General features: G+C 42.5%; 3 protein-coding genes and 1 long non-coding RNA gene across 4 annotated transcripts; 1 reads left to right on the top strand and 3 right to left on the bottom strand.

The window, feature by feature from the left end:
- Positions 1–1,879: 1,879 nt before the first annotated feature.
- On the bottom strand, positions 1,880–2,824 carry LOC141134203 (olfactory receptor 11L1-like). Its single transcript, XM_073623785.1, has one exon. The coding sequence runs from the start codon at positions 2,822–2,824 to the stop codon at positions 1,880–1,882; it is 945 nt and encodes a 314-aa protein (XP_073479886.1).
- A 14,419-nt stretch (positions 2,825–17,243) lies between these two features.
- Positions 17,244–18,206, bottom strand: LOC141134202 (olfactory receptor 11L1-like). The gene has a single exon (XM_073623783.1). It carries the CDS (start codon positions 18,192–18,194, stop codon positions 17,244–17,246), a length of 951 nt encoding a protein of 316 aa, XP_073479884.1. The 5' UTR covers positions 18,195–18,206.
- A 37,287-nt stretch (positions 18,207–55,493) lies between these two features.
- LOC141134201 (olfactory receptor 11L1-like) lies at positions 55,494–56,438 on the bottom strand. Its single transcript, XM_073623782.1, has one exon. The coding sequence runs from the start codon at positions 56,436–56,438 to the stop codon at positions 55,494–55,496; it is 945 nt and encodes a 314-aa protein (XP_073479883.1).
- Positions 56,439–67,695: 11,257 nt separating this feature from the next.
- On the top strand, positions 67,696–68,704 carry LOC141134791 (uncharacterized). The gene is made up of 3 exons (XR_012243271.1): positions 67,696–67,793; positions 68,230–68,286; positions 68,411–68,704. It is a non-coding gene; the product is annotated as an uncharacterized lncRNA (long non-coding RNA).
- The last annotated feature ends 3,385 nt before the right edge of the window (positions 68,705–72,089 follow it).

The raw sequence follows: 72,089 nt of genomic DNA, 5'->3' as shown, positions 1-72,089 counted from the left end.
AAAAGGCGTTAACAATGAACATGGAAAAAGAACTATTGTAAGTATATGCAAAACAAGCATAGAAAGAGGGCAAATATGCCAGTGGGTGTATAGGCACAGTTATAACAGCAACATTTTAAACTGTCATGAATGGGTTACATGCATGACAGCTGTGATTACTATTTTGTGCTGTGACTGTCCCACAGCTATCACATGGTACAGGGTACCATGTGATAGCTGTGTGCCAATCACAGCATCACTATAGGAACTATTATGGGAACAGCTGTTATGACTAAACTTAATTCATAACAGCTTTGTACAAATAGCGATCACATGATCCCCCAGCCACTCAAAGTGTTCCTCTCAGCTGGATAATGTGCATGTACTTGATTCTGCCTGCCCGTGCTGCCCTGCTGCAGTAAATGTACTGTGGCCCGTTTGCAACCGGTAAAGGTGTAAAGTTAAGTATTGCAAAAAATCTAAAGCTAAATCACTACAATGCACTAGACATGTGCATTCGTTTTCGTCCGAATGCATTTTCGTCCGAATTTCAGGTATTTTCGTCATCGTTTTAACAAACGATAACGAAAGTGCAGAATACGAAAACCGAAAGATCAGACATAAACAAATGCTTTATTTTCGTTGTGACAACAGTTTGGTATAGATAGGATATATAGGAGATTCAACAGGACGCTGACAATAACAATCTGTGTCTATCGAACCTCTGGTCGAATGTGCCTAACCTTAACTCTATTAGTCCAAGATTATTCTACATAGAGAGAAAAGATTCGACATAGAGAGAAAAGATCGCTGCTGGAATTGGGTGGAGGAAGTAAAATAAAAATAATGATGATGATGAATGTTATTGGCCGATTGTAACCAAAGAAGAGGGGCAGTAAAATAGCTAGAACTAAGTACACACGTACAGCCAACTTACTTTCACTTACGATTTGCTAGCAGAGAGAGACACACACACTGAATCATTTCAGAAGACAGTCAATCTTAGCTGGTCCGTTTGTCAGAGAACTTGAATTATTTAGCAATTAAGCATAAGCACAGCAGCAGAACAATAGTGAAGCAAGCTACAGTTCAACTTAACTTTTTCATAATAATCTGCTGCTATTGTGTTAGTGTTGTGAACTTGATAGTGATACTAGTGTTGCTAGTGTTGTGATAGCCTCATGTTGTGGGGGGATTTATTATTATAGATTCTATATTATAATGCCATATCAATATCTGACACAACGTCGGATGCCGCGCCTGCCATTGCATTTGGAAATTGAGAAACGAATGTGAAAGTTGGCTGACTGTTGGGGTAGAGTAGACCATTCAACATGAACAACGAAGATTCGACAAAGCAACGAAAAATATACAAACGTCGAATCTTTGGCTTATGGTGTCTGTCGAAAGTTCTAAGAAGGTTCGACGGAGCAGCTAAACTGTACGACGCTGCAATCGTACATTTCCGGTCAAATGCATCCGCCCATAGGCTATAGAAAAATTCTAATGTTGGTTGACTAGTAAAATAATTAATAAATATAATTATTACTAGTCATACATTAGAATTTTACTATGGCTAGCTTGTAGGCAGAAAATTCGAACGGAAAGGTACACGTACGGCTTAGCTGCTCCGTCGATTCTTCTTTGAACATTCGAAAGACACCATAAGCCTTCAATGACAGATTCGACCTTAATTAATTTGGATTTTTGGACGAATGCAATTTTTAACGAAAAACAAAATAAATAAAAACTAATTTCGGGAGTAACTAAATAAATTTATTTTTCGGACGAAAACGAAATTCCGAAACAAAATATTTCAGTGTGCACATGTCTACAATGCACTTCTATATTTACCATCCAAAACAACAGTTCAGGGGGATTTTTCAATGTAAATTTGACATCACTGTTGTGCTAAACTAGAAGAAAAGCTGATGAGTTTTCCTAGAGCTTGTTTAAAGTCTTTATTCCTCAGACTGTATATAATTGGATTCATTAGTGGGGTAACTATAGTGTACAGTAAGGCCATGAATTTAGCCATGTTCCATGACTGTCCTCTATTGGGTACTATGTAAACGCCAAATAAAGTACCATAATAGATGGAAACAACAGTCAAGTGGGAACTGCATGTTGAAAAAGTTCTCTTTCTCCCATTGATGGAAGGAATTTCAAAAATAGTGACTAAAATATAAATATATGATACAATGACAATACAGAATGGAATAACAACCACAACAGCAATTATAAATGTAAAAGCTATTTGAAGAATGCTAGTCTTAGAGCATGAAAGTTTTAGGAGTGGGTCAAGATCACAGAAAAAGTTGTCAATCATATTGGGACCACAAAATTGTAACTGTGATACAGTTAAAACATTAATAAATATTATAGATATGCTTAAAATCCAACATGTGATAACTGTGACCCAGCAACATTTGTGGTTCATTATTAAAGTATAACGTAATGGTTTACAGATGGCCAAATATCTGTCATAGGACATCACAGTCAGAAGAAGACACTCCAATGTTGAAGCAACAGCAAAGAAATACAGCTGGGAGAAGCAATCAGAAAATGATATTCTTGCCTTTTTCATTAAAATATCATGGAGCATGTTAGGAAGAATGTCAGTTATTAGTAAGAGATCAGATGCAGACAACTGGGAGAGGAAGAAATACATGGGAGAATGGAGGGTTTTGCTGTAGGACACCAGTAAGATGATCAGGAGGTTTCCACAGACCGAAACACAGTAAATCAAAAGGAAAATAATGAAGATCCAATATTTTATTCTTTGAGGCATTTGAAATCCTAAGAGGTGGATTGTGGTAATTCTGGTCATATTTTTCTCATCCATATTAAAAATTTCTCAAGTGAAGAACATTAAAATGTAAGGGAGGAGGGAAGGAGTGGTCTTTTTTTTTTATTTATTTATTTTTTTTTAGGAGTCTGAAATTTCAGTCACAATTTTCACATCCACAACTTGGAAAGTGTTGCATGAAGTATCCTTGCCCTTCCGCTAGAAATAGCTTGATGCAAGAAGCCTCAGTTTTAAACCAATACTTAGAAATACTTCTTATTTTTTCATTACTTAATAAGGCAATCAAGTAATAATGATATTCATAGCCAACCAATTAGATTTACTGGAATCCAGTTAATAAATAAAGCCTCTATGCTATGAAGTACTGCAGTTTGTACTTTGTTCCTCAAAAGTTAAAATACACTTCTATTGCATTAGTTACGATTCTATTACTACTCTATACTATTCACCAAATTTCTATTCTCTTTTTTAATCTTTTTTTATTGTTGTGGAACTGATCACAGATTATATACAAATACAGAAACACAATGTTTTCATCAAGATTAGATTATCCAAAATTTGTCAGTTCAGAGTCATGGTAAGTGGTAACATATATGATGAAGAAAAATATGTGAGGCCTTCAAAACATAATGGAAAAGACTGCAGTAGAACCAACATTAGAATGAGTACAAACAATCCATAAATGAAGGACATGAGGTATACAAGCTCATAAAATTGAAATCTAGTGGTTGAGGAAAAAGAATAGCAAGGACAAGTAGAAAAGAAGAAAAGTAAATAGACAGAGTAGAAGAGAGAAAGAGAGGTAGGTTGACCACTCCAAGCGGGCCCAGGACTCAAACCGGAGCAATCAGAGGAGGTAAGGGTTTAGGGCTCCAGGAGGGATTTATCAAAACAAAGTGGAAGGAAATGATCCACCCATGGTTTAACACCAAATTTTTATTCTACCACAAATACTATCCTATAAGGCATTTGCAATAATAAGGAATGCTCCATAGCCATGTGATATGTGTTCACCATATGTAGAATTGTCTGATTATGCAGAGTATCATAGATTTTATAGATCAGCAGAATCAATTATTTGATACTATGGGGAATCTCAAGTGTGTATTGGTATTTTCATGGGATTCATTTCCATTGTATATGGAAATTATTCAGCGATGTATTTTTATTTCAGAAAAAAGATTCATAAAAAATGTATTAGTAAAGGAAATCTTTACAGTGCTGCAAGAAGAATGTACTGTATATTAGCATATAACTCATTTAACGTTTTTTTAAACATTTCAAAATTTACAAAATGGCATCACCAGGTTTTCCCATACATACACTACACTGTCATTTATCATTTATTATGACCAGATTGTTGTATAAGGCTGCACATTAATAAATAAATACATATACAAATATATAAATACTGTATATATATAAATAAAAATATAATAATAAAACTTTGATTCATCTCAGACTGGCTCAACTACTGGTAATCTTCATGTTTCTGCAGTCTACATGTTCAGTCTATATTTCAAGGCTATATATTGGGGAGCTGGGTGACAAGAGATCAGGGTTTGGTACCACATCCCATTTATACAAATAGAAAAAAGGAAGGGGCAGGCGGGACTTTTAAGGTACCAAGGATTAGAGTAAACAATCAATTTAGAAAAATATTAATTTTATTTAAACAATTCTTTAAAATCGCAATAAACATTTGCAAGTATCTCGTATCATTTCTTTTGACATGTGCAACCACTTCTTACTCTACATGTTTTGCTCAGATGAGCTTCCTCAGGAGTTTTTTTGGAAGTGTCGCATGAAGTAAAATATACTATAAGAGAAACAACAGTTATAAATGATTATGCTTGAAAATTGCCATGAATAAAATCGCAAGGCATGTCGATAAGGCATGCCTGTATATATTATTGTAGTAAGATAATCAAATATTATACAAAATTGCATTTTATACGACATAATGATGAACTGAGAGTGAGTGCCAACCAGATGCTTGTATTCATGAAGTATTGATTGTAATTCACAAAATGAAGAATGAGAAGACCTTTTGTAACCAAAGAGAGAGGATAAATGTAATCAGATATGTTGATAATGATCGAAACAAACTTATGGGGAGTAAAGTTGTATAGAAGGCAAAGCATTTACCTCAATTCTAACTATTAAGAGAAATGGAACCAATTTGATCTCCCATCCCTAAATTAAAGGAATAATCCAGGCAAAAAGGGAAACCAAAGGACTGGAGATGAAAAATACCACTGTTTTTGTCTTTACAATGCCCAGAGACACATCCGTGGTATGTCTAATAGAGATTTTTTGCTGTTGGAGACAGAAACCTGAATTCATCCAATTGATTGAAAAAAGGAGTTTCATTTATTTTGTTGTTAATATTCTCTATAAATAAATTGCACAAGCTCCTGGGTTCTTATCCATATTCTTATTCCTTTCCTTGATTAGCTCAAGAGTCAGCTGATAAATGAGGGGGAAGAGAGACAGAACCAACGGGGGATCAAATAGCATTAAAAAATCCCCCAGAGGTCTGCAAGTGCTGTCCCACTCCTAGCTGCAAGAGCAGCTCAGTGGACATCCAGGGCAACCAACCCACAAAACATAATGGCTGAATAAAGGAGCAAGTTCTGAAGAGTGCTTACTAAAATAGAAGAGGTCTCAAATCGAATTGGCCGTAGAGGTAGAAAGGGAGAGAGCCAACAAAGCAGTCTCTCGCTGGCTCGTAATGCTTCCCTGTCAGTGTAGGGTGTGCAAGTGACACCATTTATGCCTCTCTCAATCCCGCCGGCATCTGACATAACCAGCAGGGCATGGACGCATTGTGGCGCCATAGTGCATGTCCGTGATGCAAGCAGCAGAAGTGACCTCACACACATGATGCGTCTGGTCACTATGCGCCATCTTGGATATTCCACATCCGCGCGGCTGATGTCAAGAATGGTCGGATAGGAATCCTACCTTTCAGGCAGTACAGCAGCTGGATGGGCTCACCCTGGGCATGACACTGGGGCTAAAAAGCCCCATAGTCAGAATGATGGAAGAAGGGGGAGAGGACAGGCTCAAAAGACAGCGCCTATTGGGCCCGAGTAAAAATCGAGCGATTGGTTAGGCACTGTTATCACAAGTGCCCGAGGCGTCCATAAGATTACTGGGTCTTCCCTAATACCTTAACAGCTTCATTTGAAATAATAAAAAAATAAAAAGGGAAAACAAATAAATTGCTCAGATTGGCATCTGAACTGGAGGCATCCACAGTCAGTTCCACATTTACATATGATCACAGAACAGTAAATAGACTATAGAGTGTATCCTTATCAGAAAATGAAAAGAAATATAGCATAACAAATAAATATAATACAAATATATTGAAAAGAATAAACCATATAGAGCACATAGAGGGCCACTCATAGAAATGTCTATTCTAATTGGATTTTTTGGAATCGTATCAAAGATATAAAAGTAGCACCATTATTTCTTTACTTTATACATTTAGTTGGAAAATTCAGAGTGAATAGTGGTCATAAAGTAAATGAGGGAACAAATATACAGGATGAAAGATTTAGTATTTAGTATTCAAGCCCTTCCTGTAATATACATACATTTGTTTATAGCATGAGTCTTTCATCCTGTATATTTTTCCCCTCGTTTACTTTAGTCTATCCCCTATCATCCACAACATTCCTCAAGGGAGCTTGGACATACGCATATCTCCCAAACCACACTACCAGATCTGCAGCAGGAATGGACTAATTACGTACTAAAATGGTAATGTTTTTGTATAGTGACTGGTGAGAGGCTACTTTGGGTGACAAACCTGCCCATCTTGGGGACTCCTTTCACCTCTGTTCATACCTCCCCCAAAAGACATGTAATCCTTCCACCTTAATTGGACCACATTGCGGAGTTTAAAGGAGCTACCAGATGGTGTCAGATTGGCCTAACCTTCAATGACATCACCCCTTGTGACTGCAGAATAACTGGCCCTACTCACCCTCGAGCCACTGCTGCAGCATAGGAAATAACCACACTTCTTGCAACATCCCACACATCACTTTTAGTTACAGATCCCTCTTTAGATAAGGTAGAAACAACATTATTGTCAGAAACAGATTGAGCAGAGGCTCCTGACACAGAAACATAATTTACATTACCCTTGGTAATACTTATTTCATTACCAGTAACTAAAGGGTTACCAACAATAAAGTGACCAGATTTTTTAAAATAAAACCAAGTGACATATTTTTATTTTTCAGAAAATGGTAAACTATTTTATAAGCATATTTTCCTTAAATTAGTATGTGTATGTGGTATGTGTTTATGGAATATTTGTATGATATATACGTTATTTCTCACATTTTGTCCAAAAATAAAGATTAAAAAAAAGATACTTTTTTGAGATATGACTTCCAAATGTTATGAAGATAAGATAGAGAAAAAACAGTGCAGAGTTCAAGAGTGCGTTACATAAAGAATGCAGGGCTAAGGAGCATGCTACATAAAGAATGCATAGCTAAGAAGCATGCTACATAAAGAATGCAGGGCTAAGGAGCACGCTACATAAAGAATGCAGGGCTAAGTAGCGCTCAGGAGCATGCTACATAAAGAATGAAAACTGCATGTCACGGGTAATGTTGTGAAGCACATCCCTTTGTCTGCCTTTATAGGTCATGACAGGATCATTACTTTGTGTGCAGGACAATCAAAGCTGTGTCATCGCTGTGGTGAAAAGGGGCATTTTTAAAGCTAATTTTCTGTGCAGAAAAGTTCCCTCTGTCAGGGCTCAGGGCATGTTGCAAAGGACTGCAATAGTATTCATTGTAATTTCTGTAACAAGTTAGGTCACCCCTATAGTCTTTGCCCTGAAGCCCTCCTTAATCAGGTGGTGGAAGAGCTGCTAAAGATGGAGGAGGAGGAACATAGGGGACAGAAAGGGGTTGGTGGGGCTGTTTCAGCTAATCCTGAGCCCCCCAGGTGTCATTTTCCCAATCTGAGGGTGCAACCACTGTTGTGTCTGCTCTCCAGTCTGTGCTCCCTACTGTGTCGATGTCTACTTCTGTTGTGTGTTATTTCCCAGTAGTGTTTCAGGTGCCCGGTGTTCCAAATGTATCTAAGTCACCCAGATTGGTTGAGACTAACAAGAGGGCAGATTCATGCAGATCTTAGGTTTATCAGGGCTTTCCCTGAGGCAGCGTAAGACCTCTAGTGGAGGTTATAAGGTGAAGAAGTGGGAATTTGCCACTGCTAGTGATGTAGATGAGGCCTTTCAGGGTAATTCTTCATCAGGGGAGGATGGAGAGTGAACCAAGGTGGGGAGAAGGGGGAATGAGGTAGTCCTGTCCTCAGCCTCCTCAGTTTCATCTTTAGAGGTAGATGATCTACTTCTGGGAAACAAGTTTGGGACCTTATCTGAGGGGGGCGGGGAGTCTCCTGAATCCATGTCTCAGATGGAAGAGGATGGGGTAGAGGGTTCTCCAAAGAGGTCAGGGTCTCCAGTAAGGGGGAGGGAGCTCAGGCTAAGAAACGCCTACCTCAATCACCGTGATGGCAGTTCCCACTCCGATAAAGGTGGCAACGATTAATGTTGACAGCCTAAAATCTGTAAGGGCTCATAACACTGCTATATTTTTGCACAGTGAGATGGATGCTGATGTTTTATTTTTGCAAGAGACCAGGCTATATAGCCTTGCTGAAGTCTACCTGGCAAAGAGGGAGTGGAGCTGTGGGCCCACCTTTTGGTCTCTTGTGGCTGAGCCTTACAGTGGAGTTGCAGTACTTTTTACTGGCATAGTAACGTGTTGGTGATCTCTGAGAAGAGGTATGATCTGTTTTAAGAAATATTTATGGACCACATAATAGGATGGAGAGGAAATGCCTCTTTACAAAAAATAAGCCTTTCCTTTTTACATCTCGGCAAGTTGTCTTTGGAGGTGATTTTAACACCGTCACTAGGCCCGAAGACAGGAAAGGCTCCACAGACAGCCTGAGATATGATAGCATTTTTCCTAATATGATAGCCAGGGAAGCAGGTCTGGAAGATGTGCATATTAAGTGTTGCCAAGACAGCATGGGTTACACACATTTAAGTGAGGCAGTTGTGAGAGCAGGATAAATAGATTTTTTTTTAAGGGGGACTCTGCTTTTTTGGCTTCTGAGTGTCGTATGATGGAGTTCTCTGATCACCTTCTACTGTCTGTTATTCTCAATGCTTCAGATATGCCACCTAAAGGAAGAGGTATTTGGAGGATGAATTTGGCTCTGCTGGATGATGAGGAGGTAAGACAATCTTTTGAGGATTTTTTTCAAGCTCAGGTAACCATCCTGGATCTCTGCAGCAGTAAGTCAGAGTCGTGGGAGCTTGCCAAAAGCCAGATCAGTGGGTTTTTCAAGGCCATAGGAAAAAGGAAACAGCTTGGTAAGTATGGTGGATATTAAGGGGCGATCTCTGAGGTGAAACTTCTCCTTAGGAAGTATCAGTATGACTGACACCCTTCTTTGGTTCTGGAAAGGGACTACGGGAAATATCACTCACCTGATTCTTATCAGAACTGCAAACAAAGAGCAGCAATTAAGATGGTTGTCGGGCTAAGGTATAGTATGGGCTCTTTGACGAAAATCCAGGTCAGGGTAACTGGAGATCTCAAGGTCTTTTTATGTGGATCTTCTGGGAGAGAAGTACCTCAATTGGGCAAAGATGTTGAGTTTTCCAGACTCTACACCAGATCTGGGAAATGACATTCCACTGGCAAGTTTGACGGAGGGAAATCACAGCAGAAGAGGTAGTCAAAGTTATAGATGGTCTCGCTATTAAGAAAATGCCTGGGCCAGACAGATTGATGGCTGAATTTCTTTAAGACTTTCAAATCCAGCTTGGTACCTTATCTTGTGGAGGTATTTAATGGCTGTCTGCAAGATGGTTCGTTCCCTCCCTCCATGAGACAATCTGATGTGATTCTGTTGTCAAAAGGTGAGGATTGAGAATTGGCTCCCCATTAGCCTTCTCAATGGTGATAGAAAGATTCTGGCGAAGATAATTCTCTGGCGCTTGTCGTCAGTAGGAGACAAGTTGCTTTCTTGTCAGCAGCACTGTTTGGTCCTGGGCAGGAGCACTTTTTCAGCAGTGTTAGCTGTGTTAGCTGTCCGGGAGGCTCTGGAATGTTGCAAGGCTGAAGGCTGAAGAAAGTATTTGCTGCCATTGGATTAGGCAAAGGGTTTCTCCTTGACAAGTATGGCCTGGAGGGTGGGATTATTGGATGGCTTTGTAAAGAAAGGCAGAGATCTTCATGCTTGTTCACAGTTGGGTTGGACAGCCCTTCGGGGTTGGTTCGGGGGTGCACAAGGGGTGTCCGCTGAGCTCTTTGCTATACGTGTTTGCAATCGACCCTTTCTTCAGAAGGCTAGAGAGCAGACCGTTTTGCGGGGTGCCAGTGGGAATTATTGGTGAGCCGCCCTTGAGGGTTGTAGCCTATACTGATGACTTTTCTGCAGGAGGTGGTCTCAGTAATAGAGCAGTATTCCGAGGCATCAGGCTCCAAGTTCAACTGTGATAAAAGCAACGGTTTTTGGATGAAAGAGGGAGGTGAGAGCTTTGCACTTCTGGACACCTTCCCGAGACCTCAGCAGAAAGTCAAAGTATTAGGCATCGAGTTTGGCCCTGATGATTACAGTTATGCCCCGTACACACGATCGGATTTTCCAACGGAAAATGTGTGATAGGACCTTGTTGTCGGAAATTCCGACCATGTGTAGGCTCCATCACACATTTTCCATCGGATTTTCCGACACACAAAGTTTGAGAGCAGGCTATAAAATTTTCCGACAACAAAATCCGTTGTCGGAAATTCCGATCATGTGTACACAAATCCGACGGACAAAGTGCCACGCATGCTCAGAATAAATAAAGAGATGAAAGCTATTGGCCACTGCCCCGTTTATAGTCCCGACGTACGTGTTTTACGTCACCGCGTTTAGAACGATCGGATTTTCCGACAACTTTGTGTGACCGTGTGTATGCAAGACAAGTTTGAGCCAACATCCGTCGGAAAAAATCCTAGGATTTTGTTGTCGGAATGTCCGAACAAAGTCCGACCGTGTGTACGGGGCATAAGTCAAATTGGGAAGCCAGGCTGTATGATGCTGATGTCAAGGTGAAATGCTGGAAGGGGTGGTGGCTCTCCTTGAGGGAAAGGGTGGACTTAATTTAGACCTACCTGATTCCTACATTTCTGTGTGTCAGCTTTGTTTGAATCTTACCAGAGTCCTTCTATACCAGGATGTATAGTTGTTTCTTCCAATTGTTATGGGGGAACAGGCTGAATCTTGTGAAGCGGAATGTGACTTAACTATCTAGGTTGAAGGGTGGCCTAAGGATGGTCAACCCAGTTGTGTTCTTCTCTCTGTTGTTTTTGAAATATAATTTTGGTAACATGCTAGCAGAGAGACCGCCTGGATAGGTAGGTATTTTCCAGATCTGGTTTAGGCCTTTTCTGGCCTGCTGGGAGATTGGCGGGCCAGTGAAAATCCTAAGGGTCAAGCATGGTAAGCTCCTGGCCTATGTTGTCCCATGCCTGAAAATTCTTAGACGGTGGCATGTGATAGCGGAGGATATCAGATCCCTCCTTAGGAGACTCCTGAATGAGAAGATTGTTGGTACTGTCTTTCATGTGCCACTGGCCTTAAGGGTTTGCCCAGGTCAAATGATGAGGGAGGATTTACCAGGCTTGGCGTGCTTTCCACTGTAGGCTCTATGTGATTGGGAACTCAAAGTTCTGCTCTTTGGACAACAGTGGTTGTCCTAGAGTGGAGTGTCAGGGTGGAGTGGAAACCATGGACCACTCCCCCAACTGGGACTTTAGAGGCAATATAGAAAGGGAAGGCCCCACCATGCCAACATCCAATTGATATATAAAAGGGTTGAAAAGAGTGAAAACTCTCTCAAAAACTTGCAGACTTTGTGGTCATAACACGAAGCAGTAAATTATAAAATATATATCTATATTACAAAATGGTTAAAAAACATGAAATAACAAACAAAACAACACCCTTTACTTGACAAGGTTAACAGATACCTAATAGAGCAAAAGCATGAAGGCATTAGTCCTTTTTCAAAGTGAAAGTCAGGAAGCCAGGGAACAGCGTAGTGGAATAGCAAGCAGGATCTGGAGCCAGAAGGAATGTCAGCGAAGCTAGTCTTTAACAGGAACCTAGAAGATAGTCTCTGTGATGTTGACCAAGGCGAAGGCAGAGATCATCTGGGCTGGACGGCTTAAGTAGGCAGGACTGATGAGCAGGATATCATCAACAGGTGAGTCACTGTGGAGAGATAGGAGCTGGCAATTAGCCAACAGCTGAGCTGCCAGCTAGGAGAAGGAAGGGCTGAGCCCAGCCCTGACAGGTAGATGAGTCAAATAGACGTGTTTAATTATAGTTGTCATGGATAGTTATGACATCTGTCAAACCCGAGGCTAACCCTTTCATATTTCAAGCCAAATTGGCCAATCAAACGGGAGAAGCCTTCCAATGTTATATCCGGTATCCCTTGTGTGGGGACTCAATAGTGGAGCCAAACCCAACCCTGATAGGGTAACAGGTACCTGGGAAGTCTCGATAAATGAGTGTCCCCGACGGGTCACCCCGCCAGCTTAGAGGTAATGTATTACACTATGTTAAAAAGCATGTCTGTCAATCTTTATTGTATACAAACCATAAAAACAAGCTTAACCACTTGACCTCTGGAAGATTTACCCCCTTCATGACCAGACATTTTTTGCGATACGGCACTTACTTTAACTGACAATTGTGTGCTCGTGCAACACTGTACCACCAAAAAAATTTTATTTTTTCCCACAAATAGAGCTTTCTTTTGGTGGTATTTGATCAACACTGTGTTTTTTTAATTGTGTGCGCTATAAACAAAAAATACTGACAATTTAAAAATATATATATATATACATTTTAACTTTCTGCTATAAAACAGATCTAATAAAAAAAATGTAAAAATCTAATTTCTTCATAAATTTAAGCCAATATGTATTCTGCTACATGTTTTTGTAAAAAAAAAATGATTGGTTTACGCAAGCGTAATATTGTCTACAAACTATGGGATAAATACTGGAATTTTTATTTATTTATTTTTGTTATACTTGTAATGGCAGCGATCGTTGACTTATAGCGGGACTGCGATATTGCGGCAGACTATTGGACACTAACTGACACTTTTGACACTTTGCTGGAGCCAGTGACACTAATACAGTGATCAGTGTTAAAAATATACACTGTCACTGTACAAATGACACTGGCTGGGAAGGGGTTAAACATCTAGGGTGATCAAAGGGTTAACTGTGTTCCTAGCCAGTGTTTTTGTGTACATAGTGTGGTGCTTTCACTAGGGGAAGAGACAGATTCTAGTCCCTGCTTTGCAGAGACACAGGATTGTCCCTTCCCCCCTGTGAGAACTGAGATAAGCCTTGTTTACATATCTCAGTTCTCCATGTTCTACTAACAATCGGTGAGTGCCAGAGGACATCGAGTTCCTGGGAACCGCAGATCAGTTATTTCTTCTATGAATTATCACAGCAAAAGTGACCCGCCGGCGGCAGCGTGTGCCCCCTGATGGCGGAAATGCAGAATCATGTATATATACGTGATTCTGCCCACAGCTACCGGCCTGTAGTAGTAAAAGTGCTATAGGGTGGTCAGCAGGTGGATAAAATCAAATAAAGGCTGATTTTTTTGTGTACATGCATAATTTTTTACAGCAAAATAGCATATGACTATCCAACATTCCTAGTCAACATAAACAGTCCTTTTCCATTGTAATTTGTCTTGAGGAAGTTGTTTGACATAGTTTCACCCGAAGCATTTCAGAGAAAAAACTCCTTCTTTAGGGGTGTACAATAAAGAGGGTATGTCAATATCTAAAACACAATATACACTATTAAAGACACATACATATCAAACAGATTACAGTTTAATACCCATCTTAAAACTTTATGTGTTCACTTACGCTGCAAATAGTGCAGGGATTAATATACAGCGTCCACTTTAAAAAACAGTACTGACTTGCTATCTCCCACTCGACCAATTCAGAGCTGAATCCATAGCTCCAAATGGGACCCCCAAATAGCCACTGAGGCCACCTGCACACACATTAAAGGAGGAGGGTGTGATTGTGTTACCTCACTTTGTAATTACATATAGATATGAGCCAAAAGAATGAAAGATCACACCAAAGAGACCAATGTACACAAACTCCAATGTGAACTTTTGTTCTGGTTGGAACTTCCCTCATTTTGGAGAGTTTTTCTCTCCCTTTATGATATTTCTACAGGATATGAAGTGAAGGAGAACCTCCCAATAAGTTGCAGATAAAAAAAAAAAAACACTATCCAAAATGTAAAAAAAAAGTTTTGGCTTTGGATAGACTTTAATCTAAAAATTCACTAGACCTTTATACTTTCAATGCATTTTGAATGGGGAGATATAAAGGAAATTACTCTTTTTAAAATAAAAATGCATGCTTAATTTAAGATTTTGAAGATTAAAAAGTCGTTATGCAGTTTACATTATAAAAAATTATATTATATATTATATAATTCGTAATATAATGGCAAAATGCATTAATATGGATTTGGCTCCCCTCTCCTCTTTATGGCTATAAAGGTCTCTACACTTCTGAGAACAATTTCCACAAGATTTTGGGGTGCGTATATGGTGATGTGCTTCCATTCTTCAAATGAGCATGTGTGAAGTCAGGTTCTGATGCTGGAAAAGGAGTCCTGGCTTACATTTGGTGTTGCAAGTCATCCCAAATGTGTTCCACAGGGTTGAAGTCAGGGCTCTGTAAAGGCCACCTTCTGTAAAGGGGTGCAGTAATGCTTGAACACAAGAGAGCTTTCTCCAAACTGTTCCAACTGTTGGCACAATTGTCTAAAATTTCTTTTTTTTTTTTTAGGAGAGATTAAAATGATTTCATATCACCTTATTCTACATGTTTGTTTTGGGCCAATGTACACTTTTCACTGCATTGCTGTGCTTTCAAAAGGTGGATTAATGCACATTTGTATCATGTTTTAATATTGCAACAAGACAGCCTGTTCAAAATGGACCACAGCATAGACAAAAGTGTTGACCAATTTTTGTAACACAGCACATCACACCATAAATGTGCATTGTGGTTAGGGATGAGCTCAGGCGTGTTCAGAGACCAGTCCAAACCCGCCTAGACCATCCCGCCAGGAAGCCGTCAAGATCGATAGACAAGCATAGCCAGTTGAGGCATCCCCTGCTCCACATATGCAGGGGGCATGTAAAATGTCTTTTTATGTCTTACAAATATCAAAACTTTTAACATAAAAAAGATCTGATTTCAAAAACATGGAACACTGGCCACATTTTTTTGGTCATATAGTGTATTGTATGATTGAATTTGGAGTTTTTAAAAATAATTAACCATATCAACCAATCAACATACCAGTACAAAGTACCAAAGCATTTCAACATACCTACATTAAAAAAAAGTTGTCTTTCTAACCAAAATGAATCAAAATAAATATGTTCCAAATAATTGTTTGCACATTTTGCTTTACTATTTTGTTTAGCTTTGCTTAACTACATATTTCTCAAACATTTTCCCTGGCATTTAAGCTTTCATCTGAATCAATAAATACTGACTTAACTGTTAGGTGGAAAGGATGGCCCCTTATGCCCTGTACACATGACCGGCTTTGCCTTTGGAATAAACTCAGAAGGTTTCTCCGACGAAACTCGGACGGAATTCCATTCAAGCGGTCTTGCCTGCACACAGTCAAACCAAAGTCTGACAAAAGTCCGACCATCCAGAACGAGGTGACATACAGCACGTACGATGGGACTAGAAAAAGGACGTTCAATAGCCAGTAGCCAATAGCTTCCGTCTTGTACTTGCTTCAGAGCATGCGCTGTTTTTGGTCTGTCGGAACAGCATACAGACAATCAGTTTTCCCAATAGGAATTGGTTCAGTCGGAAATATTTAGAACATGTTCCATTTCTAGGTCTGTCAGAATTTTCGAAAAAAAAGTCCGATGAGGCATACACACGATCGGAATAGACGATGAAAAGCTTCCGGTGTACGCGGTTTAACTCTTAATTTTTGCAGTTGAAAAAATTATTATAAACAAGTGCAAATCTTAGTGTCAGGGAACCAGTACTCTTGTAGCTAATGCTCATGTGCATGTGTCAGTACGTAGATGGACTCAGGCTAGTGACCAGTGTGCTCTGACACGTCGGTGCATTTGAGTGCACAAGTGCACATCGGCATGCATTGGCATGTATCTGCACTTTGGAGCATGCCCACGCAAATCCAGTACTTGGAATGGCACCAAGCTGCCTATTTAAAGAAAGCCCTGACATGTGCTTATTGCTCGATGTTCTTCTGCTCTTTGTGATCTTTGTTTCTGTGCTCCCCTGGTTACCGAGTTGCCTGACTTTCTGTTACCAACTCGGTCTATTCCTGGATATCCCTCTGACTCTCTCCTGATCATGACCCTGATTTGTAGCTTAGCCTAGCTCCTGCTTGATCTCCTGTGCTTGACCTATCTTGTCTCCAGACTCTGCTCCTTCTACCTTTGCTCAACTGTTTATGCTCCTGGCTGGGCTCCTGGCTGACGTCTCATTATGTATGGCCTTGGCTCCAGCTTCCAGACTACCTCTTTCTGCCTGCTCCTTCAGAACCTGGTCACCAGATCTGCCTTCCGGGCCCTGTCTGGCATTCCCACACAATCAGTACAGCAGTCTACTAGTGCTAATCACGAGGTGCTCTCTTATTTGCATCAAAGGGAAGCCCTCTTACCTCTTTGGCCTCCAACAAACTATGTGACAGCTAGTCTCTACTTAAAGAGGAAATAAACCCTGATGGGTTTTTTCTTCTTTATTCCCCTGCAAAGTAAAAGCATAATGGGCTAGTATGCATTGCATACTAGCCCATTATGTGGCACTTACCTGCAAATGAAGCCTGCAATGTCCGCGATGTCTCTGCTGGTGGAAGCATCCATCTTCGCCCCTCTTCCTTCAGGGGGCACGGACTCCAGCTCTGTGACTGGCCAGAGCCACGTGACATCACTCCCACGCATGCGCATGGGAGCCGCCAGTCACGGCACACACTGGGGAAGAAATGGCACGGAGGGCCGCTTCACTGCGCATGTGCCGATGACATCATTGGCGCACTACAAAGGTAAATACCTCCTAAACGGCGCACGTTTAGGGGATATTTTCAGTACATATACAGTAGGTAAGCCTTTTTAGAGGCTTATCTATATGTAAAAAATGTCTCAGGGGGGTTTACAACCATGTTAAATCAATAAACATTAACATTTTGAATGAAAAAAAAACATTTATTAGGTGGAATGGTTGGTCTAGTGCTCTTAAATATTTTTCAAAACAATGTAAAATTATTATAAATGTTTTCAAATGTTACGTTTTACTTAAATGCCTGTCCAAAAAGTTCTGGATGAGATTGCTGACAACTTTTTTCAGTTCTTGATTCCTCAGGCTGTAAATAAGTGGATTTATCATTGGAGTGACTACAGTGTACAGCAATGATATGAGTTTAGTAACGTCCCTTGTCTGTCCTCTATTTGGTATCAGATATACACAAACCAGGGTGCCATAATAGATGCAAACCACAGTCAGGTGGGAGCTGCATGTTGAGAAAGCTTTCTGTCTGCCAGTAATAGATGGGATTTTTAAAATAGTAGATATGATATAAGCATATGATAAAATAATAATGAAGAATGGGATGACAACAAATATAACACCCAAAATTGTCACTTCAAATTGAGCAGCAGTGGTATCGGAGCAGGAGAGTTGTAGGATTGGATCAAAGTCACAGAAAAAGTGATCAATAATATCGGGACCACAAAATTGTAATGCTGATATGGTTACATTGTAAAACAAAGCTACTAACACACCTAATATCCAGCATAGGATAACCAGTATCCAGCAAATCTGGTAGTTCATTTTCAAAGTATAATGCAATGGTTTACAGATGGCCAAATATCTGTCCCAACTCATCACTGTCAAAAGAAGACACTCTGAAGATTCTGTGATAACAAAAAAATAAAACTGAGCAAGACAATCAGATAATGGCATGGTTGTTTTTTTAATCAAAATAGTGTTGATCATGTTTGGAAGAATATCAGTCACTAGTAATATATCTAATACAGATAGCTGGGAGAGGAAGAAGTACATGGGAGAATGGAGAGTTCTGCTGTAGGACACCAGTGTGATGATCAGGAGGTTTCCACATATTGTGATGCAATAAAGCAAAAGTAAAAGAAAAAATACAAAAAATGTAATACTTTGAGGGATCTGAAATCCTAAGAGGAGAATGGTTGTAATTCTGGTCACATTTCTTTGATCCATTTGCTGAAGGTAGAATATTACAACTTGGTGATCCTGTCTTGCCTAGTTAACATACATTATAGAAAGGAAGGAATCACTTTGTTGGAGTGAGCACAAGTCAAAAAAGTATTATGATTGGTCAGTATGAGTTATATCACATTGATTCATAGGCCAAGACACATTTTCAAATGCTCAAATGTTCCTGGGTATATCTGACCCTCTTATTCCAAAAATGGCACCAAAGTTTCCCTGTCAGCTCTTTTTGAGATACAGCAAAAAAATGTGACTCTTCACCCTGGTTGTCCATAAAAAAAATCAGAATATTATAATGTGGTGTTTTATTTAATCACTTTGCAGCATGAAATAAACACCTAAATAAGTAGCCATAACCTCTATGGTACTTGATCTGCAAAAATAAAATATCAGTGCAAATATAAATACCTCCAATACGATCATAACCATAATACAGTTAAGAACTTACACTTTAGCATCCAATATATGTTTCAGATTTAAAATTACAGTTGGAAATACAAAAACACGCTCACTATATCTGCTAACTTGTATGCAAAATCACAGACTAGGTAACTGAAGAATACGTTGATCAGCAAGATCTTTTTAAAAATCTGCTAAAAAATTACGTAAATAAGATCATACCTAAGAGACTAGAGCTGATGCAGTCTAGCCAATGCAATTTTCTGAATCAGTGTTCCAATAGCCTCAAGAATAGGTTTAACCAGTTGCCGACCGCCTAACGACGATGTACGTCGGCAGAATGGCACAGGCAGGCAGAATCACGTACCTGTACGTGATCTGCCTCCCGCGGGCGGGAGGTCCGGTCGGACACCCCCCCCGGTGCCCGAGGCGGTCAGCGTTTGTGCCCCGGCGATCGCAGGTGAGGGGGAGGCCATCCATTCGTGGCCCCCCTCGCGATCGCTCCCAGCCAATGGGATCATTCCCCTGCCTCTGTATAGTACACAGAGGCAGAGGAAATGATGTCATCTCTCCTCGGCTCGGTATTTTCCGTTCCGGCACCAAGGAGAGAAGACTGCAATGTGAGTGCACAAACACTACAAACACACACACAGTAGAACATGCCAGGCACACAATACACCCCCCTTTACCCCCTGACCCCCCCGATCACCCCCCAATCACCCCTCCCCCGTCACACTGACACCAAGTAGTTTTTTTTTTTTCCTGATTACTGCATTGGTGTCAGTTTGTGACAGTTAGTGTGGTAGGGCAGTTAGTGGTAGCCCCCTTTAGGTCTAGGATACCCCCCCTAACCCCCCAATAAAGTTTTAACCCCTTGATCACCCCCCGTCACCAGTGTCACTAAGCGATCATTTTTCTGATCGCTGTATTAGTGTCACTGGTGACCCTAGTTAGGGAGGTAAATATTTAGGTTTGCCGTCAGCATTTTATAGCGTCAGGGACCCCCATATACTATCTAATAAAGGTTTTAACCCCTTGATTGCCCCTTAGTTAACCCTTCCACCACTGATCACCGTATAACCGTTACGGGTGACGCTGGTTAGTTTGTTTATTTTTTATAGTGTCAGGGCACCCGCCGTTTATTACCGAATAAAGGTTTAGCCCCCTGATCGCCCGGCGGTGATATGCGTAACCCTGGGCAAGGTCAGGTTAGCGCCAGTACCGCTAACACCCACGCACGCAGCATACGCCTCCCTTAGTGGTATAGTATCTGAACGGATCAATATCTGATCCGATCAGATCTATACTAGCATCCCCAGCAGTTTAGGGTTCCCAAAAACGCAGTGTTAGCGGGATCAGCCCAGATACCTGCTAGCACCTGCGTTTTGCCTCTCCGCCCGGCCCAGCCCAGCCCACCCAAGTGCACTATCGATCGATCACTGTCACTTACAAAACACTAAATGCATAACTGCAGTGTTCGCAGAGTCAGGCCTAATCCCTGCGACCGCTAACAGTTTTTTTGGTAGCATTTTGGTGAACTGGCAAGCACCAGCCCCAGGCAGCGTCAGGTTAGCGCCAGTACTGCTAACACCCACGCACCGTACACCTCCCTTAGTGGTATAGTATCTGAATGGATCAATATCCGATCTGATCAGATCTATACTAGCGTCCCCAGCAGTTTAGGGTTCCCAAAAACGCAGTGTTAGCGGGATCAGCCCAGATACCTGCTAGCACCTGCGTTTTGCCTCTCCGCCCGGCCCAGCCCAGCCCACCCAAGTGCAGTATCGATCGATCACTGTCACTTACAAAACACTAAATGCATAACTGCAGTGTTCGCAGAGTCAGGCCTAATCCCTGCGACCGCTAACAGTTTTTTTGGTAGCATTTTGGTGAACTGGCAAGCACCAGCCCCAGGCAGCGTCAGGTTAGCGCCAGTACTGCTAACACCCACGCACCGTACACCTCCCTTAGTGGTATAGTATCTGAATGGATCAATATCCGATCTGATCAGATCTATACTAGCGTCCCCAGCAGTTTAGGGTTCCCAAAAACGCAGTGTTAGCGGGATCAGCCCAGATACCTGCTAGCACCTGCATTTTGCCCCTCCGCCCGGCTCGGCCCAGCCCACCCAAGTGCAGTATCGATCGATCACTGTCACTTACAAAACACTAAACACATAACTGCAGCGTTCACAGAGTCAGGCCTGATCCCTGCGATCGCTAACAGTTTTTTTGGTAGCATTTTGGTGAACTGGCAAGCACCAGTGGCCTAGTACACCCTGGTCGTAGTCAAACCAGCACTGCAGTAACACTTGGTGACGTGGCGAGTCCCATAAGTGCAGTTCAAGCTGGTGAGGTGGCAAGCACAAGTAGTGTCCCGCTGCCACCAAAAAGACAAACACAGGCCCGTCGTGCCCATAGTGCCCTTCCTGCTGCATTCGCCAATCCTAATTGGGAACCCACCACTTCTGCAGCGCCCGTACTCCCCCCATTCACATCCCCAACCAAATGCAGTCGGCTGCATGAGAGGCATTTTCTTTATGTTCTCCCGAGTACCCCTACCCAGCGAACCCCCTCCAAAAAGATGTCGTGTCTGAAGCAAGCGCGGATATAGGCGTGACACCCACTATTATTGTCCCTCCTGTCCTGACAATCCTGGTCTTTGCATTGGTGAATGTTTTGAACGCTACCATACACTAGTTGAGTATTAGCATAGGGTACAGCATTGCACAGACTAGGCACACTTTCACAGGGTCTCCCAAGATGCCATCGCATTTTGAGAGACCCGAACCTGGAACCGGTTACCGTTATAAAAGTTAGTTAGTGTAAAAAAAAAAAATACATGAAATAAAAAAAAATAGTTGTCAGTTTATTGTTCTCTCTCTCTCTATTCTTTCTCTATTGTTCTGCTCTTTTTTACTGTATTCTATTCTGCAATGTTTTATTGTTGTCATGTTTTATTATGTTTGCTTTTCAGGTATGCAATTTTTTATACTTTACCGCTTACTGTGTTTTATTGTTAACCATTTTTTTTGTCTTCAGGTACGCCATTCACGACTTTGAGTGGTTATACCAGAATGATGCCTGCAGGTTTAGGTATTATCTTATTATCATTCTTTTCAGCCAACGGTCGGCTTTCATGTAAAAGCAATCCTAGAGGCTAATTAGCCTCTAGACTGCTTTTACAAGCAGTGGGAGGGAATGCCCCCCCCACCGTCTTCCGTGTTTTTCTCTGGCTCTCCTGTCTCAACAGGGAACCTGAGAATGCAGCTGGTGATTCAGCCAGCTGACCATAGATCTGATCAGAGACCAGAGTGGCTCTAAACATCTCTATGGCCTAAGAAAGCGGAAGCTACGAGCATTTCATGACTTCGATTTCGCCGGATGTAAACAGTGCCATTGGGAAATTGGGAAAGCATTTTATCACACAGATCTTGGTGTGGTCAGATGCTTTGAGGGCAGAGGAGAGATCTAGGGTCTAATAGACCACAATTTAAAAAAAAAAGAGTACCTGTCACTACCTATTGCTTTCATAGGGGATATTTACATTCCCTGAGATAACAATAAAAATGGTTAAAAAAAAATGAAAGGAACAGTTTAAAAATAAGATAAAAAAGCAAAAAAATAATAAAGAAAAAAAAAAAAAAGCACCCCTGCCCACCCCTGCTCTTGCGCTAAGACGAACGCAAGTGCCGGTCTGGCGTCAAATGTAAACAGTAGGGATGAGCCGAACACCCCCCTGTTCGGTTCGCACCAGAACATGCGAACAGGAAAAAAGTTCGTTCGAACATGCGAACACCGTTAAAGTCTATGGGACACGAACATGAATAATCAAAAGTGCTAATTTTCAAGGCTTATATGCAAGTTATTGTCATAAAAAGTGTTTGGGGACCTGGGTCCTGCCCCAGGGGACATGGATCAATGCAAAAAAAAAGTTTTAAAAACGGCCGTTTTTTCAGGAGCAGTGATTTTAATAATGCTTAAAGTCAAACAATAAAAGTGTAATATCCCTTTAAATTTCGTACCTGGGGGGTGTCTATAGTATGCCTGTAAAGGGGCGCATGTTCCTGTGTTTAGAACAGTCTGACAGCAAAATGACATTTTGAAGGAAAAAACTCATTTAAAACTACCCGCGGCTATTGCATTGCCGACAATACACATAGAAGTTCATTGATAAAAAACGGCATGGGAATTCCCCAAAGGGGAACCCCGAACCAAAATTAAAAAAAAAAAATGACGTGGGGGTCCCCCTAAATTCCATACCAGGCCCTTCAGGTCTGGTATGGATATTAAGGGGAACCCCAGCCAAAATTAAAAAAAAAAATGACGTGGGGTTCCCCCTAAATTCCATACCAGACCCTTCAGGTCTGGTATGGATTTTAAGGGGAACCCCGCGCCAAAAAAAAAAAAAAAAAACGGCGTGGGGTCCCCCCAAAAATCCATACCAGACCCTTATCCGAGCACGCAACCTGGCAGGCCGCAGGAAAAGAGGGGGGGACGAGAGTGCGGCCCCCCCTCCCTCCTGAACCGTACCAGGCCACATGCCCTCAACATTGGGAGGGTGCTTTGGGGTAGCCCCCCAAAACACCTTGTCCCCATGTTGATGAGGACAAGGGCCTCATCCCCACAACCCTGGCCGGTGGTTGTGGGGGTCTGCGGGCGGGGGGCTTATCGGAATCTGGAAGCCCCCTTTAACAAGGTGACCCCCAGATCCCGGCCCCCCCCCTGTGTGAAATGGTAAGGGGGTACATAAGTACCCCTACCATTTCACGAAAAAAGTGTCAAAAATGTTAAAAATGACAAGAGACAGTTTTTGACAATTCCTTTATTTAAATGCTTCTTCTTTCTTCTATCTTGCTTCATCTTCTGGTTCTTCTGGCTCTTCTGGTTCTTCTGGTTCTTCCTCCGGCGTTCTCGTCCAGCATCTCCTCCGCGGCGTCTTCTGTCTTCTTCTCCTCGGGCCGCTCCGCACCCATGGCATGGGGGGGAGGCTCCCGCTCTTCTCTTCTTCTCTTCTTCTCTTCTTCTTTTCTTCTTTTCTTCTTTTCTTCTCTTCTTCTTCATTTTCTTCTCCGGGCCGCTCCGCAATCCATGCTGGCATGGAGGGAGGCTCCCGCTGTGTGACGGCGCTCCTCGTCTGACAGTTCTTAAATAACAGAGGGGGGCGGGGCCACCCGGTGACCCCGCCCCCCTCTGACGCACGGTGACTTGACGGGACTTCCCTGTGACGTCACGGGGAATGCCACAGGGAAGTCCCGTCAAGTCACCGTGCGTCAGAGGGGGGCGGGGTCACCGGGTGGCCCCGCCCCCCTCTGTTATTTAAGAACTGTCAGACGAGGAGCGCCGTCACACAGCGGGAGCCTCCCTCCATGCCAGCATGGATTGCGGAGCGGCCCGGAGAAGAAAATGAATAGGAAGAAGAGAAGAAGAGAAGAAAAGAAGAAAAGAAGAAAAGAAGAGAAGAGCGGGAGCCTCCCCCCCATGCCATGGGTGCGGAGCGGCCCGAGGAGAAGAAGACAGAAGACGCCGCGGAGGAGATGCTGGACGAGAACGCCGGAGGAAGAACCAGAAGAACCAGAAGAGCCAGAAGAACCAGAAGATGAAGCAAGATAGAAGAAAGAAGAAGCATTTAAATAAAGGAATTGTCAAAAACTGTCTCTTGTCATTTTTAACATTTTTGACACTTTTTTCGTGAAATGGTAGGGGTACTTATGTACCCCCTTACCATTTCACACAGGGGGGGGCCGGGATCTGGGGGTCACCTTGTTAAAGGGGGCTTCCAGATTCCGATAAGCCCCCCGCCCGCAGACCCCCACAACCACCGGCCAGGGTTGTGGGGATGAGGCCCTTGTCCTCATCAACATGGGGACAAGGTGTTTTGGGGGGCTACCCCAAAGCACCCTCCCAATGTTGAGGGCATGTGGCCTGGTACGGTTCAGGAGGGAGGGGGGGCCGCACTCTTGTCCCCCCCTCTTTTCCTGCGGCCTGCCAGGTTGCGTGCTCGGATAAGGGTCTGGTATGGATTTTTGGGGGGACCCCACGCCGTTTTTTTTTTTTTTTTTTGGCGCGGGGTTCCCCTTAAAATCCATACCAGACCTGAAGGGTCTGGTATGGAATTTAGGGGGAACCCCACGTCATTTTTTTTTTTAAATTTTGGCCGGGGTTCCCCTTAATATCCATACCAGACCTGAAGGGCCTGGTATGGAATTTAGGGGGACCCCCACGTCATTTTTTTTTTTTAATTTTGGTTCGGGGTTCCCCTTTGGGGAATTCCCATGCCGTTTTTATCAATGAACTTCTATGTGTATTGTCGGCAATGCAATAGCCGCGGGTAGTTTTAAATGAGTTTTTTCCTTCAAAATGTCATTTTGCTGTCAGACTGTTCTAAACACAGGAAACATGCGCCCCTTTACAGGCACACTATAGACACCCCCCAGGTACGAAATTTAAAGGGATATTACACTTTTATTGATTGACTTTAAGTATTATTAAAATCACTGCTCCTGAAAAAACGGCCGTTTTTAAAACTTTTTTTTGCATTGATCCATGTCCCCTGGGGCAGGACCCAGGTCCCCAAACACTTTTTATGACAATAACTTGCATATTAGCCTTTAAAATTAGCACTTTTGATTTCTCCCATAGACTTTTAAAGGGTGTTCCGCGGCATTCGAATTTGCCGCGAACACCCCAAATTGTTCGCTGTTCGGTGAACTTGCGAACAGCCAATGTTCGAGTCGAACATGAGTTCGACTCGAACTCGAAGCTCATCCCTAGTAAACAGCAATTGCACCATGCATGTGAGGTATCACCGCGAAGGTCAGATCGAGGGCAGTGATTTTAGCAGTAGACCTCCTCTGTAAATCTAAAGTGGTAGCCTGTAAAGGCTTTTAAAGGCTTTTAAAAATGTATTTATTTTGTTGCCACTGCACGTTTGTGCGCAATTTTAAAGCATGTCATGTTTGGTATCCATGTACTCGGCCTAAGATCATCTTTTATATTTCATCAAACATTTGGGCAATATAGTGTGTTTTAGTGCATTAAAATTTAAAAAAGTGTATTTTTTCCCCAAAAAATACGTTTGAAAAATCGCTGCGCAAATACTGTGTGAAAAAAAAATGAAATACCCACCATTTTAATCTGTAGGGTTCAAAGTAATTTTCTTGCAAAAAAAATATTTTTTTCATGTAAACAAAAAGTGTCAGAAAGGGCTTTGTCTTCAAGTGGTTAGAAGAGTGGGTGATGTGTGACATAAGCTTCTAAATGTTGTGCATAAAATGCCAGGACAGTTCAAACCTCCCCCAAATGACCCCATTTTGGAAAGTAGACACCCCAAGCTATTTGCTGAGAGGCATGTCGAGTCCATGGAATATTTTATATTGTGACACAAGTTGCAGGAATGAGACAAATTTTTATTTTTATTTTTTTTTGCACAAAGTTGTCACTAAATGATATATTGCTCAAACATGCCATGGGCATATGTGAAATTACACCTCAAAATACATTCTGTTGCTTCTCCTGAGTATGGGGATACCACATGTGTGAGACTTTTTGGGAGCCTAGCCGCGTACGGGACCCCAAAAACCAAGCACCGCCTTCAGGCTTTCTAAGGGCATACATTTTTGATTTCACTCTTCACTGCCTATCACAGTTTCAGAGGCCATGGAATGCCCAGGTGGCACAAAACCTCCTCCCCCAAATTACCCCATTTTGGAAAGTAGACACCCCAAGCTATTTGCTGAGAGGTATAGTGAGTATTTTGCAGACCTCACTTTTTGTCACAAAGTTTTGAAAATTGAAAGAAAAACAAATGTTTTTTCTTGTCTTTCTTCATTTTCAAAAACAAATGAGAGCTGCAAAATACTCACCATGCCTCTCAGCAAATAGCTTGGGGTGTCTTTACAAAATGGGGTCATTTGGGGGGGGGGGTTGTGCCACCTGGGCATTCCATGGCCTCCGAAACTGTGATAGGCAGTGAAGAGTGAAATCAAAAATGTACACCCTTAGAAATTCTGAAGGCGGTGCTTGGTTTTCAGGGCCCCGTACGCGGCTAGGCTCCCAAAAAGTCCCACACATGTGGTATCCCCATACTCAGGAGAAGCAGCTAAATGTATTTTGGGGTGCAATTCCACATATGCCCATGGCCTGTGTGAGCAATATATCATTTAGTGACAACTTTGTGCAAAAAAAAAAAGTGTCACTTTCCCGCAACTTGTGTCAAAATATAAAATATTCCATGGACTCAACATGCCTCTCAGCAAATATCTTGGGGTGTCTACTTTCCAAAATGGGGTAATTTGGGGGGGTTTGTGCCATCTGGGCATTTTATGGCCTTCAAAACTGTGATAGGTAGTGAGGAGTGAAATAAAAAATTTACACCCTTAGAAATCCTGAAGGCGGTGATTGGTTTTCGGGGCCCCGTACGCGGCTAGGCCCCCAAAAAGTCCCACACATGTGGTATCCCCATACTCAGGAGAAGCAGCTGAATGTATTTTGGGGTGCAATTCCACATATGCCCATGGCCTGTGTGAGCAATATATCATTTAGTGACAACTTTTTGTAATTTTTTTTTTTGTCATTATTCAATCACTTGGGACAAAAAAATTAATATTCAATGGGCTCAACATGCCTCTCAGCAATTTCCTTGGGGTGTCTTCTTTCCAAAATGGGGTCATTAGGGGGGTTTTGTACTGCCCTGCCATTTTAGCACCTCACGAAATGACATAGGCAGTCATAAACTAAAAGCTGTGTAAATTCCAGAAAATGTACCCTAGCTTGTAGACGCTATAACTTTTGCGCAAACCAATAAATATATGCTTATTGACATTTTTTTTTTACCAAAGACATATGGCCGAATACATTTTGGCCTAAATGTATGACTAAAATTGAGTTTATTGGATTTTTTTTATAACAAAAAGTAGAAAATATCATTTTTTTTCAAAATTTTCGGTCTTTTTCCGTTTATAGTGCAAAAAATAAAAACCGCAGAGGTGATCAAATACCATCAAAAGAAAGCTCTATTTGTGGGAAGAAAAGGACGCAAATTTCGTTTGGGTACAGCATTGCAAGACCGCACAATTAGCAGTTAAAACGGCGCAGTGCCAAATTGTAAAAAGTGCTCTGGTCAGGAAGGGGGTAAATCCTTCCAGGGCTGAAGTGGTTAAAAAGCAAGGCACCAAGGAAAAAAAAATGTTGGGCTGTAAAATATCATTGAACATTGAACAGATTCATAACAAGCTGCATTTGCATTGGCTAGGATTAGATATCTAATTCTATCTAATATGATTTACTTTGATCTTAAAAAAAAGATTAAAGCATTATCAAAAGCCAGCTAAAAATATCTGCAAATAAAACTGAAAAAAGTATTGATAAGGAGATATACTGTAGTACGCCAAATTCTTGCATTTCATGTATATTTATCAGGTAGTTTTCATTTTTTTCTTCCCTTTTCATATGCAATTCTATAAAAATAATGAACTTTATGAGCTGAGGATAAACTTGAAAATGTATGTAATAATCAGGAAAGTTCAGAGAAGCAGGAGATGCTGTGCACTGAATGAAGATTATTATTTTTTCCAAAGCAGAGTGACTCTTCTTTTATAGAAAACCAGAATTAATTGCATGGAACCACTGGGGATGTGAAGTGATTGTTGATATTTTCATGGGATTTTTTTCTCGAGATTCATGATTTTTTTCACAGAAGGGAATTTATTTTTTACCTTCTTTTCTTTTCTTAGAAAACAAACTTAGTTTACTGTTAGCAAGTCAAGTTATCAGTATTCTTTAAATAATGTAATATTGTAATGTATATTGTGTTAAACAAATCTCATTTTATACACATTCATTCAAAATTCACTAAATGGATACTTTTCTGTTGTCTGTATTGTATTGTTGTTTTAATTGGGCAGCTTTATGGAATATCTTGATTAATGTATTAAGAAAAAAAATAAAATTATATATATAGATATATATCTATATATATAGCTATATATATAGATATATATATATAATTTTATTTTTTTTCTTAATATATTTATCAAGATATTCCATAAAGCTGCCCAATGGATTTGGATTTTACAGACATCCAGACTGTTCATTTATAAAAAATACAATTTCTTTATTGTCACATAATATAACATGTCTAATTTTATTATTATTATTATTATACAGGATTTATATAGTATATTGCCAACAGTTTGCACAGCACTTTACAACATCGGGCAGACAGTACACTTACAATACAAATCAATACAGGAGGGATCAGAGGGCCCTGCTCATTAGAGCTTACAATCTAGAAGGGAGGGTCAAGTGGAAACAAAAGATAATAACTGTGGTGGGGGGGTGAGCTGATGGAGAAAATGAAAAAACATGAAGAGAAGGGTTTTCAGGGATTGTCTAAAACCTAATAGAGTAGGAGATAAGCAAACAGATTGGGGTAGGGCATTCCATAAGATTGGAGAGACTTTGGAAAAGTCCTGGAGGCGAACATGAGAGGAGGTGATGACTAGAGAGCAGGAGGTCTTGAGAGGAATGAAGAGAACGAGTAGGTTGGTATTTGGAGACTAGGCTAGTGATGTAGGGGCGAAATTGTGGATGGCTTTGTACGTAGTTGTTAGTATTTTTAATTTAATTCTTTGGCCGAGCGGAAGCCAGTGGAGGGATTGACAGAGAGGGGTAGCAGAGACAGAGCGATTGGTACGGTGGATGAATCTGGAAGCAGCATTCATGATGGATTGAAGAGGTCATAGACTATGTAGAGGTAAGCCAGTGAGAAGGGAGTTGCAGTAGTCGAGGCGAGAGATGACCAGCGAGTGAATTAAGATCTTTGTTGTGTCATTGGTTAGAAAGGGACGTATTCTGGAGATGTTGCGGAGGTTGAGGCGGCAGGCATTTAAAAATGATAAGAGATCATAGCAACAACTTGGGTATAGTATTCTCATATTCCAACTACCATGCAACAGGTCCAGGGACATATTGCTTGACAGGATCACAGAGGTCACTCTTCACAGATATTGAAACCCTTCGAACATGAAAAGGTCACAGGCTGGGGTAAGATATGGAAGCCCAAAAATATGATCTATGGGCTTTAATCCTTACAATTTACTCAGACCTTTGATGTCTCCTTTGTCCTCCACGGAAGCTAATGAAAGACAGATCACACTTCATTTGCTTCTTTCCTGAACACAGTGGCAACAGAAAGTGACAGCTGAAATTAGAAGTGACAACATATTCTTTACTTCTAGTTTCTTACTAGGTAGGGGAGATCAGCAAATGGACACATGCTGGTCCCCCTTCCCTCCACCCAGAGACACACACCATGACAGTCCTGGTAATGTGAATGGGATAACGGAACATGGCGGGGGGTCATAGTCACCCGTTCTGGGGGTCTGGTGAAGCAAACAGGTGACTATACAGCTGTTGTATCACTTCCATCTGAAAACCAAGTAAAACCTTTGAGTTGGGGAATGAGTCATGCGCTTACATTACAGTCACATGCACTGCTTTTTAATTTTTTTTATTTTACTTCTTTATTTGATTTTCCATTTACAAAAATGTAAAAGTATACCAAAAACATTCATATGATATGAATCCCCATTCCCCACCCTCCCCCCACCCTCCCGAGTTCTATTACCTCCCCCCTGTCCTCTATTTCCCTACTCTTTCTTTCCTCTTCATCTTCCTCCAATTTACCATCTCTGTTCTGACTTCCCCTTCTCCTAGTCCATCCATATCTCAGCATAATTCCTTATTTTTTTGTATTTTTCCCACTTTTCCCATGTAATAGAGAATTTCTCTATATGATCTTCTTCTCTACATCTCAAATATTCAATTTTGTTTATATATTCTACTCTTTTAAACCATTTTCCTATTGTAGGACTCTCTGGGTCTAACCACCTTTTTGGTATGGCTCCTTTTGCAGCATTCATTAAATATGGAACTACTGTATTCTTGTATTGTTTTATCATATTTTTTGTGTTATGAAATAGGCAAAACCAAGGGTCATTATAAATATTTGTGCCAGCGATCTCGCCTATATATTGCCACACCTTCTGCCAACATTCTCATATCTAGGGACACTCTGACCATATATGTGCCATAGTGCCCCTCTGATTACAACCCCTCCAGCACAATGATGAATTCTCTGGATGGTATCTTTGCGTTCTAATGAGAGTTGTATACCACCTCGCTAGACATTTGTAATTAATTTCTAGTGTGTTTCTATCTATCGCTAAAACATGTACAGCTCTCAGTACTTTACTCAAATGTTACTCACCTAAACGTGTTCCCAATTCCTTTTCCAATCTTTCTTTTCTAATTGGTTGAGGTAGTGCTGTATCAAAATGTTTTAACCACTTCAGCCCCGGGAGGATTTACCCACTTCCTGGCCAGGCCATTTTTTGCGATATTTCACTGCATTGCTTTAACTGACAATTGCGTGGTCGTGCGACGCTGTACCCAAACAAAATTGACCTCCTTTTTTCCCACAAATAGAGATTTATTTTTGGTGGTATTTGATCAGCTCTGCGGTTTTTATTTTTTTGCACTATAAACAAAAAAGAGTGACAATTTTGAAAAAAAAAAACTTTTTTTTAACTTTCTGCTATAATACATATCCAAAAAAAATATATAAAAAAACAACCTTCTCCAGAGTGCTCAGGCCCTCAGACTGGGCCGAAGGTTTACCTTCCAACAAGACAATGACCCTAAGGACACAGCTAAAATAACAAAGGAGTGGCTTCACAACAACTCCGTGACTGTTCTTGAATGACCCAACCAGAGCCCTGACTTAAACCCAATTGAGCATCTCTGGAGAGACCTAAAAATGGCTGTCCACCAACGTTTACCACCCAACCTGACAGAACTGGAGAGGATCTGCAAGGAGGAATGGCAGAGGCTCCCCAAATCCAGGTGTAAAAAACTTGTAGCATCTTTCCCAAAAAGACTCATGGCTGTATTAGATCAAAAGGGTGCTTCTACTAAATACTGAGCAAAGGGTCTGAATACTTAGGACCATGTGATATTTCAGTTTTTCTTTTTTTTTAAATCTGCAAAAATGTCAACAATTCTGTATTTTTCTGTCAATATGGGGTGCTGTGTGTACATTAATGAGGAAAAAAAAGGAACTTAAAGCGGAGGTTCACACAAAAATTGAACCTCTGCTTTTCGGAACCCTCCCCCCCTCTGTCAGAGAGCTTACCTGATTGGGCGTCGTCGCGCGCCAGGGCGCGTTGGTGCGTGCTTTCCTGTGGGTGCTCGGGCGCCTGCTTCTATGGGCACTGGTGTTGGCATGCCAGGTGGCCGTGGTGGACGCGGTGGTGCATGGGCATGTATGCCTATGGGCGCTGCTATGCGTTCACCTGGTGGTGCTGGTGTGCATGCCGCTGTCCGGGGGCGCGCTCGGTTGCATGCGGGTGCGCGGGCACCTGTGCGTAACGGTGCGTGCACGAACGCGGCGTTTGGCACCAATCAGCCTATTTAGGCTTGCTTCTCCCTCTGATCAGTGCTGCCTGATCAACAGCTCCGTGCCTAGTTCCTGTTTCCTGTTTCCTGTTCCTAGTTCCTGTGATTCCTGTGTTCCTGATCTGTTGACGACCCGGCTTGCCTTTTGGACTCTCCTGACCTCCACCTGCATTTGACCCCGGCCTGTTTTGACTTCGCTTCTGCCTGCTCCTTCTCTACCTCTGCTGCCCGCCTGTTGCCAAACCCAGCTTGTGCACTAACCTGTCTCCAGCTCCTGTTCAGCATCTGTTGTCTGTGCCGCTGACTATCATCTGCTGTTTGAAGACTGCTAACCTCCGGAACACGGACTCCTGCACAGGCTCTCATACCACTCCGCACTCGTGGGCCTCCTGTCCGCTCTACCAGGGGCCGCGAGTCGGATACGTAAGGGAGCCTACCCTCTGCCCAAGTGGACTCTCCAGTCTGGTAAGTGAGAGACTTGACAGTATCAGGCAGGCATGACCGAGTCCGGGCAGGGGGCCTCCCCCATGGATGAACTTTGTAGGCACCTTGCGGGCCTTACCCAAGCAGTCAAGAGCCTACAAGAAGGCTACACCAGATTAGAGGGTCAGGTCCAAGCCCTCTAAGCTGCTCCTCCCCCCCAAGGGGCACCATCTGCTGGACTCTCCTCAGCATCCTCCGTAGTAATGCTCCCTCCAGAACCCAGGGTACCCACACCTGAGAAATTTACTGGAGATCGTCGCAAATACCGGGCCTTCCGTAACACCTGCGAGCTTTACTTTGCGCTACAGCCTCGCACGTTCTCTCTGGACGCCACTAAGGTGGGATTTGTCATTGCACTACTGTCCGGCGAGCCCCAGACTTGGGCTCATCATTTACTGGAGCAGAAGTCCAGATCCTTAGATACCCTGGACGCTTTCTTCCTGGCAATGTCCCAATTATACGAGGACCCTCAACTTACTACTACTGCTGAGGCAGCCCTGCATTCCCTGCATCAAGGCCGCAGAGCGGCCGAAGACTACGCAGTTGAGTTTTGTCATTGGAGCTCTGATACAGAGTGGAACGACGCTGCCTTGCGTCATCAATTTCGGATGGGGTTATCTGATCCCCTTAAGGATGAACTGGCACGTGTTGGGATACCCCAGACTCTGGATGAACTTATTAACCTATCTATTCAAATTGACCGACATCTGAGAGAAAGACGCTCTGAGAGGTCTTCTGGTCACCCTCGTCCTATTTGGATGCTCCCTAGAGTTCCCAGTTCCCCCAACCAATTGCCTCTCTCCTCTACTTCAGCCATGGAAGCACCCGAACCCATGCAGCTTGGTCTGCTCCGGCCATCCCTTACCCCGGAAGAGAAGATGCGCAGACGTACGCACAACCTATGCCTGTATTGCGGGGAACAAGGACATTTTGTGAGGACCTGCCCTAACAAGATACGTAAGTGTCTGACGTCTTCTTCCGCTTGTGCATCTGTTTTGCCCAAACCTGGTAACCATTTGACTATCTCTGTTGTATTACAGCTTCCCGGAAAGAACATCCCGGTGTCGGTCATTATTGACTCTGGAGCATGCAGTGGCTTCATCGATCAAACCTTTGTCAATAATCATGGCATTCCTCTTCAACCTAAGACCCAGGGTCTTGCAGTATTCCTAGATGATGGCTCTACCCTTAGTTCAGGTCCAGTCACCTGTGAGACTGTTCCGCTACTGGCCACCATAGGCCCGGAACATCAGGAACTCTTACGTTTGGACGTCATCTCCTCCCCTCTCTTCCCAATCATTCTCGGAATGCCCTGGCTACAGGCACATAACCCCAGCATTGACTGGTCCACAGGAAGAATCCAATTCTCATCTGACTACTGCAGGCAACATTGCTTACGTGGGACCCCCGTCTCACCGACTCAATGTCTTTGTTTGGATTTGGATACCAAACTTTGCCCATCTCTTCCTGAGGCCTATCGGGACTTCCAGGATGTCTTCAGTAAGAAGGGGGCAGAGACTCTTCCAGGTCACAGGCCTTATGACTGCCCAATAGAACTTTTACCTGGAATCGAAGTTCCCTTTGGAAGGATTTTTCCACTAACTGAGCAGGAGCTGGGCACCTTAAAAAACTACATTGACGAGAACTTAAAGAAAGGGTTTATCCGCCCTTCCACGTCTCCAGCCGGTGCAGGCATTTTCTTCGTGGAGAAGAAGGACCACACCCTACGTCCCTGTATCGACTACCGGGAATTAAACAAAATTACTGTAAAGAACAGATACCCGTTACCTTTAGTACCCGAGTTATTCCAGAGACTGGGAACCGCAAGAGTTTTCACCAAGCTGGATCTCCGCAGGGCATACAACTTAATTCGCATAAGAGAAGGGGATGAGTGGAAAACAGCTTTTCGTACTCGATTCGGGCACTATGAGTACCTTGTCATGCCCTTTGGCCTGTGCAACGCACCAGCCACCTTCCAGCACTTTGTCAACTACGTTTTCCGTGACTTCCTAGACCTCTATGTCATAGTCTATCTGGACGATATTTTGATTTTCTCCGCCTCTCTGACCGACCACCGCAGGCATGTGCGAAATGTTCTCACCCGACTTAGGCAACATGGGCTCTATGCAAAACTTGAGAAATGTGAGTTTGAGCTTCAATGCATTCAGTTTCTGGGCCTGATCATCTCCCCTGAGGGCATCAAGATGGATCCCCAAAAGGTATCTGCTATCCTGGACTGGCCTGCACCTATTGATAAGAAAGGGGTACAACGTTTTATTGGCTTTGCCAACTTCTATAGAAAATTCATAAAAGGGTTCTCTTTGATAATCGCTCCTATTACTGAACTTACCAAACAAGTAAGTCGGTTTTGCTGGACTCCTAAAGCGCAGTCGGCCTTCGAGGAACTCAAGGCTCTATTTACCTCAGTCACTATTTTAAAACACCCCAACCCAGCTCTACCATTTGTGTTGGAAGTTGACGCTTCCGAAATTGCAGTAGGGGCCGTACTCTCACAACGACAAGGCACCAAAGCTCTTCTGTACCCTGTGGGGTTTTTCTCACGAAAACTCTCACCTTCCGAGAGAAACTACGATGTGGGTGCACGTGAACTCCTAGCTATTAAGGCGGCCTTGGAGAAATGGCGTTACCTTCTGGAGGGTGCTGCTTATCCCATACTGGTCTACACGGACCATAAAAACCTGGAATACCTGAGAACGGCTAAGAGGTTAAGACCCCGGCAGGCCAGATGGGCACTTTTTTTTTCTCGATTCCAGTTCCATGTCACCTTCAGACCCGGATCCAAAAATATTAAATCTGACGCACTCTCACGAATGTTCCATGATTCGGAAGAAACCGCACCTCCAGATACCATCCTTCCCCCTGAGAGTTTCTTGCTTCTTCAGGAAGATCTAATCTCTCGAATCAGACGGGCTTCTATGGGGGTGATGCCGCCCGCTGGGACCTGTACCAAGGATGGCCTATTTTGGCATGAAAACAAGATTGTGGTCCCCGAAGAACTAAGGGTACAGGTATTGGAACTGTGTCACAATCACAAATTAGCTGGACATTTCGGCTCACGAAAAACAAGTGATCTGGTACTACGTACCTTCTGGTGGCCTCATCTCATCAGGGATTGTAGAAGGTTCATTGATTCTTGCAATACTTGCACTAGAAGCAAAACCAGCCGGGCCAGAGCTTGGGGACTGTTAAAACCTCTTCCAGTCCCAGAGAGACCATGGAGCATGATCTCAATGGATTTTGTCGTTGAACTCCCCCCATCAGAAGGCTTCTCCTCCATCTTTGTCGTGGTAGACAGATTGTCTAAAATGGCTCATTTTCTCCCAATGAAGGGTATCCCATTGGCCACGGAGATGGCTGATATGTTTATTAAAGACATTTTCAGGCTGCATGGAGTTCCGAAGAATATAATTTCTGACCGTGGTGTCCAATTCACCTCCAGATTCTGGAAGGCCCTCTGTGGCTCCTTGGAAATTGAGTTGGCATTCTCCTCGGCCTACCATCCCCAGTCCAATGGGCAAACTGAGAGGACGAATCAGACGCTGGAGCAGTATCTCAGCTGCTTCTCCGCATTCTCCCAGGACGATTGGGCTCCCCTACTCCCTATTGCGGAGTTCTCTTATAATAATTCCTTGCATTCAGCCACCAACCAGACTCCATTCTATGCCAACTATGGCTTTCATCCGACCTTTTTACCTGGATCAATACCTGAATGTTCTGTTCCTGCAGTATCTGAGACCCTGAATTTCTTCTCGGTGAACAATAAGCTGTTACAAGATACCATGGCCAAGGCCCAAGAAAGTTATAAGAAGGTGTTTGACAAAAAGAGGCGTGGAGAACTTGTGTTGGAACCTGGTAACCCAGTATGGTTATCTACCGCCAATCTGAAACTGGCATGTCCATCCAGAAAACTAGGCCCTAAGTTCCTGGGTCCCTTCCTGGTAAGGAGGAAAATTAATGATGTTGCCTACGAGCTTGATCTGCCGAATTCCCTAAAGGTGCACCCGGTCTTCCATGTATCTCTCTTAAAGCCGGTTATCCCCAATTCTTTTGTTGGCCGTACTGTCGGTCCACCCAAACCCATCCTTGTAGACAACGAGGAGGAATTTGAAGTAGAGGCAATATTAGACTGCAGAAAAAGACGAAATCAAACCCAATACCTCATAAAGTGGAAGGGATATGGCCCTGAAGACAATTCATGGGAACCAGAAGATAATTTGCATGCCGGGGAACTCCTGCAAGCTTTCAAGGACTCATATGCCTCCAAGTTGGCCCATGTGGGCATCCGGTGTCTGCCCTTGAGGAGGGGGCACTGTCAGAGAGCTTACCTGATTAGGCATCATCGCGCGCCAGGGTGAGTTGGTGCGCACTTTCCTGTGGGTGCTTGGGCGCCTGCTTCTATGGGCACTGGTGTTGGCATGCCGGCTGGCCGTGGTGGACGCGGTGGTGCACGGGCATGTATGCCTATGGGCGCTGCTATGCATTCGCCTGGTGGTGCTGGTGTGCATGCCACTGTCTGGGGGCGCGCTCGGGCGCGTGCGGGTGCGCGGGCACCTGTGCGTAACGGTGCGTGCACGAACGCGGTGTTTGGCACCAATCAGCCTATTTAGGCTTGCTTCTCCCTCTGATCAGTGCTGCCTGAACAACAGCTCCGTGCCTAGTTCCTGTTTCCTGTTTCCTGTTCCTAGTTCCTGTGATTCCTGTGTTCCTGATCTGTTGACGACCCGGCTTGCCTTTTGGACTCTCCTGACCTCTGCCTGCATTTGACCCCGGCCTGTTTTGACTTCGCTTCTGCCTGCTCCTTCTGTACCTCTGCTGCCCGCCTGTTGCCAAACCCAGCTTGTGCACTAACCTGTCTCCAGCTCCTGTTCAGCATCTGTTGTCTGTGCCGCTGACTATCATCTGCTGTTTGAAGACTGCTAACCTCCGGAACACGGACTCCTGCACAGGCTCTCATACCACTCAGCACTCGTGGGCCTCCTGTCCGCTCTACCAGGGGCCGCGAGTCGGATACGTAAGGGAGCCTACCCTCTGCCCAAGTGGACTCTCCGGTCTGGTAAGTGAGAGACTTGACACCCTCCGGTGTCACATTTGGCACCTCTCAGGGGGGAGGGGGGTGCAGATACCTGTCTAAGACAGGTATTTGCACCCACTTCCGGCATAGACTCCCACGGGAGTCTATGCCTCTTCCTGTCCCCACTGCGCTGTCTGCTGGGACACACACGGGTCCCAGAGACAGCGGGGACCAGTTAGGAAGCGCAGCGCGACTCGCGCATGCGCAGTAGGGAACCGGGAAGTGAAGCCACAGCGCTTCACTTCCTGATTCCCTTACAGAGAATGGTGGCGGCAGCACCCGAGGACCGAGGTACGATTCGGTCTCGGGTGCCGACATCGCTGGACCCTGGGACAGGTGAGTGCCCTTATTTTAAAAGTCAGCAGCTGCAGTATTTGTAGCTGCTGACTTTTATTTTTTTTTTTTTTTCACAGGACTCCCTCTTTAAATGATTTTAGCAAATGGCTGCAATATAACAAAGAGTGAAAAATTTAAGGGGGTCTGAATACTCTCTGTCCCCACTGTACATTTAACAATGCTATTTGTCTATAGCTTGAGCACAGGTTTGCATCATTCCCTTAGGTATTACGATAATATAGGCCTGTAGCGATTCCTTCCCCATCTCCTTCCCTTCACTTAGCCTGTTCATATATAAACATAACCTTGGTATTAATTGCTCTTTAAACTTTTTGTAATAATGGGTTGTAAACCCATCAGGTCCTGGACTCTTCCCTGTCGCTGTATTTTTTAAGGTTAGTTTATCTCGTCCTGTGTTATTGGATCTTCTAAAGCATGTAATCTTTCAAGGGGTACTTTGGGTAGGCATGCCTCTTTAAGGTATTCTTCCATTTTTTTGTTCTTTTTAGTGCTACCTCCTGTGGCCCTTTTTGCCTCACTTAATACCGTAATGAGGCTGTACAACCTCTTCTTTATTATTTTTTATTTTAGCTATAAAATTTGCAAATCCTTTATTTTTAAGTACCCTTGCTAAATATTTACCTGGTTTGTCCCCCCATTGGTATATTTCCCTCGCTAAACACTTGTCTCGTCTCCTGTTCCATTAGTTCTTTTAATTTGTCTCTTTTTAACAATAGGACGTGCTGGACTTCTAAATCTGTTTTCTTTTTATGTAATTGTTCCAGCTTGTATATTTCTGTTATTAACCTTTCCATATTACTCCTCCTTTCTCTCTCTTTTTTTTTGCCCCTATAGAAATCAGGATACCTCTAATATAGGCCTTATGGACCTCCCATACTGTGGCTTCTGACACATCTGGGGTTTCATTTAACAGGATATATTGCTCTAGTTCTTTTTTTATTTTGTTTTCTACTGCCTTATCTTGTGTCAGTTCCTCATTTAACTTTCAGACACTTATTTCACTTTGGGTTCCTGCAGTTATCATCCCCACCAATATTGGGGTGTGATCCGATAGGGTAGTTATTCCTTTGGATGAATCCACCACTACGTCCAGCAACCTGTGCTTAAGCATTATATAGTCTAACCTAGAATAAGTCCCATGCACCTGGGAGTGTATGTATAGTCATTTACTCCTGGATGTTGGGCTCTCCACACGTCTACCTGTTGACATTGATACAGTTCTTTCTTCACCATGAGAAGTTAGTGCTTTCCAATTTCAGGTACATGTGATGAGCTGTCTACCCGTGGGTCCATGCAAAAATTCAGGACTCCTGCCATAATCAAGTTTCCTTTACCTTTCCCAAAGTCTCTTTCAGAAATCTTGTCAGGTTCTTATTAGGACTGTATATATTAGCTAATATACACTCCATTTCCTGTAATTTACCTTCAAAAACAGATACCGTCCTTCTGGATCTATCTTCCAATCTTCTACCACAAATTTTACTTCTCCTACAAACCCTATTGCTACTACTTTTGCTCTTTTAGTTGATGAATCCCCAAAAAAACTTTTTGGATGATGTTTTGAATATAATTTTACGTTTGTGTCATGTGAGATATGTGTTTCCTGTAGGAAAACTACCCCTGTGGAATATCTGTTAATTTATTTTAAGATCATATGTCTTTTCGCTGGGGTATTTAACCCGCGCACATTGTAAGTCAGAAACTTTAATGTTGTCAAAATATATTATCATCTTCATTCTCCCCCCTGCCTCTACATCCCCCCTCCTCTGTACTTGCCACTCAGCGATCCAAGGAGGTAGGATAACATGCTAGGGCAGTTATAGGATAGTCAGGATGGGGAGAGAATTAATATTCTAGTGACAGGGAGGTTTCCACGTGTTTAAAAAAGATATTTCCCTTTTTGCCCACTCTTTCCGCCCCCTCCGTCCCCCCAACCTCTCCCCAACCTCTCCCAACTGTAATGATCTTATATTCTAGGATTTTGGACCTATTCCTGGTCTTTGACTGGACAGTTGTTTTTTTTTTACTTCATTTTTCTGTTGTATCTTCTCATTTGTCTATTCTTCCTAATTAGGGTGGTGCTCTGTCTAGTGCCCTTGCTGAACCCCCCTCTCCCTCTCAGAATGAAGGCCCAGAGCTCACCAGATACCCAGGTACCTCATCCCTTACATTTATTTGATATCTTATTTTCTCCCTATTACTCCTCACTACATTTTACCTTGAATATTTTTATCCGTTCCCTCGTCCCTATCTTAAAGTCCCCATCTTATTGTCCCTTTGATGCTACATTGTTCTAATTGCCATTGACCTTTTTTCTAGCTGTAGTCTTTCTCTTCTTGTGTCCAACCACTCCGGGATATCTATAGCAGTGATCTCAATTTTTTTACAAAAGTCTTGTAGTTCCTCTGGGAATCTCAATTTATCTGAATTATCTTTCCACCCTACTAACCATGCAGGAAAGCCCCAATTGTAATGTAAATTTTGCCTACACATTTGTTCTAGGAATGGTTTAAGATGCATCCTTCTTGTTAGTGTTTCGGATGATAAGTTAGCAAACATTTGACGATTTACTCCCTCAAATTTTAATGGAGTCTCACCCCTCAGGTTTGACAGTATTTTTGCTTTTTCTTCGTAATAGTGAAACCTCACTATACTATCTATTGAGGTTTCCTTTGCTATGCTTTGTGGTCTTCTGATCCCGTGCATTCATTATAACTTAATGATTCCATCACTGTTCTGCCCAACTGAGGATTAAAGATTTATATCAGTTAAGTCTTCTCCTTGCATTGCCTCTGGTAGACCTTGGATTTAAGATTTTGTCTTATGTTATGATTTTCTTGATACTCTAATTTGTATGCCATATTCCTTTGCTCAATTTTCATATTTTTTAGTTCACCCTTTAATTCATTTATTACTTGAGTATGTATATCAAGTCTCCTTTCTGTGTCTTCTGCTCGTGTCAGTATCTGACCTAGATTTCCATGAAGCGTAGCCATTTCAGTTTTAAGAGAATGTTCTAATGTTGCGAACATATCTGTCATTTCTGAATTTGGAGGCAGTTGGGCTTTTAAACTTTGTTCTTGCGTGCTTCCTATTTCAGTATTGCTTTCTATCTCTAGGTCTATTCTGGACTGACTAAACTAGTTTGTTCCCCCAGAGGCCCTATTTTGTCCACTTTTATTGTTTCCTGTTACTTGTTTCCCGCGGGCTCCCAGTTGTTTTTCTGTGGCTGCCTTGTTATTGTTTTCTTCTTGGGACATATATTCTTTTATTGTTCCAGGGCTAACACTTATTGTAGGTGATTTTATGCCTCAGCTTCCTTTTGCTGATTTTCCTTTCATTATGATTTATTTTCCTTCTCTTTAGACCAGTGTACCCTCCAAATACACTGGTCTAGATTTCTTCTCCAACCACACACCTCCTCTTTGTTTCTATTTTGTTTATGTTTTTACTTGTCTCCTTTTATCCCATTGATGGAGATCACTTAACCCCTTTAGTGCCTGTACAGCCCTGTTTCCACCTCTTCTTTATTTGCTTTAACTGGTTCTCCTTTTCCACATAGCTCCCCCTGATCTGTATAAAAGTAAAAGTTCCTCTTCAAACAGCATGTACAGCTTCTAGCAAGCTATTGACAAGTTCACCTTTAATATAAGACAAACAGATCAAAAGAAGAAGGTGACCCACCACTCCTGATAGTTAGAGGGTTAGTTCTTCAGGTGAATACACTTCAGGTGGGGGCTTTTTGTACTTTCCGGGCCATTTATTTCTTTGTTTGTCCCAGCCTAATATTTTGTAGCCTTTTGTAAATGGGGTAGTCAGAAACTTTGGTGTGTAGCTGTCTTCTCCCCTGCTGGGGGTCTGCAAGGCTCCACTGCTTTTCCGGTCCTTCCTTGCTCTCATCCATGGCTAGTCCAGCATAGACCAGTGCTTTCTCACTGTCTACCCAGGCAGCATGGCCTCAGAGTTACCGTCTGCTTTGTCGTAGCTCACTTGAGCTCGGTGGTTCCTGCCGAGTCCACCCGTCACCAGCAGAGGCTGGCCGATCTCTGCTGGACCCGACTGAATCTTCCTGCCGAGTCCTGCCCGACTTCCCTGCTTTTCCACTGTGTTGGTGTCTCGGGCTCTAGGCTTATGCAGCAACACTCAGCTGGATCTGTCTTGCTCTCCTCCATTGTCAACACCACTGCCACCTCCAAGGCTTCAGCCACCCATGACAGAGTATATCTCACATGAGTCTCCAGCAGTATGCAAACTGTGAGAATGTGAGGGATTCTCTCTTTCGCTTTCTCACATGAATAGGATGAGGTCTACCAGCGTTCCAAGCCTGAACTCCTTGTTGGAGCCATCTTCAGGCTCCTCCACCCCCCCCTGCTTCTGCGATGCACTGCTTTCTTTATACTAGAAATCCCATGATTCAGTTCATCTGCATATTCCAAAGCACCTCCATGTGGCAGGGATGCATAGAGAAAGATATGGAGCCTTGCAGCAATGCGCTTACCCTTTTCCTGCTGTCTCTCATCTAACCTGCACTGAGGAGGATGGCTACATCCTATATACATTGAGACCATGTACCATGACCACCCTCATAATAAACATGTAAAGAGGATGGAAGAGAAGCACCCCACTCCAAAGAAGCAGCCAGAGTGTAAAGAAGAGTCTGACATTTCTAATATAGGTAAGGTGTGGGGCCACTTGCCTACGTCACCTGGTCATTTCCGCCCCCTGGTGACAACACGGATCGGTGCATGCTGGGTTGGTGGAGTCACAAGGATTGGGATCACCAGGTGACATAGCCAGGTGGCCCTGCCTCTTACCTATGTAACAAATGTCAGATGGCAGAGCCTGCTGTAGGCAGCCAGCCTTTATCAATGGCGGGAGTGTCTTTGTTTTTCGTTTTTGTTTTTTCAAGTCCAGCAAGTGGTGGGAGGCGTGGTTGATGGTGGACTTACATCAGGAGACACAATTTTTTTATTTTTTAATAAAAGAATTGTCAAAAACTGTGTGTGTTTTTATTACCTTGTGACACTTTCTTGGTGAATGGGTACCCGATACTCATTCACATAGGGGGCGGCCAAAATCTGGGGGCCCCCTATCTTAAAGGGGGCTACCAGATTCCGATCAGACCCCCACAACCATGTGGTTGTGGGGATAAGGTCCTTGACCCTATCAACATGGGGATAAGGTGCTTTAGGGTGGGGGCAGAGCCTTTGGGTGGGGGGGTCACTCGCTCCTCCTCCCTTTCCTGACCTGCCAGGCTGCATGCTCGGATAAGGGTCTGGTATGGATTTTGGAGTGACCCCAAACTTTTTGTTTTTTTTATTTTACTTTGGCGTTGAATGTTAAGGAGGTGGCAGTCAGCTTCCTGGCCTGCTCCTTAGCAACCAGCACAATGTGGTAAATTACCGCTAAATCGAACAAATACCGCATTTGGTATTTAACCCCAAATTCTTAGTGAATTGAACACTTGCACAGTTCTTACTGCATGCAATATTTTACGGCATATTTTTTGCCATTATTTACCTCTTAGTATGTTACACACTAGGGATGAGCTTCGAGTTCGAGTCGAACTCATGTTCGACTCGAACATTGGCTGTTCGCAAGTTCACCGAACAGCGAACAATTTGGGGTGTTCGCGGCAAATTCGAATGCCGCGGAACACCCTTTAAAAGTCTATGGGAGAAATCAAAAGTGCTAATTTTAAAGGCTAATATGCAAGTTATTGTCATAAAAAGTGTTTGGGGACCTGGGTCCTGCCCCAGGGGACATGGATCAATGCAAAAAAAAGTTTTAAAAACGGCCGTTTTTTCAGGAGCAGTGATTTTAATAATGCTTAAAGTCAATCAATAAAAGTGTAATATCCCTTTAAATTTCGTGCCTGGGGGGTGTCTATAGTGTGTCTGTAAAGGGGCGCATGTTTCCTGTGTTTAGAACAGTCTGACAGCAAAATGACATTTTGAAGGAAAAAACTCATTTAAAACTACCCGCGGCTATTGCATTGCCGACAATACACATAGAAGTTCATTGATAAAAACGGCATGGGAATTCCCCAAAGGGGAACCCCGAACCAAAATTAAAAAAAAAAAATGACGTGGGAGTCCCCCTAAATTCCATACCAGGCCCTTCAGGTCTGGTATGGATATTAAGGGGAACCCCGGCCAAAATTTAAAAAAAAAAATGACGTGGGGTTCCCCCTAAATTCCATACCAGACCCTTCAGGTCTGGTATGGATTTTAAGGGGAACCCCGTGCCAAAAAAAAAAAAAAAAATGGCGTGGGGTCCCCCCAAAAATCCATACCAGACCCTTATCCGAGCACGCAACCTGGCAGGCCGCAGGAAAAGAGGGGGGGACGAGAGTGCGGCCCCCCTCCCTCCTGAACCGTACCAGGCCACATGCCCTCAACATTGGGAGGGTGCTTTGGGGTAGCCCCCCAAAACACCTTGTCCCCATGTTGATGAGGACAAGGGCCTCATCCCCACAACCCTGGCCGGTGGTTGTGGGGGTCTGCGGGCGGGGGGCTTATCGGAATCTGGAAGCCCCCTTTAACAAGGTGACCCCCAGATCCCGGCCCCCCCCCTGTGTGAAATGGTAAGGGGGTACATAAGTACCCCTACCATTTCACGAAAAAAGTGTCAAAAATGTTAAAAATGACAAGAGACAGTTTTTGACAATTCCTTTATTTAAATGCTTCTTCTTTCTTCTATCTTCCTTCATCTTCTGGTTCTTCTGGTTCTTCTGGCTCTTCTGGTTCTTCCTCCGGCGTTCTCGTCCAGCATCTCCTCCGCGGCGTCTTCTATCTTCTTCTCCTCGGGCCGCTCCGCACCCATGGCATAGGGGGGAGGCTCCCGCTCTTCTCTTCTTCTTTTCTTCTCTTCTGTTCTTCTTCATTTTCTTCTCCGGGCCGCTCCGCAATCCATGCTGGCATGGAGGGAGGCTCCCGCTGTGTGACGGCGCTCCTCGTCTGACAGTTCTTAAATAACGGGGGGCGGGGCCACCCGGTGACCCCGCCCCCCTCTGACGCACGGTGACTTGACGGGACTTCCCTGTGGCATTCCCCGTGACGTCACAGGGAAGTCCCGTCAAGTCACCGTGCGTCAGAGGGGGGCGGGGTTCACCGGGTGGCCCCGCCCACCCGGTTATTTAAGAACTGTCAGACGAGGAGCACCGTCACACAGCGGGAGCCTCCCTCCATGCCAGCATGGATTGCGGAGCGGCCCGGAGAAGAAAATGAAGAAGAACAGAAGAGAAGAAAAGAAGAAGAGAAGAGCGGGAGCCTCCCCCCTATGCCATGGGTGCGGAGCGGCCCGAGGAGAAGAAGATAGAAGACGCCGCGGAGGAGATGCTGGACGAGAACGCCGGAGGAAGAACCAGAAGAGCCAGAAGAACCAGAAGAACCAGAAGATGAAGGAAGATAGAAGAAAGAAGAAGCATTTAAATAAAGGAATTGTCAAAAACTGTCTCTTGTCATTTTTAACATTTTTGACACTTTTTTCGTGAAATGGTAGGGGTACATATGTACCCCCTTACCATTTCACACAGGGGGGGGGCCGGGATCTGGGGGTCACCTTGTTAAAGGGGGCTTCCAGATTCCGATAAGCCCCCCGCCCGCAGACCCCCACAACCACCGGCCAGGGTTGTGGGGATGAGGCCCTTGTCCTCATCAACATGGGGACAAGGTGTTTTGGGGGGCTACCCCAAAGCACCCTCCCAATGTTGAGGGCATGTGGCCTGGTACGGTTCAGGAGGGAGGGGGGGCCGCACTCTCGTCCCCCCCTCTTTTCCTGCGGCCTGCCAGGTTGCGTGCTCGGATAAGGGTCTGGTATGGATTTTTGGGGGGACCCCACGCCGTTTTTTTTTTTTTTTTTGGCGCGGGGTTCCCCTTAAAATCCATACCAGACCTGAAGGGTCTGGTATGGAATTTAGGGGGAACCCCACGTCATTTTTTTTTTCAAATTTTGGCCGGGGTTCCCCTTAATATCCATACCAGACCTGAAGGGCCTGGTATGGAATTTAGGAGGACTCCCACGTCATATTTTTTTTTTAATTTTGGTTCGGGGTTCCCCTTTGGGGAATTCCCATGCCGTTTTTATCAATGAACTTCTATGTGTATTGTCGGCAATGCAATAGCCGCGGGTAGTTTTAAATGAGTTTTTTCCTTCAAAATGTCATTTTGCTGTCAGACTGTTCTAAACACAGGAAACATGCGCCCCTTTACAGGCATACTATAGACACCCCCCAGGTACGAAATTTAAAGGGATATTACACTTTTATTGTTTGACTTTAAGCATTATTAAAATCACTGCTCCTGAAAAAACGGCCGTTTTTAAAACTTTTTTTTGCATTGATCCATGTCCCCTGGGGCAGGACCCAGGTCCCCAAACACTTTTTATGACAATAACTTGCATATAAGCCTTTAAAATTAGCACTTTTGATTATTCATGTTCGTGTCCCATAGACTTTAACGGTGTTCGCATGTTCGAACGAACTTTTTTCCTGTTCGCATGTTCTGGTGCGAACCGAACAGGGGGGTGTTCGGCTCATCCCTATTACACACCAAAGAAGCAATGCCCAAAGCTTTTGGAGGTGTTTTAAGTTAGCATCGCTATGCATTCTGGTTAGCCAGTGCAAAAAAAGAAAACATACTGTGTCTGTATCTGTGATTTGAACATAGACTTCTAAATGCTGGCGTCTGGAGGGGGTCTGGAGATTTGAAAGTCACATTATTCTTCTGAGATGGATCAGAGCGATTCTGATTGGTCGCATGTTGGAATCGGACTGCTTTGACCAGAATTGCACTGATCTGTTCCTGTATCCCTAAGAAAAGAAAGATAAGAAGTCTGTAACTTTAAAACCTCCAGACCGCTGCACCAGCTGCATTGGTAATTGAAGCTAATCATCCACAGAGGTAAGTGCTGCAGAGTGGAGGTTGGGAGGAAGCACAGTGTTATTTCACCTAGCTAGCCATAAAAAATGACAAATAACTAAGGCCCCTTTCACACATGCGGACAGTATGTCCGTATTTCATCCATCCGTTTTCGGATGAAATACGGACATACATGCATCCCTATGGGATAGCGGGTGTCAGCGGATGTACATCCGCTAACACCCGATGTCGTCCGCCTCCGCTCTCGTCCGATTCTGCGGACGGAAGAAAATCCTATTTTTCTATCCGTCTGCAGAGCGGATCGGAGGAACACGGACAGACAGTCCGTGTTCCTCCGATCCCCCATAGGGGAGAGCGGAGATCTGCCTGCTCAGCTGGGGAAAGCGGAGCGATCCCCGCTGAGCAGCGGATAAACACGGGGCGGATCAACACGGATCCGTCCCGTGTGAAAGGGGCCTAACAGATGTTTTAGTTGAACAAGATCTACAAATGCAGTAGCTACACTGCCTCATCAAGGTCTCTCTGTATAGTGTGCTCCTAACTCCAGTCTACGAGAGTCTCCATGCAATATATAAATAAAAGCAACAATTTATAAATAAAGGACAGGTATGCCTGAAGAACTTTGGACCTTTCAGAAGCCCAGAAGAGCACAATGACAACTGAAAGCTGATGTGTCCCTGTACCTTTAGGAGGTATGGGCTCCTCTAGTGAATTTCTCTCCACTCCCCTTTCTCCTCCCCTTTTTTATCTTTCTTTCTCACTTGTCTTTTACCCTTTCTTGTTTTCCTTCTCTAGCTTTTAATGCTGCTGTTGAAATTTTGTTTCAACATATAGTTTGATGCTATGTATGCTACCGTATGCTACCACACATACACCGAGATGGTACCCTCCTCTGTCAAACACCTGAGCTCTACAGATTGACTACCTGGGTATGGATTAGGATGTTATGTTTGCTCTTATCTTTTTTTAATGCACAGGTCACAGAACTTCTCTTAGACACTTGGGAGCTACCTTTCCATTTCCATTTTGTAATGAACTTACTGTGCTAGATTTTGGAGTAGCAATGGTAACACATCTGACTCTATATCAGAGGGTTGCGTGTTCAAATTGCACTGCGATCATGTTTATTCTATGGAAAAGATCTAGGCGTACTTATCTCAGATGATTGCAAAATGAGCAAACAGTGTGTCCAGGGAATTAGAGAAGTGAATAGAATTCTAGAATGCATCACTAAAGGGATCACCAGCAGGAGGAAGGAGGTCCTGATTCTTTTATATAGATCTTTATATCACTAGAGGGGTCACCAGCAGGAGGAAGAAGGTCCTGATTCCTCTATATAGATCTTTATATCACTAGAGGGGTCACCAGCAGGAGGAAGGAGGTCCTGATTCCTCTATATAGATCTTTAGCAAGACCTCTTTTAGAATAGCGTGTCCAGTTCTGAAGACCTCTCTTGTAAAAAGATATTGATAACACAGAACAAGCCCAGAGACAGGCAACAAAAATGGTGAAAGGTATGAGGGATTCAACATATCAAGAAAGACTTGAGGAACTTCATATGTACAGTCTGGAGGAAAGAAGGGAAAGGGGAGACATGACTGGAACCTTTAAATACATCAAAGGGGTGAATGAGGTTCAGGAGGGCAATATTTTTAATATGAAACTAAGATCAAGAACACAGGGACGTGACCTCAAACTAGCAGGAGGAAAGTTCAAAACTAATCTTAGAAAGTATTATTTTACCAAAAGGGTAGTTGATGCTTGGAATAGACTTCCAGCAGAGATGTGAAGTCATTCAACAATAAGTGGATTCAAACATGCTTTGGACAAACATAGATCTATACTTGGACAAAAGAAAAATACAAAAACTTTTATAAATTTAAGAAAAGGGCAGAATTGATGGACCTCTTGGTCTTTTTTTCTGCCATCACTTTTCTTTGTTTTTATTCATTGTTGATTCTATTTAAACTGTGTCCCAATCTGTGGTTCTACTTGCTGCACTTGGATTCGCAGTTATGTTTCTTTTTTTACCTGTGTGAGAAATAATAAAATGTTTAAATGGAAAATAATACTTTTTATATTTTATTCTGCATACAGCGGGGAAGAGTTGAATCCACTGTCAGGTTTTTGTTGCCGTTTGAGAAGATTTCTGTACCATCCCTGTCAGGACAGATTAGTAATGAAGGGCTAGAATGTCTGATGATGTTTTATATTGTCATTTGTGACATTCTGTCCTTTCAGCAACTGAATCCTTCCCATAGGTGTCACAGGATTATCTTCAATAGGATCTAAGGCAGAAATGACACCCTGGCAAAAATATTAACTCTTCCCAACACCAACACTATAAAAAAAAAAAATGGAAGGAGTTAGACATTAAAACACAGTCTGCATGATGTTATTTTTTTATATTTTTTTATGTCTTGTTCTGTTTTTTCAGTATCCAACACTTCTGTGCCCAGAGTGTTAATACAGTACATCTCTTCTGTCCATTATGGCAAACACACAAAAAAAATGTTTTATTGAGCTATAAATAAATACACACCAAGGATCCTCAAGTATCATCCAAAGGCTTTTATTGGAGAAAGATCACATCACAAGAACAAGTGCAACGTTTCAGAGCCACACAGGACCATTTTGTCATGCAGGTGGTGTTCCTTCGTGGCTCCAAAACGTTGCACTTGTTCTTGTGATGTGATCTTTCTGCAATAAAAGCCTTTGGAAAATACTTGAGTGTCCTCGATGTGCTGGTGAATATGTGCATTTATCTGTGATGTTTCCAGTATCTAGCTGGTAGTTGCTACAGCACCCAAGTCTTGTTTCCAGGAAAGTGTGGGAGGGGAATATAGACAAGATTGTTGAGCTATAAGTTCTCTTGGCATGGCAGTGTGAATAAAACATATTGCACTACATCAAAGGGCCTTCTTGAGGTAAATAAAGTTTCCCAGATGGAGAACACGTCACTTACCTGTCACCAGTTGTTGGGTCACATGTTTGTGTCATTGTCCCTTGTTTTAGTTCTGCAACAAAAACTCCCTAGTGATTAGCCAATCACTATTTGTGGGGAAAATCATTTAACTCACTTTCAAAGCCAAATGCAAAATAGGATCCCATATTTTATAATATTTTTATCGTTGTATAATTTGTCAATTCAATATATCAGCTCATAATGCCAATAATTCACTGTATAATAACTTATAGATATAACCTAGAACCCAGGCTGGCAAATTTTTAACTTCCTTCCTCAGTGAGTAAATCAAAGAACATTTCAGAAGATGGAATTGGGAGATCAAGATAGGAAAGAACTTATCCTACTTTACCACCTGTGGTACTGCAACCTCTTTTCACAGTAATGGACTGAGTATTGGGTCTTAGGCTAGGTTCACATTAGCCCATGCTAAAAAATTATCCAAACTTTACAGTGGAGCTAATGCACTGCAAGTGTTTGGCTTGCAGTTAGTGTGGTCTCATTGGATTAAATGGTTGAGTTTGACAGGAGGTGCTACCTGTCTACCTCTGGCTGCATTTTACACTTTAGGTGGGCAGTCAGTAAAACTGCACTCAGTTGCCTGCTTTTATTGCCCCCCTAGCTGCCTGTGTGAAAGTGGCCCTAGAGAAGATCAGACACATACGATGGATATCAGGCTTTGACTCCCATGTGTCTTGGACAGTAACTGTCTTAATTTAGCCTGCAAAAAAATGTGCTTACAATAAATGTTATTGCAATGCTATCAATATAATACTGATTGGCAAAAGCACCAATTGGCATATACAGTATTTGGAGATATTTTGATGTTGGGATATATATATATATATATCTATGATTTATTTTGGTAGAGCCGCTATCATATTTACTGTTAACACCGGATACTAAGGGGTTAAACATGCCACTGCAGCAGCTTCACTAGGAATATAATATCATTATTTTTAAGAAAATGTGTTTGTACATATGGTAATTTCACAGTTACTGTGCTCTTACCTTTATATCTGGTTTATATTGACAGCCTCTTGAATATACTGATGGCCCTCTTGGTAGTAACCACTTCCTTTTTAGCTGTAAAAGTAAAACAAAATCTGTGTAATTCTCATGTTTACTATTACCAGGGCTGTCTTAATGCATAGACACTCCTGGGCACTTCCCAGGGGCCCCAGGTGCATGAGGGCACCATGATAATCTTGCATTACGTATTTGCCAACTGTCCTGGATTTGCTGGGACAGTCATGCTTTTTACTAAGCTGTCCCAGGATGGCCGTGTCCCGGGCAGAATCCTGGAACTTTTACTGTGCCCTCCTGATCCCCGTATTGTGCCCTCCTGATCCCCCCTGTACTTTGCCCTGATTCCAGTATTGTGCCCTCCTGACCCCCCCGTACTGTGCCCTTCTGATCCCTCCTCTACTGTGCCTTCCTGATCCCCCCTAATGTGCCCTTCTCACCCCCCCTGTACTGTTCCCGTTGTGTTTATTAGTTTTTTGATTTATGCCATGTTTTCCTATTGTTTAAAATCACATTTATTGAAAGTACTAATGAATATATATTTAATTCTATCAACTATTTATACTTTAATTCTTCAGAGTAGGTGCATAAATTGGGGCAGGCGGATGAGTAATGCCAATGCATTACTTTGCCCAGGGGCCCATGATACTATTAAGACTGCCCAGACTGTTACCAGCTGCTGTACCCAAACAGAAATAAATTTAAAAAATGATATGACAACAACAATGATTCAGAGTAATACACCACCTGCATTATACAGGCACTACTCTGGAAGAATGAGAATAGGAGGCACGAAAGACAGCAGCATTGTCAGCCTGGGGAGGAAGGTAGAGTTAAATGTATTGGCAGATTTAAATACAATAAAGAACTTGAAGCCAAACTCCAACTAACATTTTATAATCAGTTAGAGCAAACAGTTTTTTTTATCTCTCTGGGATAAAAGTTTTGCATGAATAAATTAAAGTTAATCTATTTTACCACCCATGCCAGTGTTAAGTGGTTTGTCTATTCCATGTAAACTGATACATTCCACTGGGGAGCTTGTACTTTTGAAAAACAATAGACTTGCTGGCTGGATTGCCAGATGAAAATAGAAGAAAGAAAGCCTAAAATAAGAAAACTAAAATAACCATCACATCTTAGAATTGGTAAGCTGCAATATAAAGAATAATTGTTTTTGGGTTTAATACTGCTATCATTTTGTTTCAAACCAAATAAAAAAAAATGTTCATAATTAAACTCTTAATGTAGCTATATATTCAACGGTTTGATAGTTAGGTGCCCAGCGCTTTTCCAGACTCAGCAAATGCACCTATGATTGCAAAACATCAATTTTTATTTATTATTGAAGATGCAAGCTTTTGGGATAACGCAGATCCCTACTCCATGCTTTATACATTTCTGAGAAAATGTATTTACAGTATGATATTATAAAGAAAGTACCCCCCAAGGAAATACTAAGGCACTTTTAAGGCAACTGATCAACAAATGATGAAAAAAGACATAGAAATGTATTAATATAAAAATATATTGTCCATACAACACCGATAAAGATTTGCATATTCAACATAGACAAAATCATATAACAAATGTAAAAACGCAGGTCCTTCAGTACTAAGCCCAACGAGTTTTTAGACCTGTGTAGAGTCCTTTCTTCAGGGGAATTTCATACGAGGTAGTGCTGCAATATTGATATTCTAAAATGAGATAAATTCACACATCAGATTCATATTCACGGATGAGCATCGTTGAAACCAAGTAAAAACCAACATACCAGCATACCAGTCAATGAAGAGAATACAAAAAAGGGGAAAAATTTGCCATAATTGGTATGGCCAGAGATGGAAACATGTACGGCTGATGCAGAATGGTCGGGGTGGGTACAACAATATATCAGCTCGGGGTGGCAATTTACAGTATATAACTTGCTCTTCGAGTGTTCCAGACTATCCAGTGTCAATGATGGTTTTATTCATATCAAATCCAATCATAGGACAAGTCATTAAATATTCCATTAAGGCATAAACTCACAAATATTGTAGAGGAAGGGTTAAAACCCATGTGAGCTTTTTATTGCTGTCTTTGTCAACCCCGGGGAATTTTACTGTTTCTATTTCTCCTGAAGACCATTGTCACAGAGACATAAAGTGATGGGAAATCAAACTTTTGGAGCTTTCACAAGAAAGAGAGATACAACAAAAGCTTATAATAAGGATACCTGTGCTGATGACAACTATGTAAGAGGGGAATCTTTCTCCCTTTGTGGTGAATATCTCTCACTTCCTGTTGCATCTCTAGGACTGGGAGTAAAGGGACATCCATCCAACAAGACACAAACAACAAAAAAGCTTTCTCTACTCTATCCAAACCTAATAGAAAAAGTTTTGTCTATGCATACTCTTGCAGTACCAATGATTCTATGTGTACAGACAATTATTTCATGAAATGCAAAAGATATATTTAGGTTACAAACATCATGTACCAGATTTTTGACTTGTGCTGTTTTATCTAAATTGATATAATCTTTAAAACTCTTCCCCATATTTCAATGCAATGTGCTTTTTATGACATTTGTATTCCTTGTATCTCCTTGCTAAATTAGCCAGGTGTCCCTTGTCATCTACTCACTTCTCCCCTACATAATTAGCCAACATGGTGTGATATGGGGGTGTTGGCTCTCTTGGTAGATGTGTTTTGTACAGTGAGTCTATGACAAACAGAAACTGTAGTTAATTGCCTGGTAGCCCAATTTTATTAAGAAAAAACATGGTCTTTATGACACGCAGGGGCTTCAGATTCACAAAGCAACAACAGGTAACATAAAAATGCTAGCCCATTTGGCTACGTTGAGCAGCTTTGCCACTGTTGGCAATGAGCTCCCTGACTACAGGTTCCTCAGGATCCTTTAGCCTTAACTGCAGTACGTTGCTGCATGGGCTCACTCCTATCTATAGGTAGAGGGTCCCCTGATGCCCTAGGCACTTTCACTTCTCCAAGACTCACAGATTCCTCTGGTTCTCCTGGACTCTCTCCCAGTTGCCTCAGCTCTAGTCTACCAAACTCTCACAGTCTTCCAGACTCTCTTAGCTGGCCCAACTCTCTTAATTTGATGGCCTGGAACCTCTCCCACATGGAGCACTGTCTTTTAGGATATTGCCTAGGTCTCCAGACAGAAGCACATCTCCCTCCTGGCTGCAGCAACTGCAACAACTCCAACTGCACTTCCAACTGCAGTAACTGTCATTAAGTGTATATCAACCCTGCACACCTGTGCACTCACATAGGCTGCAGGAAATTAGGAAAGCTTGGACATCGGATAGAAGGTTCTATCTTGTCTAATACTCTTTGGAACGTTCAAGTTCCTGCCCTAATCCAGAACTACCAAAGCCAGAGAGAGCAAAGAACACTGCTTTCTCCATTCACTATCAACCTGGCAGAGCTTCTTAAACTGCAGCTTTGAGAATCTAGTGTCACTTTTATGCCCATTTACATAGTGGCAGGGCCTCATGCTATCACAATGGAAATTTGAGTTAGGTATGTTCACCATCAAATGTGCAAAATAGATCTGGTGCCACTGCTGGTAACTGATTTAGGTGTCTCTATTGGCATCTGGGTCAAATGAGTCATGTGGATCTGGTGTCAAAAATCATCAAGTGTGTCAAGTGGTCATTTTAAAACATATCCCATTGGTCCTCCTTTCAGCATATGCTCACATTAGTCAGTATAATTTGTGCTCTTCTCACTTGTCCTTCTCATATTAAACAACAATGTAATCTAGATCAGGATTCCCCATATCAAATGGGTCAGATGCCACTTAGGTCAACTGGGTCGGGAATACATTCACCTGGGTGACATGTCACGTGGATCCGGTCTGATCAAGCCTGGCTGGGCCAGATGTCTCTACTGGATGTGGTGTTGCTACTGTCAATTGTCAGTTTGTAAAGTTGAACAACTGGCACTTCCATCAGCTGTGATATAGGTCAATGTGATCAGGTACTGCTACAATCATCTGGGTCAGGTGTCACAACCATCAACTTGGTCAAGTGTCACATGGTCAACTGGGACAGGTGTCAATACCATCAGTAGTGAAGTAGGACAAGTGGTTCAGGTATAGCTATCATCAACTGGATCACATGTAAATTGATATTGTGAAGAGAGGTTACTTCTTATTTTAATTACTATGCATAGACAGCATTAAATGCCCATAAATGAAAACATCTGGAAACTGCACATAACAACAGTACCACACTTAATGTACATTGGCATAGTCAAAATGGCAGCCTCAATCCTTGCACCAATCTTTTATGCAGCACCTGGCAGTGCAAGCTACTAGACAATGGGCATCGGAGCCTGTAAATAGGACACTCATCATCCAAAATGGCCAGAAGCCATTCCACCCACAGTCTGCAGTCGCCTGCAGACTCCTCCCGAATAATCTCCAAAGGATGCTTCAGCTGCAAATGTAGGACTTTATTGTTTTCCTAGCATAGGGACCTTGTCATGAGGTGGCAGGAGGTAACAGTCATAAAAAGACAATGTTAAAAACTTAGAAAATGGAAAAAAGTCAAAGTATCCCCCTACACCTTATGCAAGAGTTCACTTGAAATTGCCAATGGAGAGTTTGTATTAATGTTGAACAGAATTTGTAGAAAGGTTGATATATTTCCCCACAACTTCTTTGAAGTCCTTATTCCTTAGGCTATAAATAATTGGATTCATCAGTGGGGTGACTACAGTATAAAATAATGATAGGAATTTGGAATTATTCCACAACTGTCCTCTTCTAGGTACCAGGTACACACAAAATAGGGTACCAAAGTAGATGAAAACCACAGTCAGGTGGGAGCTGCATGTTGAGAAAACTTTCTGACGGCCAGTAATAGATGGGATTTCAAAAATGGTGATTATAATATAAACATATGATATAATGATTATAAAGAATGGGGTGACAACAAATATGGCACTCAACGTTGTAAAAACTGGTTGAATAATGGTGGTATCAGAGCAAGAAATTTTCAAGATTGGATTGAGATCACAAAAAAAGTGATTAATAATATTGGGACCACAAAATTGTAGCATTGCTATTGTAAAAGTGTTGATTAATACAACAAAAATGATTAAAGTCCAACTTGTGATAATCATGATCCAGCAAAGTCGAGGGTTCATTATCAAAGTATAATGTAACGGTTTACAGATGGCCAAATATCTGTCATAAGACATCACTGTCAGAAGAAGACACTGCAAAGTTCCTGCAACAGCAAAGAAATAAAACTGGACAATACAACCAGAAAATGATATGATAGTTTCTTCTACCAAAACAGTATGGAGTGTGTTAGGAAGAATGTCAGTTATCAGTAAGATATCCGATACAGAGAGCTGGGAGAGGAAGAAGTACATGGGAGAATGGAGCGATTTGCTGTAGGACACCAATGTGATGATCAGGAGGTTTCCACATACTGACACACAATAAATCATAAGGAGAATAAAGAAAACTAAATATTTTATATTTTGAGGGGTCTGAAATCCTAACAGGTGGATTGTGGTAATTCTGGTTACATTTAATTCATCCATAGCCTTAAAGACGTTATTAAAATGAGTTAGTCATATTTTCCCTGCTACTTCTTAGGAAGAGAAGTTAAGAAAGAATGTTAGGAATGAAGGGAAAAAAAGAAACGTGAAAATGAAAAAGGGAAAAGGAAAATGAAAGGGAAAAGAAAGGTAAGGAGAAGGAAAAAGAAAAGAGAAAGGAAAGAAAAAGGAAATGGAATATTGTACACTTTATACTTGATGGCATCTGAAATCCTAAGAATTGGAGCATGGTAATTCTGGTAATATTTATTTCATTCATAACCTGTAAAGAAAATATCAAAATTAATAAATTATCTTTAAAATAAAGAATCTTGCGCTTCATGTAAGAGATCAAAACAGCAGCACTCTAATATCTGAATAAAAAAACACGAACCAAAAATACAAAAAATATGTGCACAATCTATTTAACCCCTTTGCGCCTAAGGGTAAAACAAATCTTAATGCCTAAGGCCAATTTTGAAACTTGTGTTAGTAATACTGTACATATCATCACAAATACTTTGTACATCCAGATGGGTTATATCTTGTTTTTTTCAGGACAAATTTGGCTTTCATTTGTTGGTAAATGGTAATGGATATCTTCTGATTTTTTTTTATGATCAAAGGAAAACTGGCCCAAAATAGTAAAAAAAATGTTTTTTTGAAATGTAGCTGTATATTTCTTACAGTTACTATCATAATCTACCACCAAAGAGAAACCCAAAACAAATTCTCCCACTCCTGACGATTGCAGAGATATCACATATGTGTATGTTAGTTGTTGTTTGTACCCGTAGTACATCCCAGAAACAATTGTGAGCATTTTGCTTTTGCTTTTTTATCCTACCTAAAACACACTGTCACTAACTGACACTGATACTAATTTAAAAAAAATAATCCTGTCCAAAAAATACTGACCATGACATTGACCTTGACATTTGACCCTGACCTTGACCCAAATACTAACCCTTGCATTGATCTAGTTGTTTTTTTAGATTTATTTCATTATTTTTTTAAATTATCTACTTTTTTCTACACACACTTTTTTTTTTCTATCTCTGCAAGAACGTGGGAAGATATAATGTGTCTTTCTCGTACATTCACAGAGACAGAAAACACAGGGGGGCAGGCTACAGAAAACACAGGGGGGCAGGCTTCACAGTGACTGGTCACTGTAATAGCCAATCAGAGGCTATCACAGCGATCAGGTGACCCAGAATCGGACATTCCGGGTCCCATTCGTTAGAAAGAGGCCCGGGGCTCTCAGTGAAACCCTGGTCACTGTGCTGGGAGGTACACAAATATGTGGCACCAGGGCACAAAGCCCAGTGCAGTGGGGCCACATATTTGTGTTACATCGGAGCCAAGGGGTTGAATAGTAATACTCCAACATCTTATAAAAAAAACTTGCAAACAATGATTCAGAAATTCCTATCAAACCACATTAAAATAAACTATATTTGCCCAGCTATTGAATATATTTTAAACTGAACATGATGGATCGACAAGTAAGCAGTAAAGAAGAGAAATTTGGCCCGTTCAGCAGGGACCAGCTAAATTTTTTTTCCCCAAAAACATTTTATTGAAATTTTAGTTATTTCCATACAGAAGATAGTCGTATGTCTATTACAGAATAGAGAGTAAAAGGTCCTATCTGTAAGTACAACAGTTATATATATAGTATTCAGTATACAAATAACAGTAAAAATCTACAGCTTATGTTTAGAGGTAATTTCCATTATTACACACTTGGTAGAACAAGTGACATTTAGTGAATAATCCAGCATCTAACGTGTAATGCCTTGTGAGGTAACATAACATTAGAGAAGGAATGGGGGGATGGTGGAAGTGGAGAAAAGGAGTCAGGAATCAAGGGGAGAGAAGGCGAGAGAGGTTGTAATGATGGATCAGGGAGAGCACGTTAAAAGTTTAGTGAGGGGTAGAAAATGAACACATTAGCCAATATAGTTCTTCCTAATTGGATATTCTAGGAGGGAGTATTGTTTCTGCCATGTAGGGGGGAGGGGAGACGGATGGGGGGCATGGTAAGAACAGGGAGGGAGGGGACTCACAAAGAGATCCCACCGGCAGGTTGTTTTGGCCAGGTGTTTGATCCTTGTGATCTTGTCAGATTGTGTGTAAGAAAGGAATCAGAAGTATTGGGGGGTCCTATGTCATAGAGGGGTCCACTAGGCGACGGAATGTCTCCGTGGTTTGAAAGTGTATCCAGCATGCCCAAGTGGATGTAAATTTGGATGGGCAGTCATTCGCTATGGAGATGTGTTCTTCCATTCCTTCGATTTTGGTTATACGGGTGAACCATTCCGAGAGAAAAGGGGGTTTGGGTTGAACCCCAATGAACTGGTATGCAGAATTTCCCAGCGTTGATCATGTGTATTGATAGAGATTTAAAATATGATTTGTGGGAGATAGAGATGTGATGGAGGAGAAAGTGTGCTGCAGTGAAATCCAAGGTATAAGTTGTCACCTGTGATATTGTGGTGTGAACTTCTTTCCAGAAAGTTTGGATTAGGGGGCAGTCCCAACAGATATGGAGGAGTGAGCCCACGTATTTCTGTTAGCGCCAACAGAGGTTAGAAAGAGATGAATTGATTTTGTGAATTAGGGCTGGTGCTCGATACCACCGCAATAGAATTTTGTAATTGTTTTCCTGTGTTGTAACATTAACTGAGCCCTTGTGAGCATTGCCATAAAGACGATCCCATTGTTCGGGAGTTAGGGCAAGTTGCAAGTCTCGGTCAGCTAAATTTTGAACCATCTATGGCTGTTCCTGCTTGACAGAGACTAAAGATCTGGTCCAGGCGCACCTAGAGTATCTGTCCAGTTCTGGGCACCAGTCCTCAGGAAGGATGTACTGGAAATGGAGCGAGTACAAAGAAGGGCAACAAAGGTAATAAGGGATCTGGAGGATATTAGTTATGAGGAAAGGTTACAAGCACTGAACTTATTCTCTCTGGAGAAGAGACACATGAGAGGGGATATGATTTCAATATACAAATACCATACTGGTGACCCCACAATAGGGATAAAACTTTTTCGTGGAAGGAAGTGGAGGAAGTGGAGGAAGGAAGAGGTTTAACCTTAAACTACGTCGAGGGTTCTTTACTGTAAGAGCGGCAAGGATGTGGAATTCCCTTCCACAGGCGGTGGTCTCAGTGGGGGGGCATTGATAGTTTAAAAAAACTATTGGATAGGCACCAAGACGACCGCAACATACAGGGGTATACAATGTAATACTGACATATAATCACACACATAGGTTTGAGTTGATGGACTTGTGTCTTTTTTTGACCTCACCTACTATGTAACTATGTAACTATGTAAAAGGAATGTTGGAAAAATTTCATTCAATCAGCCGATGCAGCCAAATGGCTACAGCACTGCTCAGTGTATTCTGACAGGATAGGAGATCACAGCAGGGAGGATTTCTCCATCCACCTCAATTGTGTACAATCCACCTACTGGATGATTGTAAAAAAAACATCAATCTATGACCAGCCTTAGTAGAGCCTTAGAGTAACTTCCATTTGAGCTCACGGCCATGCCTGTAGATGTAGAAACTTGCTGTCAGTTTGACAGTGGAGATCCTAAAATTAAATACATCTTTGAACACAATATCACAACCCCCCCCCCCCCCAATTAAATAAATAAGAACATATTATACAGTATGCCTCACTTCTTTTTTATTAAGTAATAAAAGAAAAAAAGAAAAACTTTTGCTGAATTACTAGGTCTAGTAAACCCTTGAAAAATATACTTACAGCCTTTTAAAATAGTGCAAAAAATGTAGAAATAATAATGCATAAGGCATGGATACAATCAGAACAGCTATGTGATACATGTCCACTAGATGTTATTTCTTCCAATTATACAGAACATCCTTGCTTTTAAGTATAAGAATACCCCATTTTATGGCACTACTGGGAATAGTAGGTACTTATTATTAATTTCATGGGAGTCATTGCATTTACAATATACAAGTATTATTCATAGATTTATTTTTATTTTTAGAAAACAAAAAAGGTATTTAATAGCTATAGGTTTAATCTTTTAGAGTGGTAAAATAAGCTTACTGTATATTGGCTATTCAAACTATTCCTTGTTATTGACCAACTTGTTGTTCAGTGCTGTGAAAATAAATATATATAAATACATTTTTGTTTGAAATACTGGTAAATCAACCTCTGCACACTGTGAAAAGGTTTTGAAAGCTTTCTTTAGAAGAGCAAAATTAATAAAAGTACAGAGTAGGAATTGGAAAAAATAAAGTGATAATAAAGTCTCTTTTTATAAAGAACAAGCATGTTATAATGGTTTTATACAGAGCAGCCCCAATCTTTCCTTTCTGGAGTCCCCCGCCAGCGCTATCGGTTGATTTTCTAAAGGCAAATAGAATGTGTACTTTTCAAAGTGCAGTTACACTCTGTAAGTGAAGATGCTCCAGAGCTTAGTAAATGAGGTAAAGCTTCACTTTGCGACAAATATTCAATCACATGCAAGAAAAAAAAAATTCTTCTTGTACATGATTGGATGATGGAAGTCAGCAGAGCTCCCCCTCTTTTACTAAGCTCTGAGGCAACTGCTCTTGCAGCGTGCAACTGCAGTTTGAAAAGTTCACAGTCTATTTGACTTTAATAAATCAACCCCTATGTGTTTATTGGCACACACAATGTGGCTCGGCCCCACCCCCTGTTCCCTCGCCACTGGATTTGATTGACAGCGAAATGGATCAGACAAATCGTCTGGTGAGTATCTGTCCCCGTCCAGATTAAATAGGCCTTTGTAATCTGATGCCTGCACCATGAAATACCACACTGAGCCTGTGTTCAGATACGTGATAATTCTTTTATTCTTCCTGATTACACAGGGTTTTATATGTGAGTGAGTTATGCTACGTGGGAGTACACAGCACTAGCATAGCGTTATCTAGACATTAGTAACTTGTGATGGGCCATGTCCATATAAGGTGAGCTTCTTCCAGACCCTTAGGTGTCATCTCTTGGGTGTAGTCTTGGAGTGAAGGCGCCATCTTAGTTATACATTGTTGCATTCGATGGGAGGGGTTGCTGCTGGCGGCCATTTTGAGCTAGGAATTAATGAAGCACTTCTTGTATACACAAAAATATAGACTTTGTTAGTATAAAAACTAGAATTAGAAAATGGGCACTTTACCTAATCCATCACAACAGCAGGAGGTGCCAATGGCTCCTTCTGCTCTTACTGAGTCCAGTGAGGAGGGAGAGCGAGAGCAGCACTGGGGCAAAACACTGGACCAAGATCAGACTCACGTAAGTATTTTGGGGGGACCAGCACCAAAAATATTTTTAACCCTAATGCAGAGAATGCATTAAGGTAAAAAAAAAAAAAAACTTTAGCCTTTACAAGCACTTCAATACACAGAGATCCAAGTGTTAAGCTTAATTACTTATTTCTGATGTCCAAAACATGTCTTGGACATTTGCCTAGTAGGATCTCTTAAAACTTCATACATGTTAACTCATTATGAATTTGCACAAACATCAACAATGACATGAAACATTGATATTTTTTATTATGGAACACCTCATCAGGTTAACCGTGACCCATAGCCTGAAATGCCTCACTGTACAACATTAGGAGACCAATTGTCTACCCAAGAATGTACAACATGTCTTTCAAAGGACATTCTAGTAACACATCATAAGAACTGTTCTAAAAACACCTTCTGCAAAGCTATTGTAGCAAGCAAATCTATTATAAAACCATTAAATTAGCACATAAGAACTACTAATATAAAAGTGATTCAAAAGGTTTGCAGTTTTTTTTTTAAATAACAAATATGTTAGACTTACCTGCTCTGTGCAATGGTTTTGCACAAAGCAGCGCCAATCCTCTACATTTTGGGTCCCCTGATGGCGGTCCTGCCTCCTCCCCTGCTTAATTCCCCTTAATAGCAAGCCTCTTGCTATGGGGACACTCGAGAAGGCTCGCTTACTGTGAATGGACATTGTTCATGCACACACAGAGACACAGAGTGTGGCTCACTCTGACCCTCCACTCTCTCCTTATTGGCTAACTGGCTGTGATTGACAGCAGTAGGAGCCATTGTTGTGTAAGCCAATGAGGAGTGAGAGGCCCGGGAGAGCTGCTGCTCTCATGAATATCGCTGGATCGAGTTGGGGCCCAGGTTTTGCACAAAGCAGCACCAATCCTCTACATTTTGGGTCCCCTGATGGCGGTCCTGCCTCCTCCCCTGCTTAATTTCCCTTAATAGCAAGCCTCTTGCTATGGGGACACTCGAGAAGGCTCGCTTACTGTGACTGGACATTGCTCATGCACACATAGAGTGTGGCTCACTCCGACCCTCCACTCTCTCCTCATTGGCTAACTGGCTGTGATTGACAGCAGCAGGAGCCATTGTTGTGTAAGCCAATGAGGAGTGAGAGACCCGGGAGAGCTGCTGCTCTCCTGAACATCGCTGGATCGAGTTGGGGCCCAGGTAAGTATAAGGGGGACTGTGAGGAGCGCTACACCAAGAAGGTTTTTTTTGACCTCCTTAACTGCTTCCCAACCCTGTACAAAATATATGCAATAGAAAGGAAGGTGAACTTTAATTCCCAGCCACTGTACATATTAGACATGTGCAACTTAACAAATCAAAATTCGGCCGAATTTTGCATCTCTCGCACATTCGGATGCATCAAAATGTTTGAAGAAAGATTAACAAATTTCAACTGTAGTGCTGACAACTTTTGTTTTTAGCCATATGTGTGTTATACAGGACATAAGTTGTTATAGTGCCATCTTGTGGACAATTGAAAAGGTACAATACTTTTATGTTTCATGATTAAGAGAAGTGACATGGAAGTGATTGTTTACTTCTGAACTTTAATTATGACCTACCCACAGTGCTCCTGGACAAGAGGAGAACTGAACTGCATTGTGGGAGGATATAAAAGGGCTGGGAGTGGCCATCTTAGGTCTCCTGTTCCTGGGATGCGTGGGCTGCCTGCAGAACTCTGTGGGTGTGTGTGTCCCACATGGTTGCGGCCTACCTTGTGAGGGAGCGGAGCAGCAGCAGGGATCCTGTCATCATATCACAGTGTGCTGGAGCAGCAGAAGTGATCATTCCGGAGACCCGTGGAGGAGGTAACCGAGGACTCCTGAACAGAGCAGTGTGACGGTGTGGCGGTGGTTCCATACGGACTGAGAACTGTTGAAACAGAGGCATCCACCTGCCAGATCCCGTGTGGTGAGACGGTTAACACCCAGAAGTTTGTTTACATACTACACACACTTAGAACTGTTACAGAGTGTTGCTGGGACTGATAGTCCCATGGAACAAGTTAAGTTGGAGAACATTACATCTGCATAGACTTCAATATTCAAGAACTGATACTAGATGTATGTCTCCTTCGTATAAGAACACTTAATCAGTCTGCTGGATTATAACTGCTTTAGTGTAATACTTTACACTGCACCCAAGAGGAACCTTTTTGTGGATTACAATTACAAATTCATAAGCTAGCGAAGACTGAAGACATCAAGACTATCTCTTTTACTGCAGGGCCCTGCACTTGGTTACAAAGGGTAGTAACTTTAAGGTTTAGAGCAGGGGGAGCTCCCTGGTATAAATATATATATATATATATATATATATATATATATACATATTCTTAAGTATATTTGTGTATGTTACTAAGCCTGTTATAACTATTTACTATACTGTGGCACTACGTTGGTGTGATAGTGTAGACATTGCAATAACCCTTTCTATAAATATATTACTTACTCAAAGAAAGAAGTTATTTTTGGTTATTACTGAAGTTTGTGTGCAGTGTTGTTATTTCTCCTGCAGGTGGAACTACAAACACCCAGGTAGAGGTAAATATAAATATAAGTGTATATTGTGGGTTAAAGTTAATACTCATATCATTACAACACTGCACTACAGTTGTGTCAAGGGGATTGAACAATTTAAGAGGGGTAAAGAGAATAGAGGACAGGCCCGCTTTAAACCAGCAGCTCCACCGAGAGTTATTGCTACACAACTAATATGAAATAAATTATAGTGAAAACAACAAATTAATTTGTAACGATTCATTAATTAATTAAAGGTCTAATTGCGATACGAGCCCACCCAGGTGTTACAACAGTGAATTAATATTTGCTGTTACAACACTGATCCCCCTCACGGCCAATTGGGAAGTGGATCTGATACCCATCACCCAATTGGCTGAAAGGACAGGCGATCCTATTGGATGCCCAGGAGGAGGGAAGGAGACGCACGGCGGAAGCGAGGAGGAAGGGAGGAGGAGAATACACAGGAGCCGCTACCCGATGCCCACCACAGCCTGATGTCCGCCGATGCCCCGATCCCTGCTGCTGCCCGATGCCCGCCACCTAGATGGGGTAAGTGGACCGACCTTGTTAACGACCTTGGCTTGTTTACTGACTATGCTTCTGCTTGATCCCTACCTGCTACATCTGCTACTGGATTCCTGCTTGCTCACCTCCTTAAAGAGTTATTCTGAGGACAGTGACATGGTACTAATATGCAGCAAAACCCATCTCCACCATCAGGAGCTCTGATGAATACAAGTTAGTGCTTAGGCCCCCGCACCTCGGGTGAGCCAATGTCATCTGCCAGGGTGACCTGTAGACATGTGCACACTGAAATATTTCATTTCGGAATTTCATTTTCGTCCGAAATATAAATTTATTTAGTTACTCCCGAAATTCGTTTTTCTTTATTTCGTTTTTCGTTAAAAACTTGCATTCGTCCGAAAATCGAAATGAATTAAGGTCGAATCGGTCATTAAAGGCTTATGGTGTCTGTCGAATGTTCAAAGTAGATTCGACGGAGCAGCTAAACTGTACGACGTCGCAATCGTACATTCCGGTCGAATTTTCTGGGATGCATTTGACCGGAAATGTTCGATAGCAGCATCGTACAGTTTGTTTAGCTGCTCTGTCGAATCTTCTAAATTTCGACAGACACCATAAGCCAGATTTACGTTTGCATGTTTTCGTTTTTGTGTCAAATCTTCATCGTTCATGCTCATTGCATTGGTCTACTCTGCCCCAGCAGTCAGCCAACCAAACTTTCACATTCGTTTCTCAATCGGAAGTGCGGAAGTGCGGAAGTGCGGCCGCAAAATCCGACGCTGTGTGGCTTAGAGATAATGGCAATGGCAGCACCAGCAGCAACCCATTCCAGCACTAGCAGCATGGAGGAGGCTGTTCCTGGGCCTTCTAAGGCAGCATCCAAAAATGGGCGCAGGAGGGGGACACAAGCTGCAACCAGCAGGAAGCGTAACCTAATGTGGACTCATATTGAGTCCCAGGTCCTGGTAAGGGAAACGCTTCCTTGCTGGATGCAGCTGTGTGGCCCCCGCTCCAGGGAAACCACTACGGAGTGGAAGCGGGAAAAGTGGGAGGAGATCTCCAGGAAGGTGGAGGAGACATATCGCCATCGGCGTGACCCGACTGCCTGTCGCAAAAAATTCAGCGACATAAAACGGTAAGTAACGTGTCTAATTATTTTTTTTACATTTTAACCACTTCAGCCCCGGAGGTATGGCTGCCAAATGACCGTGCCACTTTGTGCGATTCGGCACTGCGACGCTTTAACTGACAATTGCGCGGTCGTGTGATGTGGCTCCCAAACAAAATTGATGTCCTTTTTTTCCCACAAATAGAGCTTTCTTTTGGTGGTATTTGATCACCTCTGCGGTTTTTATTTGCTTTTTGCTATATAAGTATCCCCAACAAATATATAAAAAACTAATTTCCTCAGTTTAGGCCGATATGTATTCTTCTACATATTTTTGGTAACAAAAATTACAATAGGTGTTTATTGATTGGTTTGTGCAAAAGTTATAGCGTCTACAAAATAGGGATAGTTTTATGGCATTTTTATTAACAATTTTTTTTACTAGTAATGGCGGCGATCAGCGATTTTTATTGTGACTGCGACATTATGGCGGACACATCGGACACTTTTGATGCCATTTCGGGACCATTGTCATTTATACAATGATAAAAGCTCCAAAAATGCACTGATTTTACACACACACATATAAACATATGTTATTGCTATCACAATTTGATGTCAGTAAAGTTAGGTGAATTTTTTTTTTAAAAAGGAATAAATAATTTTCAATTTATCCTCCCTCCTGTGAGAAAACAAATTTGCGCATAGGTGTGCCTAGCCTACACATAGTTTGCATAGTTTGCAGTTGCACATGTTATATATCGCCATGCCGTTATTTGTTCTTAGTTAGTTATCACTAAACTGAGCAGTAAGTGCTTTTAAGTTCCACTTGACCTGACCACCTGTAGGTTACGCCCCCTTTCTGACCAGGCCATATTTTGCTATTTAGCGCATTGCAGCTTTAAACTGCACGCTCCTGTGATGTATTACCCAAATGAAATTTATGCTCTTCTCCCGCCACATATAGAGCTTTTATTGGTGGCATTAGATCACCGCTGGGTTTTACATTTTTTGTTATTAAAAAATAAAAAAGTTATATATATATATATATATATATATATATATATATATATATATATATATATATATATATATATATATATATATATATATATATATATATATATATAAAAAGTGTTACGGTGGCTGGACTTAACCAGCTTGCGGACCCGCCATATGTTAATTACTATGGGGGGGGGTCCACATCCGCAAGTGGGTTAATGCTTTGCAAAAAAAACAAGGAAGGAAATTTTACACTATACATAGTTCACACAAGCGCGTAATAGAAAGGTGGACTGGAGTGCACACAATGGACATTTACTCGGCACAATCCCTATCCTGGCTTTTATTATTTATTGTGCACCAAAACAGCATAGGTTTTTCTTACAATAAATTTGGTTAATAAATAAATGTGCAAACCTTGTGCTACATGAAAAAATGTGCCTAATCCAAAAATTCCATTTGCATTGTTTCATTCTACGGGTTCATTCTACATGTGTTTCATGTGTTGATGTAATTTTCAGATTACAATTGTAGTTTAATTGTGGAACCTGTTTCTCTTCTCTTTTTGTTTTGCAGTTCCATAGCGCGTGGCAGTCGGGGCGCAGAGGAAAGCAGGTGCCTCTCCTCCCCCATGAGAAGGAGCTCTTAGCAGCTGTAGGGGAGGATGAGATAAGAAAGCTGCTGGCTCATCAGGGTTGGTGTCAGCATTGCATTGTGTGCAGGAAATTTTTTTTGTCAACCATGCGACGCGACATAGTCATTTACCATGATGTGTTTGATTTTATTTAAAGATCGTCTCCAGGCCCAGCGCCGCCAAAGGCAGAGGGCAGAGGAGCAGTCCTCCACGTCATCATCATGCAGTAAGTACTGTAGTAGTGACACTAATACAGTGGTTCCTTTTCCATTTGTCCAGCCTTCCATTGTTGATTCCAGTGTCATTGTTTCTCGCTCATGCAGTGACAGGTAGAGCCTCTGCGATGCTCTGTCAGGTAACGCAAGCGATTGCGTAACTTACATAATCTGACAGAACGTCGCCGCTCTGAACTGAGGTGCCTGATCAGTGGCAGTGCACCTAGCACTCGCCGGCGCCGCTGGAACCAGGACAGGTAAGTGCCTCGTATTTGTTTTTTTTTTAAATGATATTTTCTAAATGGTGAATGCATGTCCCTGCCTTGTAGATAAACGTTAGTGACCTGCCCTGTATTGCCATGCTAATGGATAATTAATTTTATCTATTTACACTACAGTACATTTATTTACGTTTATTAACGTTCATCATTTCTCCTTTATAAATAGGTGTCATCCAGTCAGAGGGGGAGACTGAGGAGGAGGCTGAGGCAGCAACGCCCACATGTAAGTTAGTATAATCTTGCTGGTATCTGCTGAGTGATCATACATGTTTCAATGTTCTTGTACTAATGTGTGAGATTGTTGTACACTGCAGATTGTAATGTTCTTTTCTATCATTACTCAACAGCTGCTGAGCAGGAGGTGGAGGAGACCTGCCCTGTAGAGGCTGCTGGGGATGCGGAGGAACAGCCAGATGCGGCAGATCCAGGGAGTAAGCATAACTTTTTTTGTATTTTACAGGCAAATATAGTATTTTAAATATGAAATGCTGATGGCATACCTTGTCTAGAATAGCTTGTGATTTATTCTGCAAGGCTTCGGTTTAGCTGGAACTATTAATTATATTAGTTCCCCTCTGCAGATGATTCCAGTCTTCCTGTTAGCGTGACCTGTGCTTGTTAATATTTCCCCAATGTCCCTGATCATGCCACCTTCTTGCTGCAGTTTAGATTCCCAGTCTGAGCCAATCACTGTTAATCATTATGAATAACACAGCAGGCTGGGGGGGGGGGGGGTCAGAAAAGAATCTCCAGCTATTGGCTGGCATTCCCTGGACATGTTCAATCTCTGGCATGCCCCTAATGCATGCATTAACACTTTTCTCATGATGTTATACCTGTTATACCTCCTAGCCTAGACCAGGAGTGAGTAACCTACCTAGCCTAGAACAGAAGTGGGGCTTAATTTATTCAACAATCAGTGGCCTTACAAAATTATCAACTTTAAAAAATAGCCTGCTATATTTTATTAAACAACTTTTTATTAGGTCATCCCAAATGCAATGGCTTGAATGGCTTCTCTTTGGTGAGTGTATTGTTAAAAGCTGGTATAGCTGATATGTTTTTCTGCAAGTGCAACTGATCCTCCATATTTGCCAAAGTCAGTCAGTCTGGATGAGGTAGATAAGTTAGCAGTAGCACTTAGGCGTCCATTACACCTTAAGATTTTCTCCAGCCGCCCGTGCGACCAAGCTGATAAAATCTTTGGGAGATTCCCCTTTACACTGCTCGATGTGTAGAGGGGAATCCCTTTGTACTCTGGCCGGGGAGGACACTCAGCTCCACCCCGGTCAGAGTACAGTAAAGTAGTACTACACCTTCCTGCACAGCTCTGCAAACTTGGTATGATGCAGCGAATTGACACAGACACCACTATCTCCTACACACAAATTGATTAGGTGCATCTCACTAAATATCAAAAACTGGTATGGATGGAAGTGAAAACATCTCAAGATGTTACAGGATTGCCTACAAGGGCTGGGAGATCTTTGCCTTTATATAATGTTAGGGTGAAGAAGCCATGTGTATGTGTATTGTATTATCTATCTATCTAATGTATTTTCTTTTCTTCACAGGTGAAGTCTTCATGCTGCAACTGCAGCCTGTGGACGAAGACCTGGACCTGCCTGCGTCTGGTTGGACTGACTGTCCTTCCGAGTCCCCAGTGGTTTCTACAGTCCTCCACCCTTCAACATCCCCCCACCTGGCCTCCCCAGTGCATCCTTCACCCGCTCCAGAACAGGCACACATCCCCCACCCTCCAGAGCCACATGTGACGGATTATCTGCGGCGCATTGTGGAGGTCCAAAAGAGACATTTTGCAGTTACCCGGAGGCTGCGTCGATCTTTGGCCCTCCACAATCGCCGGCAGCTCCGTCACTCTGTGGCTCTGGAGAGGTACCAGCGTAGCCTCAGGAGACACCTAGAGGCTATGCGGTACCTTGGTGACCAGTTGGCTGGGATTAATATGTCCCTACAGTGACTGGTCACCAGGTTGGGGGAGAATGTACTCTAATTTTTTTGTTTGTTTGTTTGTTTTGTTTATGTTAACTGTTAAATAAAAAAATTTTGTTCAGAAATAATTGTTTTCTTGAGTTTTGCTTTCCTTGTTAGATTTGTGTGATGTTTATCTAAATGAACTAGTCCATATATTGTTACTAACTTACTAGAGGCCTTATAATTGTAGTTTTTCTACATTTAACCATCAGGCTGAACTTAGAAAATTGATGAGATTTCTCTCTACACTATTTCAATGTGCAAAGGGTAATCCCATGTATTGTGTCCAGTCACGCCGTTCAGCTTTCCCTCCACCAGAATACACAGCAGATAGTTACAGCAGGGGTTACTCTATACAGTCTTCAACAGTTCACAGGACATAGGTTGCAGGCTTGCAATCATGAGGGCAACAGTTAACCGGACAGAGGTTCACAGGCTAACGCAATTACAAGGGGCAACAGTTCAAAGGGCAGTGTCATGGTTATGCAATAGAGTTTGTCTGTCAGCTTACCTGTCTCCACGTGTTCATCTCTAGAGACCAGCTGACCCTCACCTGACTGCTTTTGTAAGCTCTCCTCTAGCATGGCTCCACCCCAGCTCCTATCAGGGAACCCTATATTAACCTGTGCACTGCAAGCCAGCAGTGCTGATCAACCATTGTGTGTTAGCTTTCGTGTGTACTGGCTGTGTTTCCTACGTCTGATTCCAGTTAACCGACTTTGGCCTGTTCTCTACTATTCCTGTCTGCTCATGACCCTGACCTTTGGCGTGTCCCTGACTATCCCTGTTTGCCTGTGACCCTGAACCTTGGTGTGTATCCTGTTGTCCTTGTCTGCTTGTGGCCCCGACCTTGGCTTATCCCTTACTTGCTTGTTGTTCCAGCCTGCTGCCTCTTTCCTCTTCTCCTGTAGTCTACCGTGAGCATGAGATGTGAGACCCTGGGGGCCGCGACCTGGAGCCAGACTGCAGCGCAGTCCATCCTCACCACTAGAGGCTCTGGTGAACACCTACTGGCTCTTAGATTCCGCGCCCTGGGGAATCTATGCTCTAGCTCCCAGTGGGATCTGTGTTAGTGATCCAGTAGACCAGCTTCCTGAACCTCCCAGGTTTCAATCCACAGCAGTCAGTCCTAGGATCCACTATCTAGCGGTGCACTTCCGATTCCTACAGAGTGCATCTGTCTGAGTGGGTATGCAGTGGAATTACTGCACGTGGACGGGTTGTATTAATTGAACCCTCTCTATTGCCTCCTGTGCTCTGAGTAAGTGGTGTGCTTGAGGAGGTACCACCAGTACAGTCAGAGTCTGTTATGCTGCTTCCTGCGCTACCATCTTCTTTTTCTGCCTCTGCCCACAGTAAAGTAGAGTGGTGGTAATTTTTAAGGTGTAGGTTCATACCAGTATTGGTTAAATGACCTAACTTTTTACCCCTACTTACTTGCTTCCCACACAATTTACACTTGGCAAAGAACCCACCTTCCAATGTTTGAAAGTATTTCCAAACGTTGCTGCGGCGGGATGCCCCTTGACCCTGTGGATATCTATTTAGGGCTGATATAGCTGCAGCAGGTAGCACACCAGTGGTGGAAGCTGTTGCCACTACAGTTACACTTGGTGAACTAGAACTAGTGCTGCTAATGGCAGGGGTGTTGGGGACTGGGAGGTCAGTGATATCATCATCACAGGATTCTTCCATAATAACAGAGGGAGAAGGGGAGTTAGCAGCAGATGAAAAAAGTGGACTGCTACCTGTCCTACTCCTCACAGAATATCCCTCTTGCACTTTCTCCAGGTCAAGCTGTAAGTCCTGTGGGCTAAGATTGTATAAAACATCTGCAGCGTTTGGGGAAAGAGGACCATCACATTCTAAATCATCTTCTTGGGCCAATGAAGAAAAAGTCTCACACTCTGTCTCTGCTGCTGTCTCCCTCAATTGCTCCTTTGGGGAGCTGGGCAGTGGCACTGGTAGTGTGATTGGTGGTGGTGACTGTAAAGGCAACTCCACTTTACTAGATTTCTTGCCTATTCCATA

The sequence above is a fragment of the Aquarana catesbeiana genome, linkage group LG03 (genome assembly GCF_042186555.1).
Source record: "Aquarana catesbeiana isolate 2022-GZ linkage group LG03, ASM4218655v1, whole genome shotgun sequence".
In the NCBI taxonomy this organism is placed as follows: domain Eukaryota; kingdom Metazoa; phylum Chordata; class Amphibia; order Anura; family Ranidae; genus Aquarana; species Aquarana catesbeiana.
The sequence above is the reverse complement of the archived record's forward strand: the minus strand, read 5'-3'. Positions and strand labels throughout refer to the sequence as shown.

Bases quoted from the DNA above. Each gene is read 5' to 3' on its own strand.
- LOC141134203 (XM_073623785.1), bottom strand. From the start codon at position 2,824: ATGGATGAGAAAAATATGACCAGAATTACCACAATCCACCTCTTAGGA.
- LOC141134202 (XM_073623783.1), bottom strand. From the start codon at position 18,194: ATGGATCAAAGAAATGTGACCAGAATTACAACCATTCTCCTCTTAGGA.
- LOC141134201 (XM_073623782.1), bottom strand. From the start codon at position 56,438: ATGGATGAATTAAATGTAACCAGAATTACCACAATCCACCTGTTAGGA.